At 33.9% G+C, this 72,089-nt stretch overlaps 1 long non-coding RNA gene and 2 pseudogenes across 1 annotated transcript; all 3 read left to right on the top strand.

The window, feature by feature from the left end:
• Positions 1 to 1,370: 1,370 nt before the first annotated feature.
• On the top strand, positions 1,371 to 2,108 carry LOC141502866 (casein kinase II subunit beta pseudogene; annotated as a pseudogene).
• A 15,314-nt stretch (positions 2,109 to 17,422) lies between these two features.
• Positions 17,423 to 70,230, top strand: LOC141518467 (uncharacterized). Its single transcript, XR_012477200.1, has 3 exons — positions 17,423 to 17,571; positions 34,851 to 34,924; positions 68,254 to 70,230. It is a non-coding gene; the product is annotated as an uncharacterized LOC141518467 (long non-coding RNA).
• LOC141518462 (cdc42-interacting protein 4 pseudogene) lies at positions 64,954 to 66,868 on the top strand (annotated as a pseudogene).
• Positions 70,231 to 72,089: the final 1,859 nt, after the last annotated feature.

Genomic DNA, 72,089 nt, shown 5'->3' with positions numbered 1-72,089 from the left:
ATATTGATATCTTTTAATAATTAAGAACTTTGAGAGTAGATAGGTGGTGCAGTGAATAGAGCATTGGCCTTGGAGTCAGGAAAACCTGAGTTCAAATCTGACCTCAAGCACAAGCACAGGCACACAAGCTGTGTGACCTTGGGAAATCCCATTTCTTGCAAAATCCTTCCTACAAAATTAAGAACTTTGATCAATGAAATGATAAACCATGGTTTCAGAGGGTCAGAGATGAAGCATGCTTCCTGCTTTCTATCAGAAAAGTAATGGGCTCATTTTGCAAAATGAAACATAGTTTTGAATAGCTATTGCAAGGAATTTGTTTTGTTTTGTATTTTATTACACAAAGATCAGGTTTTCCTTGTCTACCTAACAGTATAAGGTTATTGTTGTTGTGTTTTGTTCTGGAAGAAAACCTTGACATCAAGGAGGAGATTCAATAGTATGCAAGTAAAATGGATTTAGGTATGGGGGCAGGGGGGGGGGTGCTGTGCTAGGTCCAGTGGCCACATATGGAGCAGGATGACTGGAGATGGCCCTGGATTTAGGGGGAGACTGGTCTTTTAAAGATAAGGTCCTTTCCAGGTCTCAATGCCCATTCACATAAGAGAAAAAAGAGGCAAAGAGGCCTAGTTTTTTACTTAGTTTAAAAAAAAACTTAGTTTTTACTGAGTTAAAAAAATTAAACTGGTATGTCAAGACTTTAGAATTTTTCAGTGACTAAGATCACAAAGAAATGAAGAAAAGAATAGTCTCTCTTGCATAGTCAAGAAAAAAATATCAACCCCATAAGGGAAGAGCCACAAGGTTTCTGACATCAACATAAGCAAACAGGACTAATTGCCATTTACTTTCACTCTGAGCCAATCAGAATCTTCAAACAGTGACCAAACGGGCTTAGTGTGAGACCATATAGGAAAATCAAGGGAAGCCAGAGTGATTTTTGACAAAGTTCTTTATTTCTTTTTATACCTAAGCCAGGAGGATGAGGATGAGGGGAAATTATGACAGAAAGTGAGGAGATTTTTTTAAATTAAAAATAAAATGTAAGTTTTACAGGATGGTAGGAGTTAGGGGACTCACATGATTAATGTTTTCAAGTATTTGAAGGACTGGTCTTAACTGGGGATCCTGACTAACTGTGCCTGTGCCTGTGCCTGTGCCTGTGCCTGTGCCTGTGCCTGTGCCTGTGCCTGTGCCTGTGCCTGTGCCTGTGCCTGTGCCTGTGCCAGTGCATGCACTTTCTTACTTTCCCATTTCCTTGATTCCTCTTTATCCTCTACTGATCATGGTCTAAGTGTAACCTTCCCAGCTGCCCTTGAGAACAACTTCTCCCTCTCACTTTTCAGTTGGGACCAGTTTCTCACATAAAGATGAGTAGCTCAGAGGAAGTATCATGTATCTTCTGATTCTGTGGACTTTGTAGCAATTTTATTTTGTGAAGCAGATGAAGACCATATCCAAGTCAAGTTCAACCTGACAGGGCTCAATCAACAGGTGCCCCAATGTGTTCAAGTACTAGACAGGATACTCTACTTCAAACTTAATGAGGAGTTGGAGCACAACCTCAAATAGAGTGACCTGATGGAGCAGGCAACCAAGATGTTGTATGTAATGATTTACTCCCATTGTATTCTTACAAATAAATCATGGTATTTCCCAGAAGCTGGAAAAACATACCAGCAGGGAGATTTTGTATATTGTGCCTGTGAATTTGTAAAAACCTGAAAATGTTGCATATTAGACTATCAGAAATCATGGTTAAGCTGCACTGCCCTAAGTGCATGAATGGTTATACCCCCAAGTAGTCCAGGCACCACCACACAGATGGTACTTTCTTTGGCACTGGTTTTCCCCACACACTATTCATTATGTATCCTGAGTACAGGCCCAAATGACTTGCCAACCAATTTGTGCCCAGACTGAATAGCTTCAAGATCCACTCTATGACATATAAATTGCAGCTTTAGGCAGTAATCAACTTCAAAAGTCCTGTCAAACCATTCATTTACCACCACACCCAATACCCCAGGTTGTTACAATTACCCCAACTCTTTTCTTTTCCAACTGTGATTTTGTTGAGATTGTTTCTGAGTTTTCCTATATTCTAATCCATTCCAGTCAGCAAGAGGCTATGAGTAAATGATAGCTAAAGTATATGATCTGCCTAGGCAAGTATGAACTTAAATTGTGTACCCATTCTGTGTCTGTACTTTGTCAATCTTAGGAGAATGGAAATTAATTCTGAAGTGAATAAATGTAGACTTGAATCTTAGACATTAATAAAATTTAGAGGATCTAGGTTCTTTTGGTTGGAAAACAATTGGCTGAAAAAAAGGGTAGGGAGAGTGGGTCAGAGTTTCCAGTTACTATTTGAACCTTCTTAAGGATGAAATCTAACAGGACACTTTTTACCAGACAATGCAGAACTAAGTTAAAAATGTAAAAAAAATATATTCAGCAATCCCCGAAACTCTATTTATGTCCATAGGATGGTGAAGTATCAATTTTCTTTTTTTTTTTAATTTTTTGTTATTTATTTATTTTCATCCACATGCACATGTATTTTTTAAGTTACAAAATTTCCTTCCACCTTCCCTTCCCACCCCCCTCCCCTCAGTAGCAAACAATCAGGTTAGCATTGTACATACATATTTTGATAAACAACTTCACAGAATAGTTATTTTCAGTATGAGGAATTAGGATTAAAGGAAAGAGATACATAAGAGATAGTTTTTTTAAGTTTTCATCAGAAGGGTTGTTTTGTGTCTCTGTGTGTGTGTCTGTCTGTGTTTTGTTTTGTTTTGTTTTTCTTCCTCCAGATGGGGATAACATAGTCCATAGCAAGTCTATTAAAGTTGTCTTTCCTCTCTGAACTGCTGAGAGGAGCTGCTTCCACCAAGGTTGTTCATCTCACAATGTTGTTATTGATGTATACATTGTTCTCTTGGTTCTACTCCCTTTGATCAGCATCTGATTCCGAAAGTCACTCCATGCTTCTCTAGAATCCAACCATTTATGGTTTCTTATTGAAAATAGTATTCCATATTTTTCATGTATCATAACTTGTTTAGTAATTTTCCAGTTGATGGGCATAAGTACCAACTTTCTGAGTGAATATAACTGTATAGCAGTATTGTTTCTAAATCCTGTTTTAAGTTGGGGTTTTTTTTGTTAAAATTTTTCTCAGGGGGCGGCTAGGTGGTGCAATAGAGAAAGCACCAGCCCTGGACTCAGGAATACCTGAATTCAAATCTGGCTTCAGACATTTATTAATTACCTAGCTGTGTGACCTTGGGCAAGCCACTTAACCCCATTGCCTTGCAAACACTAAAAAAAAATTCTCTTTTGTGTCTTTAATATTTCATTTGGATATAGGAAATAAATACTTTTCAATGCTTGTTATACACTGGATATTGAATATCTTTCTTTTGTTCTCCTACTACTAGTCTCACCTATCTTGGCAAGATCTAGGGTTTCAGTCAAAATTTAATCCTTAAACAAATTTTCCCAAAGCTTCTTGAATAGGAGATATAATGACTCAAAGAATGTAAGAAAAAGGAGTCATGCCCCCTTTCTCACAAGAAACCAGGTTCCCCTAGAATTGATCCAGTTATGATTACTTGCATATGTCAGTTGAGAACAGAAAGCACTTTTGTGGGCAGGAAATGACAACAGCCATTCAGACATTTGGATTCATCAGTAGTTTTATATTTTATTTGTAGAAACCGGTCAAACCCAAAGAAAGCAAAATTAGAATACTTGGTATGAATTATAAGGGCCACAATAATGTAGACAACTGATTATTAAAGTTGGAAAGATAGCAGAACACTGAACAAAAATGTAATTAAACTTGACTTTCAAGAATTAATATTAATGCTTATTTTACTCTTCTCAAGATGATGGTAAATTTGAAATGAGACATAACATTTTCATGCATGGCTAATGTATCAGTTTATTGGGCTGAGTTGTAAGTACTCCTGGGATGGGAGAGATTGGCCAGTCATTAATAGTGGAATAAGATAAAAGCATCACAATTTTTTAAATGGTGTCTGTTATAAGACCCTTTAAGTATCCCTTACAGACTATTGTTATTTTTTTCTGGACATATGATTAGAATGGCATAGTGAATTCTCTGTGAGGTAAAACTTTCTCCCAATTCAGATGGCCACTTTCTTTTCAAAATCTAATCTGAGACTAAATTTGCCTTTAGCACAGAGAGATTAATTGATTTATTTCCAGAGTCACTCAGGAATTATGTGTCAGAATTGGAGAACTTGTACTTAGGTCATCATGATTCCAAGTCTGACTCTTTATCTAATATCCCAAGCTTTTCTTACAGATGTCATTATTTTAAAATTGCAGGAATCACTTACTATCACTTAAGTAGTAAATATCTGAGACAGGATTCAAACCTAGGTTTTGACTTCCCACTTGAAACTCAATCCACTCCATTCCCCTAAATGGGAGCTAGGGATATTTGTTCCCATGAACTTTGAATTATGGGCACAATTTTTGAGTAAAATGATTATTCCGCTGATTTGGTTAAAGGAAAAATGTGGTGGCTGTCTATCATTCAAGATGAGAGCTGCTTTTAATGAAGTACAAATTGATATCATGTGATCTTAGCCTATCACCTGGTATCCTCACTTAGGAAGAGATTAAATGAGTTGCTTGGGGACAAAGATGAATTCCTCTGAATATTGAGTCAGCAAGTAAGTGGAGAAGAGACTCAGGCTATGGGGGCACCACATGGCAGGCTAGTCTCTAAGCAACTCCTGGGAGTTCAGGTTAATGAAGACTAGTTGATTTGACTGCTGACCCAGATGCTTTAGCAACCCCACTGTATTCACTCAGGCACATCAGGAAATAATGGAGCATGAGGTTAAAATAGTACAAAATGCATGAGAATCTGACTCTGCATTTAACTATGGAGATGATTTATGGTGTCACATTTGGGGATGTTTTTATCCTGACAGCACAGTTTATATTCATCTTCTTAGCACATGGAGATCACAGAACAGGGGTATAACTGAAGCCTCAAGTATTTCTAGGCTCGGCATTTCAACTTTATTGGATTTTTTAAAGTGGCTCTCCATAGAAAAGCATAAGAATAAGTAAACATACTTTTTATTGATTTTTTGGCAAATAATTGCATTATTGGAACTCATCTTCTTATGGTCAGCACTCCATATCCACTTATCAGTAGACCTAATAAATCTGAGCCTGCTTGTCATTTCTGCTCTGTAGGCATTTAGGATAATCTTCTCTAATTTTTCTGGATAAAGTGAATATAGCAAGTTTTATTTGAAGTATGATGAAATTCCACTGAATAAAAGAAACATTTCAATTTTAAGGAAAGCTTATTTATTTTATATCTACTATTAGGAATGAATTAGGATATAAAGATTATTCAGAGAAAATTATTTATATAAATAGCTCACAATCTACTATAGGGAGTAACTAGAGGGCAATAGATTTATACACCAATGAAGATAATTATAAAACAGAGATGAAAGTGAATGTTTAATGGAAATGCATAAAAAAGAGGGGAGGCAGTACTAGTATAGAAGGCTACATGAAAGAAATGGCATCTGAACAGAACTTAGAATGGTAAGTTTAACAATAGGATGGGACAATAATTTCAGGCTTAGGTAATAGTAGAATAATGATTTGGGGCAGACAAGTGAGGAATTTATTTAGAGAGGAGAGAGAGTATTTTTGCACATCTGAGAGATAAACACAAATAATAGTGATTTATTTTACCCATACTGTCTCATTACCTGAATAAATAGCACAGTCACCACCACTACCATTACCTATCACCTTGATAAAGAGGTTTATGATGTTCAAAAATGGAGATGTTTAAACAGCATAGTCTCTTTCTCAGGAAATGAGATTACAGGACTGACTCAGATAACTTCTATTCTGTCTCTGTCACTGATTCTATTATTCTTTCTCTCCACATCATCAAGTCTACTAATGACTCAGTTTCCCCGTCTAAAAACCAAAAATCACTTCCTCAACCAATCTCATCTGGATAAATGAGAAAAAAGGGAAAGTTTTTCAAAGTAAATTTATAATTTATTGCTCAATATTTAGCACTCAGCATAGTGTGGTGATTAGGGTATTGGTTTTGAGTTCTAAATCCAGTGTTATCACTCAGCTATATGAACCTGGACAATTCTCTTAACCTCTAAGTACTTCAAATAATTCACTTGGACTTATTAACTAGGGCATATGTGGTCACCTAGGTCATTAAATGGATAGAATATCAGGCTTGTTGTCCAGAGAACCTGTAATAGTTTTGTGCGATGAGTAAGTCATTTAGCCCTGTTTGGTCAGGGTTATCATCTGTAAAATAAACCAGAGAAGAAAATAGCAACCCCCTTCATTATCTTTGCTAAAAACAAACAAAGAAACAAATAAGTGAGGTCACAAAGAGGCAGAAAGTACTGAAATGACTAAATAGTAACACCAAACAACAGAAGGGCTATAATCTACACTAATAGAGGGAATTCCCTTGCTGGGATTTTTTTCAAGCCTTTTAAGTCATAGAAATTTTTAATATTCAAGTATGTGAAGTAGATGAGTTCTTCAAAAGATCAGACTTCTCTAAATCAAATTTTTTTCCACCCATCTTCCTTTTACAACATAGTGAGACAGAAGGAATGTTTCCAAGAAAAAATAATTCAAACACTCCATAGACACATGGTAGCTAGAAAGTACAATGGCTAGAGCACTAGACTTGGAATCAAGTATTGCCCATGACAACTCAAGTGTGCATCTGAACATTGACTTGAGAGATAGGTTGAGGAAATATCCCTAGAACACTTAGATATCATGAAAGCACCAACACTTAATGTCATGAAAACCATCTATTGACTTTATTGCTGAATATCTAGACTTTTATTAAAAAAAAACTTATCTTGGACATGACTAGTCAGATGAAATCAGCTGTATAACTTCAATTTATAATATTTATCCTTGAAGTTTGTAGACTTCTTTATCAGAAAGTTTTCCCACACACCTCTAGCTCCACATATGTTTAGATCAGGGTTCATTGGTGAGCCAACCAAAATGTTAATGAGCATACATGCTTATCCTTGGTTGCTTTAGTTCCAAGGACAACTGTCTTCACTCCTATGGAAGCTGGCCCTCAATAATCAAGAAACTAGATTTGTTTTCATTCTGACTTCAGATACTTATTGGTGAAATATTCCAGAGGAAATTGTTTAGTCTGCCTATCTTGAGTTCTATAAAATCTAACAAATGGAGGGATAATAATAACAGCCATTACATAGGGATGTTTTGAGGTAAAAAAAAAGTTATAATATTTTTGGTTTTGCAAACCTTAAAGTATTATGTAAAATCTTTTTGTTTCTACTATTATTATGTAGCAGTACTGCTCAAATGTCATTCTTTTGAAAGAGTACAATGAAATCAAAATTTCTAGTTCTGACAAAATAGTTTCTAGTCTTCCTCTTGCCACAAATTAGTTACAGTATTTTAAGTAAGTCACTGTTTTAGTGTCACATTTTGATAAAATATATAGACAAGAAGGCAGAGAGTAGTCAGAAACTCAATTGAGCTCTACCCCAACCATTCCAAAGACTTCTAAATAATTCTATAAAACAAATCCTGGACATGCAAAACCCAAAAGGACCTGGTAAAACAATTTTCCAGCCCATGAATCAGCAGGACAACTGGCACTTCCAGAACTCTCAGCCCACTGATGTTAAAGGGGTTAAATCTCATTGCTGTCACTAGGATAAGAACTCTGTTTTTTTTTTCCATAGTCATTTAAAGGTTGCAATGCTATATGGCAGTCCTAGGGTGAGGAGGAGTACTTACATACTAGATCTTGTAGCCACAGTGGAGCAGGGAGTAGCAAAGACATTTCCTTACATCATACCACATTGCAAAACTGAAAGCGAGTAGGTTTCTAGAGGAATCTTTGAAAATAGTGGTACAAAATGCATGAAACTTTGAACAGTTTCTTCACCCTGATAGCAGAGTCCCTTTCCAGTAAAGAGTTAAAAATCAAGAAATAGTTTGGGAAAATGGACATCAGAGAAAAAAAATATTAAGACCATATGAAATTACTATGGTGACATGGAAGATCAAAATACACTATCAGAAGATAGGAAAGTCAAAATTCTTACATCTACATCCTCCAAGAAAAACATGAATTTATCTTAGGTCATGAAAGAACTCAGAAAAGATTTCAAAAATCAAGTAAAAGAGAAATGAGACCGATGTAAGAAAATAATTAAAAATAGGAGTCAACAGGGTGGTAAAGGAGATTCACAAAAGCAACACCTTAAAAACAGAATAGGCTAAAAAAATTACAAAAAGTCAATGAGAAGATCTCCTTAACAAGCAGAATTGATCAAATAAATAAAAGAGTCAAAAATAAACAAGTAAAGAACTCATTAAATTATAGAATTGATCAAATCAAAAAGACATACAAAACCTCAATGAAGAAAATAATACCTTAAATATTAGGATTGAGTAAATGAAAATTAATGACTCATGAGACAGCAAGAAATAATAAAATGAAACCAAAATAATAAAAAATTGTAGAAAATATGAACTATTTTATTGGAAAAACAAATCAAAACAGATGCAGGAGAGATACTTTTAATATCATTGGGTTTCCAAAAAAAGTAATAATCTAGATAGGAGCCTAGAAATCCTTTGAGAAATTGTCAATGAGAATGCCCTGATATTCTAGAACCAGAGGGTAAAATGGAAATTGAAAAAAATTCACCCGATTATCTACTGAAAGTGATACCAAGATGAAAATTTTGAGAAATATTATCATTAAATTCTAGAGGTCCTGGCTTAAGGAAAAAAAAAAAACATATTGCAAACAGCTAAAAAGAAATTAATCAAATATCATGGAATCACAGTCATAATAAGAAAAGTTTTGACACTTTCTACCTTAAAAGTTTGGAGGGTTTTGGAATATGATATTCTGAAGGAAAATGGAAGTAGAAATAAAACCAAAAATCCTACCCAGATGAACTTAGTTTAATACTTCAGGGGAAACATGGATATCCTTTTAAATAGAGAACTATCAATCATTCCTGATGAAAAACACAAAACTGAGCAGAAAATTTGACTTCCAATTCAAAAATTCTCTCAAGAGAAGCATACGAGGGTATATAAGAAAAGGAAATCATAAGAACTTAAAGTTAAATTGTTTGTAATCCTACATGAGAAAATGGCACTTGAAACTCAAAAAGAACTTTTTCATTATTAGGGCAATTAGATGGATTACATATCTATATGTATGTATGTGTGTTTGTATGTAAATATATATATATATATATATATATATATATATATATATATATATATATAGAGAGAGAGAGAGAGAGAGAGAGAGAGAGAGAAAGACAGAAGGTAAGTTGTGAATTGAAAATGAAGAAGTAATGATAAATTTAAAAATAAAATTAAGGGGTGATAAAGAAATTCACAAGAAAGGAAAGGAAGAGGTAGAATGGGGTAAACTATCTCTCATAAAAAAGGTATGAAAGACCTATCACAGTGGAGGGGAAGATGGAGGAAGTGACAGGAAATGTTTAAAACTTACTCTCATCACAATTGACTCAGAGAAATTGCAAACACATCAATTAGGTATAGAAATCCATCTCAAGATATTAGAAAGTGAGAGGAGAAAAGGTTAAGAGAAGGAGATATGCATAGAAAGAAGGTAGATTGGGGAGAGGCAAGTAAAATCCTTTTGAGAAGGGACAGGGTGAAACGCAAAGGAGAATTGAATAAGCAAGGGAAATTGGATGGAGAAAATATAGTTAGCATCATGCTTTGAAAAAATTGGAAACAGATTTTGTTTAAAAAGATTCATTTCTCAAATATAAAGAGAACAAAAAGAATAATTTCCAACTAACAGATAAGCCAAAAATATGAACGATCTGTTTCCAGATTCAGGAATCAAGGCTATCTAGAAAGTGCCATATTAAAATCCAAACTGGGAGAAGTGGGAAAAGAGATCTAAAAAGTCCAATGAGGAGAAAAATGCCATTAAAAAGCAGAACAGGCCAAATTGGAAAAGGAGATATAAAAGCTCTTTGAAGAAAATAGTTCCTTATAATGTGTAATGAAAATACTGGAAGATTTTGACTTTGATAGAAATCAACAAACAATAAAACAAAATCAAAAGAATCAAAAACTAGAAGAAACTGTGAAATATTTCACTGAAAAAAATATCTTACATTGAAAACAGATCTAGGATTTACAATTAAAAATTTTGGGACTACCTTAAAGTCATGACCAAAAAAAAAAGATCCTAAATGTTGTTTTTCAAGAAATTATCCAGGAAAACTTTCATAATATCCTGGAAGCAGTGGGTAAAATGGAAATTGAAAGAATACATTGATCATCTCCTGAAAGAGATCCCAAAATGAAATTTTCCATGAATATTATAGCCACATTTCAGAACTCTCAAGTCAAGGAGAAAATATTATAAGCAGTCCAAAAGAACCCAACTTAAATAACCTGAAGTTACAGTCAGGATAACACAAGATTTAGCAGTTTCTACATTAAGGGATTGTAGGGCTTGGAATAATGGTATTATGGAAGTCAAAATAGTCAGATTATAACTAAGAATTAACTTCCCAACAAAATTGAACATATTCTTTCAGAGTAAAAGATGAACATTCAGTGATCTGTTGTGAATGACTTGCCTTTTCTCAGCAATGCTGTGGCCCAAGAAAACATTGAAGGATTTATAATAGAGAACATTATCCATCCAAGACAGAGCTGTTGATGTCTGAATACAGACTGAGGAATTCTTTTTGTTCACTTGAATTTTTTCCTTGATGTTTATCTTTTTTTTTTCAGGAGGGGTGATATGACTATTGAGTAATGTCTTTCATGACTACAAAGTTTTAACATATACCAAGATACTTGCTTTCTCATTAAGGCAGAGTAGACTGGGAAAAAAGGAAAGAATTTGGAACTCAAGATTTTGAAAGTAAATGTTGAAACATTTTTTCATGTAGCTTGGGGGGAAATAATAAAAATAATGTTTGCTTTTAAAACATATTAAAAAATACTATTGCATGTATATGAAAAAATAAATAAAATATGTAAATTAAAAAATAAAGATGAATGTTGAAGATTGCTTTACATGTAATTGGAGAAAATGCATATTAAACTAATCCTGCTTCACAGAATTACATATATGCCACATGAAGAATGAGAAAATAATTAGGTAGCAGGCAAATTCAAGCTGTATTTGGTTAGCCTGTTACTTATTCACTTTTTTAAAGTAAATATTAATTCTCAGGAAAAATATAGACCTTGGTCTCTGAACCTTTCCCTCTTTTCTTGTTGAAATATAGAATGCCTAGTACAAACTACCTTGAGGAACATTTGCTAAATTTTATTTAAATGTTGAAAGTGATTTTTCTGATGTCCTCCATCCTTCTTGGAAAGTCAGTGTCTAAGATCTAAAGAGATATGGGCATCCAGTTAATAATTAGAAGTTTAAAAGGACAGGGCAGCTAGGAGGCATAGTGGATAAAGCACTGGCCCTGGAATCAGGAGTACCTGGGTTCACATCCAGTCTCAGACACTTAATAATTGGGGTGACTAGGTGGCATAGGGGATAAAGCACCAGCCTTGCAGTCAGGAATACCTGGGTTCAAATCCAGTCTCAGACACTTAATAATTACCTAGCTGTGTGGCCTTGGGCAAGTCACTTAACCCCATTTGCCTTGCAAAAATAAAACCTAAAAAAAAAGGACAAATAACTTTTTATCAGTCTTTTATTTTTTGTTATTTGTGTAGCTTGTTATTGATAAAGTTTGAGAAAGAAGAAAATGAAATGATGCTAAGGAGACTATTAGAAGGAAGATAGGGAAATGATTCAAAATATGATCAAGGCATTTGTAACCTAATTCCATTGAATTCCTCTCCTTTTAAAAATCCATAACAACAATATGTAAATTATTGGAGCAACAAATATTAAGAGTTAATATTTTTTTAAAAAATTTAAATATTTTTATTTATTTCCTTTTCCAAAATTATTTATTTCTTTTTCCAAGTTTTCTCTCTTTCTTCTTCCCCTTCTCCCTCCACCAGCAGAAAGCATTCTAATATTGGGTCTACATTTCTATCCATGCTAGACATAGATGCCTATTGATAATGTTGTGAGAGAAGAATAAAATCCAAACAGAATTTAGAAAAAACTACACAATGAATAAGAAAAAATTTAAAACTAGAAGATAATAAACTCTGGCCCTCATTTAAACTCCACTGTTCCTTCTCTGGATATGGATGATATTTTCCTTCCCAACTATTTTAAACTTGTCTTTGACTATTGTAATGCTGAAATGAGCAAGTTCCTCAAAGTTAATGATTATCCATGTAGTTGTTAGTATGTCTAAAGTTCTTATGGTTCTGTTCATTTAACTCAGCAGCAATTCATGAAAATCTTTCCAGGCTTTTCTGAAGTCCCATTCCTCATGATTTCTTATAGAAAAATTGTGTTCCATCATATACATATACCCCACTTTGTTCAGCCATTCCTTCAACTTTCAATTCTTCACAACTACAAAAAAGTTACTACAAGTATTTTTCTACATGTGTCTTTTCCCCTTTTTTCGTGATCTCTTTCGAATACAGACATAGTAGAAGTATTACTGGATCAAAGTGTATGCACAATTTTATTGCCCTTTGTACATAACTCCAAATTGCTCTCCAAAAAGTTTGGACAACTCCACCAGCAATATATTAGTGTCCCAGTTTTTCCACATCCCCTCCAATATGTATCATTTTCATAATCCCCAAACAATAGTGATTTAGAACAACTTTTTATATGACTATAGACATATTTGATTACTTTGTCTGAGAATTGCCTTTCCATATTCTTTGAAAATTTATCAATTAGGGAATGACCTGGGTTTTTTTGGTAAATTGGACTCAGTTCTCGTTATATTTTAGAAATGAGTCCTTTGTCAGAAACATTAGTTGTAAAAATTATTCCCCAATTTACTGCATTCCTTTTAAACTTGACTGCATTGGTTTTGTTTGTGCAAAAAATATTTCAACTTAACGTCATCTAAATTATCCATTTTGTCTTTGTAATATTCCTTATCTCTTCTTTGGTCCTAAACTACTCTGCTTTCCATAAATCTGAAAAATAAACTATTCCTTGTTCTCCTAGTTGACTTATGAAATTACCTTTAATGTCCAAATGTTTTATCCCTTTTGATCTTGTCTTGGAAGAGGACGTGAAATGTTGATCTATGCCTAGTTTTTGCCATTCTTTCTTCCAGTTTTCCGAGCAGGTTTTTTTTTTTTTTTTTTTTTTTTTTTTTTTATTAAAGCATGAGTTCTTATCCCAGAAACCAAAACCTTTGGGTTTATCAAACAGCAGATTACTATGGTCTTTTATTAATGTTTCTATTGCAACAGTCTATTCCACTGATCTCTCACTCTAGTTCTTAGACAGAACCAGTTTTGATGACTGGTGCTTTATATTGTAATTTTAGATCTGGTATGACTTGGACTCCTTCTTTTGTAATTTTTTTCATTAATTACCTTGATATTTCCCACCTTTTAGTTCCTCCATAGAAATTTAGTTACTATTATTTTTCTAGCTCAATTAAGTCATTCATTGGAAATTTGATTGATATGCCACTGAATAAGTAATTTAATTTAGGTAGAATTTTTTTTTCTTTTATTAGCTTGGCCCATGAGCAATAGACATTATCCCAATGCTTTATATCTGATTTTCTTTGTATGAATAGTGTTTTACACTTGTTTTCATAAAGTTTCTAAGACAGCCTTGGCAGGTAGACTCTCAATTATTTTTTCTTGATTATCAAAATATCTGAGTGGAATTTCTCTTTCATTTTTTGCTGCTGTGTCTTGCTAATAATATACAGAAATGCTGATGATTCTTGTGGGTTTATTTAATATCCTGCAACTCTGACAAAGTTACTAATTATTTTAAATAGATTTTAGACCATCATACCAAATGCAAAAATTGAGAGTTTTGTTTCATTATTACCTATTCTAATTGCTTCAATTTCATTTTTTTCTCTTATTTTTATGGCTAATATTTCTAATACAATATTGATTATTAGTGGTAATAATGGACATCCTTGTTTCACCCCGATGTTCTAAGGAACGCTTCTAGCTGCTCCCCATTACATAAAATGTTTTTTTGATGTTTTAGAGAGATATTGCTTTTTTTTTTTTGAAGAAACACTCCAATTATTCTTATGCTTCCTAGTGTTTTTAATAGGAATGGCTGCTGTATTTTTCAAAACCTTTTTCAGCATATATTGCAAAATCATAGGAGCTCTGTTAGGTTTTTATATGGTCAGTTATGCTTATAGTTTTCATACTATTGAACCTTCCCTACACTCTTGGGATGAATGTCTTAATTTTCAAAATTTCTAATTTAGTATTTCATTGGGGGTGCTTAATGATTTCTCTCTCTAGTTTTTTTAAGTTACATCCTCAGTTCATTGATCTCTTCTTTCTTTGTTTTATTCACATATGCATTTAAAGATATATTTCCCCTAATAAGTGTTTTGACTCTATTGCACAAGTTTAGTATATTGTTTCTTTATTGTCATTGTCTTGGAGGAAATTATAAATTATTTATATGATTGGTTGTTTTATCCACTCATTCTTTAAAATTAGAGTAAGTTTCTCTCTTTGTAGCATGTGATTTTATTGCATAATGATCCAAAAAGAATTCATATAATATTTCTGCCTTTCTGCTTTTGATCATGAGACTTTTATTCCCTAACACATGATTAAGTTTTGTGTAGGTGCCAAGAACTACAGAAAACAAGTTCTATTCTTTTTTTTATTCCCATTAACTTTTCTCCAGAGTTCTATCGTATCTAATCTTTCTAGTACTCTATTCAACTCCTTAATTTCCCTCTTGTTTAGTTTATGGTTAGATTTTCTAATTCTCAAAGAGTGAGGCTGAAGTCTCACACTGGTTTAATTTTCCTGTCCATGTATTCCTGTAACTCATTTAGTTTCTTTAAAAATTTGGATGCTTTATCACTTGGTGCATACAAGTTTAGTATCAATTTAATTCAAATATTTTACCTTGAAAGAGATCATAGTTTTCTTCCTTATCCCTTAAAATGAGATCTATTTTTGCAATTGCTTTGTCTGAGATTAAGAATAGCTACCCTTGCATTTTTCAACTCTGTTGAATCATAATATGCTATGCTTCATCTTTTTACCTGGGTATATCTCTCTGCTTCTAATGTGATTCTCCTAACCAACATATTGTAGAATCTGTTTCTTAATTCACTCAATTATCTGTTTCCATTTTATGGGAGAATTCATTTCATTCACATTCACAATTACTTTTTTTTAAAAAATAATTCAATCAAAATAAACTTAGGTCCATACCTTAAGATTCTCAAGAGTTTTGAGAATTTTTCCTTCAAGGTAGGGATTAGCTAATTTAATCTTATCTCTTGAGGTTCCTTTTTGAAGATCAAATTTTCTGTTCAGTACTAATCTTTTCATCAGGAAACTTTGAGAGTTAAATTTCCTTGAAAGAATGTGTTCTATTTTGCTAGGTAAATGATTCTTGGTTGCAATCCAACCTTTCTTGACCTCCAGAATATCATATCTTGGTCCCTTCGATATTTTAACATTGATGAAGGTGGGTGCTGTGAACTCCTGACTGTGGCTCCTCAGTTTTTGAGTTACTTCTTTTTGTCTACTTGTAGTATTTTTGCCTTGATTTGATAATTCTGGAATTTGGTTACAATATTCCTTGATTTTTCATTTTGGGGTCCCTTTTAGGAAGTGATCTGTGGATATTTTCAATGACAATTTTAGCCTCTGGTTCCATGATGTCAGAATAGTTCTGCATGATGACTTCCTGAAGAATGAAATACAGGTTCTTTTTTGATCATGATTTTCAAGTAGTTCAATTATTCTTTGTTGTCCCCTTTCTGTTTCTCTCATTCTCTCTCTCTCTCTCTCTCTCTCTCTCTCTCTCTCTCTCTCTCTCTGTCTGTCTCTCTCTCTCTCTTAATTTTGTTTTTTTGTAAGGCAGTGGGTTAAGTGACTTGCCCAAGGTCACACAGTAAGGTAATTAGTAAGTGTCTGAGGTGACATTTGAACTTGATCCTCCTGACTCCAGGGCTACTGCTCTATCCACTACGCCACCTAGTTGCCCCCAATTCATTTATTCTTAAATCATATCTCTTGGATCTATTTTCCATTTTGTTCTAGTTGTTTTACCAATAAAATATTTTACATTTCTTCCTATTTTTTTAAATTTTGACAGATTTTTGATGTCTTATGAAATCATTAACTTCCATTAGTCCTATTCTACTTGGGGAAGTATTTTCTTAATTTAGCTTTTGGATCTCCTTTTCCAATTTTTTCAATTCTATTTTTTTTAAAAGAGCTATGATCTTTTTTTTTCAATTACCTAACTTTATTTTTTATTTTTTGGTTTTGCAAGACAATGGGGTTACAGGACTTGACCAAGGTCAATTATATTTTTTAAAGTATTTCTTATTTTCTGTCATTTTTTTGTTCTGTCAGTTTTTGTCATTTTCTCTTGAACTTATTTTTCCCAATTTTTCCATTTAATTTTTAAAATCTTTTCTGAGCTCTTCTAAGAATTCTTTCTGGGCTGGAGATCAGTTCATATTCCATCCATAGCTTTACATACAGTACCCCTTCTGTTCTCCTTTGTTGCACTTGTGTATTGCCCATTCTTAAATCCAAGGTAACTTTCAATGTATCCTGCTTTTCTCTGGCCTTAATTCATTTTGAATTTTGCTACCAATCCCAAAGTTCTTGTTTGGGGGATGGATTTGCTTGCATATCTTCAGTGTTAAGAGTCCTAGAGGCTTGTTAAGTGCCCTGGATTGTTGATGTTAGGAACTCCTAGGAGGGACTCAGTAGACTAATTAATAAGGGTCAACTGAGACTCTCTGTCTTTCTGTCTCTCTGTCTCTCTTTCTCTCTCTCTTTCTCTCTCTCTCTCTCTCTCTCTCTCTCTCTCTCTCTCTCTCTCTCTCTATCAGTGGTTTGTGCTAGAAAAATCACATTTGTAGCAGAGATACACCCAATGGAAATATCTGGGTTAACTCTGGTTTGTCTATAGGCAGCGAAGTCACTGGATTTGGCTAGCAAAGAAGAACCAGATGTTCTCTCTGGACTCTCACCAAAGGATAAATCAGTCACCCATTCCCTATTTGAAGTCTGAGTCATTTGTCAAGGAATGCCAGGAGTTTGCTCTTTGGACCACTGGATTAGCATCCATCTCTTTGGATCAACTATTAGTGCTGAGGAACTCAGTCTCCTGGGTCATTGGGGTGGGGCCATATCTGGCCTTTTAAAACCAGGATGCCAGGACTTTCTCCCAGCCAAGAATGCCAGAGGATCACTGTCAGGGTCAGATCATCTGGACCAGCAACTCAAGCAGAATGTGGGTCCTGGGCAACCCGGCTGGAGCTTTCCAAACATGCTGAATCTGCCTACTATGTAGCCAAGAACTAACTCCAAAGCCTCTGCTCCCATAGCTGAGCATCTCAGGTTAGTTTCACAGCCTCACCCCATCTCCCTTGCACTGAATTTCTATTCTCTTCCCTGGGATCCCCCAAAGTCTCCTTTGTATGACCTTCTGGAAGGTATTTAACTCTGATCTTTGATGTTTTATGTTGCTCCAAAAGCTGTTACGAGTTTTGATTAATGTCAGTTCTGAGGGAAACTCAAGAGCACTAAACAGAAATCCTGATTTTTCTCCATCTTCTTGATAAGAAGTTTCCAAAAAGTTATTTAAAAAGCATGAAAATTCTATAAACTTTACTTTATTATTTTGGCTCCAAGGTATTATAGGAATTATCAATGAACAAACTACTTTTACTAAAGCATAAGGGTATCTGGTTTTCAAATTACAGTTCTAGAGAATTATTTGGGTCACTCAGGGTATAGGTGACTTGCCCATAATCACTCAATCGGTTTGAATCAGAGGCAATATGTGAATCTAGATCTTACTGATTTTGAAACCAGTGTGCTCCTTACCACAGCACGTGACTATTTTCCACACAGAGCTTTGAAATCTTGGGGCAATTTTACCTTTTCTACTGAATTCTTACTTCATTTCACTTTAAGTTGGTTTTTCAGGTGGACCAACACAAATCCTGAAATTGGCAGAGATATGAGGAAGGGAGATCATTTAGAAAGGGGAGGATTATTTTTTTCTATTTCCAAAGTAGGCAAAAATCACTTATCTTGGAGGAGATAGAGGACAGCCAGTATCCCTCATTCTGGACACTTGGGAAGAAATTTACTTTCATGACTGAAGTAACTTTCAGTGTTAGGTTGATTAGCATCATTAGCTATTAGAAAAGCTTCTAAATACTGAACAAGGAAAACAGCTCTATCAACCTTCAGGGTGAAATGGAACTCCTCTAGCTTGATTTTGTCAGGGATTTTGTGGGACTTAAAGGAACCAAATTAACTTAGGCTATTTTCTTGAAATCCATAGCTCAGGGATCCAGAAACAGAATATTTTTGCACATGAATGAAATAGGTTATTTTTTTTTAGTTTGTTCATATTGTTTTTCTCCCAAAAGATAATTAGAAATGCAATTGCAATATTTACCAGCCTTGCAATTTCCAATGAGGGGGAATTTCAGGGGAATTTCCACTGAGGTAAAAAATAAATTAATGGAGCCTATATGAAATCTTTATGCTAAATGAAGTTAATATAAATTAGGGGGTGAAGCAGAAAAAGTAGCTAAAGAAACATAGGTGCTTTTGAGTCTTGGACACAAAAACCCACCACAGATGGAACACAAGAGCAAAATCTTTTTGAAACATGTAGAACAGAGAATGCTGAGATAATGCCAAGTATTCAGGATCTCCCTAAATAAAGCCAGGAGAAATTTTGGCATGGAATAAAATTATCATGGAGCAAGTTTTTGGAAAAGAAAATGGCCCAATTGAAATCACTGAATTCTAGAACAGTAAGGTCATTTACCATATACCATTATCTAAGAGTGTTGCAGTCAAAGGGAGATTTATTTACTTTAGTGCTCCAGAATCTGTACTTTAGTAATGTCTCCACCAACAGAGATCACAGAGGCACTATCGAAACTATGCAAACTGCTGTGACCAAATATTCTTCTACTACAAGTTCAACCTTGCAGTTCAGTGGATACAGTGCTCATCTTCTTAATGTCAAATCTGGCCTCAGACTCTTTTTTTAAATATCCCTGATCTGAATTATTTTATTTTCCCCAATTATACGTAAAATCAAATTTCAAAATTTACTTTTAAAACCTTGAGTTCCAAATTATTTCCTTTTCTCCCACCCCAATCTCCCATTGAGAAAGCAAGTTATTTGACATAAATTAGAAATGTATAGTTGGGAAAAACCTGACTAAGGTAATTATGTTTTAAGAGTAAACATAACACCCCTCTACACACACACACATACACACAGACACACACACACACACACACACACACACACACACACACACACACACACACATACCCAGGAAAACAGAAACCTCAAGAAAAGTACAGTAAAAACGAACAAAAGCAAACAAAAAACTATTCATCAAACTATGCTCAAGCATCATCAGTTCTGACTTTGGGAATGGATAGTATTTTTTACCATAAGTCCTAGAGAGTTGTCTTGGATCATAATATTGTTGAGAAAAAGTAAGTAAGTCATTCACAGTTGGTCATCCTACAATTTTACTTTAAATATTTATATAGTTGATTTCCCATTGCTCCTACTCATGTGAGTTCTGTACTGAGAGCATTCTGTTCATAATTTCTTATACCCGAATAATGTTTCATCATAATCACATACCACAGTTAATTGAGTCAACTGATTGGCATCCCTTCAATCTCCAGGACCTTTTAACCAGAAAAGAGTTGCTATAAATAAGTTTAAACATATAGGTACTTTTCTTTCCAGTTTTTCATCTCTATGTGCATATAGTAGTGGCACTGCTAAGTCAATGGGTAGGCAAGGCCTTTTGGTCATAGTTGCAAATTGTGCTATAGAATTGTTGTGTTACTTAATAAATCATCCAACAGTGCATTATTCATATTTTCCCTCATCCCCTCCAACATTTATTATCATCTTCTCCTTTTGTCTTTTATGCAAATAAAATGAGTATAAGTTAGTACCTCAGAACCTACAGCTCTCATGTCAATGGAGAACTAGAGCATTTTAAAAATGATTGACATATATAGAATTGATAACATCATCTGAAAACTATTCATACCTACTGATTATTCAACAAATGGGGAATGGTTCTTATTTCTTTTTATATATTTGATTCAGTTCTCTATGTTGAGAAATGGAGTTTTTGTAAGAGAAACTTGTTTCTATGTTTTTCCCACAGCTATTTTTGCTCACTGTATTTCACTATATGCTATTCCTCCCCTCATTTATCCTCTCATACATTTTTACCTTTCTCTCTTCAAACCTATTTTTGCATTTCCCAACCCCTCCCATCCTCTTCAGTTAGTTCTATCATCTCCACCCCTTTTCTTCCATCTCTTTTCTCTCCTTCTTTCCTCTAAGATCAATTTCTAAACCCAACTGAAATGGTTGCTATAACCTCTCTGTGGCAGCTTCTATGAGAGTACATCTCACTCACCCCTTCTCACATGCCCACTCTTCCTCTCCACTGCAACTGATTTTTCTTGCTTCTTTTATGTGAAATAACTTACCCATTCTGTATCCACCTTTCCCTTTTTCCAAGTGCATTCCATTAACTCCACCTTTTAAATATATATTTAAATATATATGCCTTCAAATTCAACTCCCACTTGTACCTTGCCTATATATGTGCCTTCTAACTGCCTTAATAAATGAGAACGTTACTATAAGTTTATCAGCATCATCATCCCATGCAAGAACATAAGTAGTTCTATATCATTAAGTCCCTTATGATTTGACTTTCCATTTTAACTTTTTATACTTCACTTACTCTTGTATTTGAATATAAAATTTTCAGTTCTGTTTTGTCATTTTAGCAGGGAAATTTGAAATTCCTATATTTAATTTTATCTTTCTTTTCTCCACAAAGAGTAGTTCAGTTTTGCTGGGTGGTTGATTCTCATTTGTAATTCAACTTCTTTTATCTTCCATAATATTATATTGCAAGTCCCACAATCTCTTAATGTAGAAGTTGCTAAATCTTGTATTATCCTTGCTGTGACTCAACGATACTTGAATTGTTTCTTTCTGATAGCTTGCAATTATTTCTCCTTGAACTGGAAGCTCTGAAATTTGACTATAATATTCCTGTCAGTTTTCATTTTGGAATCTCAGGAGGTGATCTGTGGATTCCTTCAAATTCTATTTTACCCCCTGCTTCTAGGATATCGGGTCAGATTTTACTAATAATTTCTTGAAAGATTACATCTAGGCTTTTCTTTGGATCTTGGCTTTCAGGTAGTCCAATAATTTTTAAATGAGCTCTCCTGGATATGTTTTCCTGGTCAGTTGCTTTTCAAATGAAAATTTTCTCATTTTTTTCAAGTTTTTCATTCTTTTTGGTTTTGTTTTATTATTTCTTGATTACTCACAGTCATCATCTTCCTTATGCTCCATTCTGTTGTTTAAGAAAATATTTTCTGGGGCAGCTAGGTGACACAGTGGATAGAGCACTAGCCCTGGAGTCAGGAGTACTGAAGTTCAAATCTGGCCTCAGACACTTAATAATTTAACTACCTAGCTGTTTGCCCTTGGTTAAACCACATAACCCCATTACCTTGAAAAAACCTAAAGTAAATATTTTCTTCAGTGAATTTTTGTTATCTCTTTTCCCATTTGGCCAATTCTGCTATTTAATGCTTTTTAGTATTATTCTCATTGGCTTTTTGCATCTCTGTTTTCCCATTTGGCTCACTTTGGTTTTTAAGATGTTACGTGCGTCAATTTTTTTTCTCTTTCACCAAGCTGCTGACTGTTATGATGTTCCTTCCTCATGCTCATTTCCCTCTCTAAATTTTCCTCTGCCTTCCTTATTTGATTTTCAAAATTATTTTGAGCTCTTCTATTGTCTGAGACCAATTAATATTTTTCTAGGAGATTTTGAATGTAGATTTTGTTATATTCTTCCATGTGTGTATATTGATTATATCTTCTTTGTTATCTTCTTTGATGTATGTATTTTGATCCTCCTCATGACCAAAGTAACTATTTATGGTCAGAATTTTTTCCCCTTCTATTATTTACTCATTTTCCCAGTCTGTGACTTGTTATTAACTTTTTGGTAAGGTATGTCTCTGCTTCCAATATGGAGGATGCATTATCTCAAGCTTTTGGGGATTTTTGCATCTGGTTTAAGAATTATTTCTACAGACCTGCAAGTTTTCATTTTTTCCAAAGTCTTATGACCTAAAGAGAGGTTTGTACTACTCTCCTGACTTGTGCTCTGGTCTGTGAGTGAGCATAAGAACTCTCTTCCCAAGAAAGGTAAGAATTCTCCTGCTCTGCTGTACTTGTAAGCTCTGTTGTGCTTCTGCTCCTTTTCATGTAACTGAGACCCCAGACTACCACAGACTCACATTTCCCTACTGTAGCTTCCTGGATTTCTGGGACTGATTTGTACTGGCAAGGCCAGGTCTGCCCTGAACTTTTCTCTCACCATGGTTTTGCAGACCCTTCCTGACTGATCTTCCAAGTTGTTTTGGATTGGAAAATTGTTTCCTTCAGTCTTTTGGGGGGTTCTATCTCTCTAGGAAGTTTTTTTGCACCATTATTTAAAAGTATTTGGTTTGTTTTAGAGGAGAACTCAGAAAAATCCTGCCTTTATTTCACCATCTTGTTTCTGTCCCCCTATACTCAGACTCTTAAAAGCTGTATGATCATCAGCAAATAATTTAAGTATTTTTGCCTCAGTTTTTATCTGTAAAATCATTTGAACAAGGAAAAAGTGAACCCCTTTAGTATCTTTGCCATGATAACCACATATGGAGTCATGAAGAACTGGACCCAAATGAAAATGAATATACAACCATAAAAAACGTTGGCTACTGGTCCAGTACCTGAATCTGATTTCTATCTGAGGAAAAACCTAGCTAACTAAAGAGTCATTACCAGCCAATCTAGCATTTGGGGAAAATTTCTTTGTAAAGCAACTGATGAAATAGATTTTAAAAAAAGAAAGCGATCATAGCCTCATGTAACTTTCTTCCATTAGTGTAGTGTTGTTGTTAGGGTATTAGGAAAGGATTCCAAATCAAAAGAAACATTATTTTACAAATTCTCATTACAATATTTTTATTCAATATATAGCAAGAGAAAACTAAATATTATATAAATATTACTTAATATATGAAATTTAATTAATTGATCACATTAATGATATAAAAATATAAAAAGACTTGAAAAAAAGGTCAAAGTGTAATCTTTCCTAAAATGAATTGTTAGAGGAAGTTTCTTTATGTACAGAAGGTATCAAAAACACTCCCTGATGAGAAATAGCAAGTTTCCCCTCCTCCTTTTTCTTTCTTTCCATATTAATGTAGTTTTTACTTTCATAAAACCCCAAAAATGGAAACATGCTTCCTCCCAGAACAATTTATTATTTGATTCTAAATACTCTTTTTTAAAAATTTTAATAAATTTATTTTTATATTGGTAGCTAAATGTCTAGATAGATTTTAACACTTATTACTGGCAAGGTTTTTCTCCTTTCCTCCTTTCCCTCCCTCAAACCCTTGAAAAAGAGCAATCCCCCACTGTCTCTGCCTGGATTTCTGGAACTGGGAATATACAAGCATCTTGTGGAATAATCTTATGATTTCTGTTAGGACTGTTATTGAAATGGTCAATGATGCTGAATGTTTTCCTAACATTGAACTATCCCTACATAACTGGAATAAATCCTACCTGATCTTGGTGCATGATCCTAGCTAAAATTTGCTGTAATCACTTTATTAATATTTTATTTCACATTTTTGCATAAATATTATTAGAGAAATTGGTCTTTAAATTTCTTTCTCTGTTTTGATTCTTATTTAAATATCAGCATTATATTCATGTCATAGAAGTCATTTGGGAGAACTCTTTCTCCACCTATTATTTCAAATATTTTAAATAGATGTAGAATTAATTGCTATTTTAACCTGAGAAAGTATGGTCAGTTTTGCTGGACCACTGATTCTTAGTTGTAATTGAAGCTCCTTTGCCTTTGGGAATATCAAATTCCAGACCCTGCAAAACTTTTTTATTTGATGCTGCTAAGTCTTGTTTAATACTGACTGTGTTAAAGTAATAATTTGAAATTATTTTGCCCAACTCTATGCCAATAAATTTGATAATCTAAGTGAAATGGATGAATATTTACAAAAATATAAGTTGCCCAGGTTAAATGAAAAAATTAAATACCTAAACAACACTATCTCAGAAAAAGAAATTCAACAAGCCATTATGGAACTCCCTAAAAAAAATCTCCAGGGCCTGATGGATTCACAAGTGAATTCTACCAAACATTTAAGGAACAATTGGTTCCAATCCTATATAAACTCTTTGGAAAAACAGGGAAAGATGGAACTCTGCCTAACTCTGTCTATGAAACCAATATGGTACTGTTACCTAAACCAGGAAGAGTTAAAACAGAGAAAGAAAATTATAGACCTATTTCCCTGATGAATATAGATGCAAAAATCCAAAATAAAATCTTAGCAAAAAATTACAACAAGTCATCACTAGGATAATACATTATGATCAAGTAGGATTTATTCCAGGAATGCAGGGTTGGTTCAATATTAGGAAAACTGTTAGTATACTCAAATATATCAACAACAAACCTATCAGAAATCATATGATCATATCAATAGATGCTGAAAAAGCTTTTGACAAAATACAGCATCCATTCCTATTAAAAACACTAGAGAGTGTAGGAATAAATGGACTGTTCCTTAAAATAATTAGCAGTATCTATCTGAAACCATCAACAAGCATTATATTCAATGGGGAGAGACTAGAGGCATTCCCAATAAGATCAGGGGTGAAACAAGTGTGCCCATTATCACCACTACTATTCAATATAGTATTAGAAATTGTAGCATCAGCAATTAGAGCATAAAAAGAAATAGAAGGAATTAGAATTGGGAAGGAAGAGACAAAACTCTCACTGTTTGCAGATGACATGATGGTCTACCTAGAGAATCCCAAGAAATCATCTAAAAACCTACTAGAAACAATTAGCAATTTTAGCAAAGTTGCAGGTTATAAAATAAAGTCTCATAAATCCTCAACTGTTCTATATATGTCTAGCAAGAATCAGCAGGAAGAGCTAGAAAGAGAAATCCCATTCAAAGTAACCTCAGACAATGTAAAATATTTGGGAGTCTATTTGCCAAGACAGACTCAGAATCTTTTTGAAAACATTTATAAAACACTTCTCACACAAATAAAATTAGATTTAAATAACTGGGCAAATATCAACCGCTCATGGATAGGTAGAGCTAATATAATAAAAATGATAATTCTACCAAAACTAAACTATACCAATCAAAATTCCAAAAAATTACTTTAATGAGTTAGAAAACATTGTAAGTAAGTTCATATGGAGAAATAAAAAGTCAAGAATTGCCAGAAGCTTAATGAAAAAAAGTGTAAAAGAAGGTGGCTTAACCCTACCTGATCTAAAATTATATTAAAAAGCATCAGTCATCAAAACTGTTTGGTATTGGCTAAGACATAGAGTGATGGACCAGTGGAATAGACTAGGTGTAAAAGCAGGAGATGATTATAGTAACCTAGTGTTTGATAAACCCAAAGACTCCGGCCATTGGGATAAAAACTCCCTCTGTGATAAAAATTGCTGGGATAATTGGAAGTTAGTATGGAAGAAACATAGATTAGCCCAACACCTCACACCTTTTACCAAGATAAGATCCAAATGGTTACAGGACATAGTCATAAAAACAATACTATAAGCAAATTAGAAGATCAAGGACTAGTCTACCTGTCAGATCTATGGAAAGGGGAACAATTTATGACTAAGGAAGAGTTGGAGAACATCACCAAAAACCAAATTGATGATTTCTATTACATTACACAGATAAAACCAATGTAACCAAGATCAAAAGAAATGTAGTAAATTGGGAAACAATCTTTACAACTAATGATTCTGACAAAGAACTCATTTCTAAAATATACAGAGAACTGAGTCACACTTTTAAAACAAAAAGCCATTCCCCAATTGACAAATGGTCAAAGGATATGCAAAGGCAATTTACCAATAAGGAGATCAAAGTAATCCATAAGCATATGAAAAAATGCTCTAAATGATTAATTATTAGAGAAATGCAAATTAAAGCTTCTCTGAGGTACCACCTCACACCTCTCAGATTGGCCAATATGACCAGGAAGGATAATGATCATTGTTGGAAGGATTGTGGGAAATCTGGGACACTATTACACTGTTGGTCAAGCTGTGAACTCATCCAACCCTTCTGGAGAGCTATTTGGAACTATGCCCAAAGGGCAACACAAATGTGCATACCCTTTGACCCAGGAATACCACTACTGAGTCTATACCCTGAAGAGATGAGGAAAAAGGGTAAAAACTTTACTTGTACAAAAATATTTATAGCAGCCCTGATTGTGGTGGCAAAGAATTGGAAATCCAGTAAATGTCCTTCAATTGGGGAATGGCTTAGTAAACTGTGGTATATGTATGCCATGGAACACTATTGTTCTATTAGAAACCAAGAGGGATGGGATTTCAGGGAAACCTGGAGGGATTTGCATGAACTGATGCTGAGTGAGATGAGCAGAACCAATTTTCTCTTGTGTTTCTTTTCCCACTTTTTTCTGTTTAATTTTTCCTTTTAGGTTTTTGCCAGGCAAATGGGGTTAAGTGGCTTGCCCAAGGCCACACAGCTAGGTTATTATTAAGTGTCTGAGACTGGATTTGAACCCAGGTACTCCTGACTCCAGGGCCGGTGCTTTACCCATTGTGCCATCTAACTGCCCCACCATTTGATTTTTAAACTCCTTTCTGATCTCTTCTGACAAATCTTTCTGAATTGGAGACCCATTCATTTCTCCTGTGAAGTTTCACACTTTCTGTCTTCCTTTCCTGAGTAAGTATCCCTGTCTCCAAAGTAACATTCAGTACACTGCTCTGTGCTGGCCTTTCTTCAATTGGGATATTAGCTTTCCTTAGGGTCTTGTGTTGGGGAGGAGCTGGTTTTCAAATCTTCAATATATAGTTCCCTAGAAGTCTTACTCACTAGAGTTGGGAACTCCTTTCAGTTACTCTATGAACTCTCCAGTAAGGAACCAGAAATTTTCTCTGAATTTTCTGTGTTGGAACTGTCAGTGGCCCACTCCCTAGGCCTGGGGCTGGATCTATACTGTCCTTACATAGTCTCAGCTAGAAAGTCCAGAGATCCTCTTCAGGTAATCAGTACTGGGGAAGATCTGACACCAAAACTCAGGTCTTGGGGAAGGTATAATAATCTGGGGCTGATTCTTTGTTTATTTGGAGAATGTCAGATCCTCCTGTTTGAGTAATGGGGACTCCCACTGGAAAATGGAGCTTCATTGGTAACATGGGGTTTCGGCAGATGGAGTCTTCCAGATGAGCCCAACTGTTTGGATGGTTCTCTGGGCAGCCATGCTGCAACTCTCCCCTTCCACAAAGGCTTCCACTATGGTTCTCAATTCAGTTTCTGGCTTTACCCTGCTATCTTTGCTCCAAGTATCTGCTTTCTGCCTTGGGCATGCCTACGATCCCCAGTTACAGACCTTGGTGGAAGATGTTCACCTTTGTTCTTCTGTGGGTTCTGTCAATGCAAAAATCTATTAAGAGGTTTGATTGATATCAGTTCTGAGCAAAAACTGGGAGAGTTTAAAAGTCTCTGAATTCTGTATGCCATCTTGATCAGCAGTCCTGAAGTCACTTTAGGTTTTTCAAGGCAAATGGGGTCAAGTAGCTTGCCCAAGCCCACACAGCTAGGCAATTATTAAGTTTCTGAGACGGGATTTGAACCCAGGTACTCCTGACTCCAGGGTCAGTGCTTTATCCACTGTGCCACCTAGCCACCCCCTGAAGTTACTTTAAATGGGATTGATGTTTTGCTGAATTTCTTTTTCTGAGAGGATTATTTAAGTATTTAATTTCCTCTTCCTTTAACCTGGGCAATTTATATTTTTATAAATATTCATGCTCCTCACTTAGATTATGAAATTTATTGGCATAGAGTTGAACAAAATTGTTCTGAATGATTATTTAAATTTCCTCCTCATTGGCAGTGAATTCGCCTTTTTCATTTTTGGTATTAGTAACTTGATTTTCTTCTTTCTTTGTTTTAATCAAGTTAACCAAAGGTTTATCTATTTTGTTGTTTTCTTTTAATAAAGCTCTTTTGGTTCTATTAATTAATTCAATAGTTTTATTTTTGATTTTATTAATTTTGAAATATTTAATTTGGTATTTCATTGGGGATTTTTAATTTGTCATTTATCTAACTTTTTTAGTTGTATGCTAAATTCATTAATCTACTCTTCATTTTATTCATGTGAACATTTAGAGATATAATATTTCCACTAATAACAGCTATGACTTTATCCCATAAGTTTTGGTATGTTGTTGCATTATTATCATTGTCTTTCTTATGAATTGTTGCTTTATCCACTCATTATTTAAAATTAAGTTATTTAGTTTCCAATTAGTTTTAGATCTATCTCTCCATGGCCTTTAATTGTACATGAATTTTTATTGCATCATAGTCTAAAAAGGATACAATTAATAATTCTGTCTTTTTGTATTTGACTGTGACAGTTTTATGCCCTAATAAACATGCTCTATTTTTGTGGATCGCAGGAAAAAGTGATATATTCCTTTCTAACCCCATTCAATTTTCTCTACATTTTTGTCCTGTTTTCTAACATTCTATTCACCATCTTAACTTCCTTCTTGTGTATCTTACATTTACATATATCAAATTCTGAGAGAGGGTGGCTGATGTCCACCACCAGTAGAATCTATGTCTTCTTTAATTTATTTAACTTCTCTAATAATCTGTATCCTATACCAATTGGTGCACACACATTTAGTATTGAAATTATTATATTATCTGTGGTACCTTTTAGGAAGGTATAGCTTCCTTTCCTATCTCTTTTAATGAGACCTATTTTTGCCAGTGCTTTGTCTGAGGATAAGGACTGCAAGTCCTGCTTTATTCACTTCAGTTGAAGCAGGATATATTTTGTTCCATTCTTTTACCTTTCCTTTCTGTGTATCAATCTGCTTCAAATGTGTTTCATGTAAACAACATAAAGCAGAATTATGTTTTTTTAATGATATCAGTTTCCATTTTATGGGAGATTTCAACCCATTCACATTCACAGTTATAATTGCTAAGTCTTTATTGCCCTCCCATCTTCCCTTCATTTGTATTTTCCCCCTTCTTTCACCTTATCCCTCCTCCTTAGTATTTTGCTTCTGAATACCATCTCCCTCAATCTATCCCTCCTTCTATCAGACACTTTCTCTTTTCATCTCTTTTCTCCTTTTCCCCTTCTTCCTTCCCTCTCTTCTATCAGTTCTCCTTAGCTATATCCTTAAATATGGAATCTAGGCTCTTTTTTAAACAAGGTTTTCAAGTAACCCTAAAATGTTTAAATTGACTCCCTTGGATCTATTTTCCAGGGCACTTGTTTCATCAATGAGGTATTTTACAATTTTTTCTATTTTTTTCATTTTTTTAAAAATCTTAACAGATTCTTGTTGTCTCATGAAGTCTTTAGCTTTCCAAAATAACAATTTATTTTTGAGAGAAGTATGTTCTCTGTTTAGCTTGTCATTGCCTTTTATATTAGTCAATTATATTTTTAAAGGAGTTGTTATCCTTTTTGATTTGCCCAGTTGTTTTTGAGGGAATCTCTTTTTTTTTGCATTAGTCCAATTGTGTTTTTAAATGATTTGTTTTCTTCTGACTTCTTTATGGTACAAATTTTTATGATGAAATTTTAATTTTTCTCTTGTATTATGTTAAATGTCACTTTCATTTCTTTCCCAATTTTTCCATTTGATTTTTATACTCCTTTCTGCTCTCTTCTAAGAAGTTTTTTCTGGGCTGGAGAACAATTCATATTCTCTAATGAAATTTCACATTCCATATTACTTCTGTCCTTTCTTGAGCTAGTTTCCTTATTTCCAAGGTAACAACAGACCCTGATTTGCACTGGCTGAGAACCCTAGTAGCCTTGCTTAGTGGAGTTAGGAACTCTAGGGAGGTTCTCAGTGGACCAACTAATAAGGGATTCCAAAAACTTACCGTGGATTATCTGTGTTGGAGCTGTCAGCGGCCTCCTTCCTTGAACTTGGGCTAGATCTGGGCTCTCCTGAAAGAAACAAGTCACTGGGCTAAGGCCTTCTGGGCTGTAAGTGTCAGAGGTTCTCTCTACATGGTTAGGGCTGGAAAAGTCTTGTGGCCCACACCTGAATCTTGGGGAAAGGTGAGAACACCTGGAGCTGTTTCTGTGTTTGTACTAGAGAAAGTAAGATCCTCTTACAGGAACAAAATGGGATCTGATGGAAACCACAAGAGCTCAGGTTTGGACTTTCTAGACCAGTTGAACTGGCTGAATGTGTGTCCTAGGCAGTTCCACTAGATCTCCTGTAATTTCCCCACTGGAATTCTCCCAGTCCACCCATGGTACATGCTGCAAGGACTTCTGCTCCAACCAGTGTGGTTTTCAGATTAGTCTCTCATCTCACCCTGCCCAAATTCCCTCTCTTCCCCCTACTCCCCTGCTTCTCCCCTCCCCTAAACCCCCCAGGACAGATCTTGCTGGAAGATCTTCCCCTCTGTCCTCCTGAGGATTCTGTCAATGCAAAATTTGTTAAGAGGCTTGATTTATATTGGTTCTGAAGGAAGACCAGGAAAACTTAAAACAGTGCCTGACTTCTCTCTGCCATTTTGACCAAACTTTTTTAAATTATCTCCAATAATTAAAGTATCTCCAATCATTTTTAAATTATCTCTCCTCAATCCATTTGACAGAATAGTTTCTTTTCTAATGACTTATTTAATATTTTTTCTATTTTTTCAGTTAAAAGTATTGTTTGACAGATTCTTTTCTTTCATTTTAATTTTAGGTTTTTTTTTTTTTTTTTTTTTTTTTTTTTTTTTTGTGGGGCAGTGGATTTAAGGAACGTGTCCAAGGTCCCACATCTAGTAAGTATCAGATCTCTGAGTCTGGATTTAACTCAGGTCTTCCTGGGCTGGTGTTCTAAACACTGTACTACTTAGATGCTCCTCCACTATGCTACCTAACTGCCCTGTCTTAAAAATTCTTCTTGTCTCTTAGAGTCAAGAAGACTCTACCCTCCTGTTGTCCAAGTATATTCTTCAAGGAATTATTTTCTTCAATTAAATTTTGCATCTTCCTTTCCATTTAGTCAATTCTATTTTTAATGCATCTATTACCTTTTTCTTTTCATCCAATTGTTTTTTTAAAGACTATTTTTCAGTCCTTTTTGCTTCTTTTTGAAAGATATTGAATTTTTTCTTTTTTCCCCAGTTTTTCTCCTTGATTTTATAAATCCTTTTTGAACTCTTCCAAGAAGTCCTTTTGGTCTAGAGACCAATTCCGATTCCCTTCTGGGACTTCACTTGTATTACTTATTTTGCTGCCATTTTCTGAGATGGTATTTAGCTTCTCCTTACCTTCAAAGTAGCTTGTATTGGCATGCCATTTCTCTGACACTTTTTATTCATTTTGGGATGTGCTGTCCCAAGGTTCTCTTTTTTACAATTGAAATTTAATTTATATTTTTTCGATTACCTGCTATGAATGTCTTTCAACATTCACCAACATACATATTTAGCTTACATAATTTCCTTCTGACCTCCCTTTCCACCCCTCTCCCCTTTAGTGGTAAGCAATCTAGTGAACATTGAATATGTACTTTTTTGTTTAATATATTTGCATTTTATTCATAATCTGTAAGAGGAATTAAGAGTAAGAGGAAAAAAAAGAAAACTTTAGGATAGTAAATAAAAATAGAAGAGAAATTTTATGAAGTGAATATAGTGTCCATTCAGATTTTCCTTTTTTTTCTTTGCCTACATGTGGATATCGTTGTCCATAAAAAAGTTTCCCATTGGGTCCCAGTGCCCCAAACTGCTGAGAGGAGCCACATGCATTAAACTTGATCATTTCACAAAGTTGTTAAGTTGTGCAATGTTCTTTTCATTCAGTAAAATTTGCTCAGCATCAGTTCCTGTATTTCTTTCTATGCTTCTCTAGAATGTGATCATTCATGATTTAATTTAGAAAAATAGTACTCCATGATATTCATATCCCATAACATATTCAGTCATTCCACAACTGATGAGCAATCTCCTCAGTTTCCAATTCTTTGCCACTACAAAAAGATCTATGAAAATTTTGGAACATATGAGACTTTTCTGAATTTTTCTTAATATAGTCCTAGTATTGTTATTGCTAGTAAAAAAGGCATTAATAATTTTATTGTTCTCTGATTGTAGTTCCACATTGCTCTCCAGGATGGTTGTATTATTTCAAAATTCAACCAAAATGCATTAATGTCCCGAACCTCCTACAACCTTTCCAGCATTGATCATTTTGTCAACTTTTTTTCATCTTAACCAATCTAATAGGTGTAAGGTGAAAGCCCATAGTTGTTTTAATTACATCTCTTTAATCAGTAATGATTTATAGAAAATTTTCATATGAATATATCTATATCTAAATCTATATCTATATCTATATCTATATCTATATCTATATCTATATATATTTATATCTATATCTATATCTATATCTATATCTATATCTATATCTATATCTATATCTATATCTGTCTCTGTCTCTGTCTATGTCTATGTCTATATTTATATCTATATCTATCTATATCTATATCTATATCTATCTATATCTATCTTTAATTTCTTCCTTTGAAAACTGCCTGTTCATATCCTTTGACCATTTATAAATCAATTATCAATTTAGGAATGACTTGTAACCATATCAGTTTGATGTATTTGTCCATATATTTTAGAAATTAAACCTTTATCATAACCCATAAGAGTCAAAATATTTTCCCTTCTGTTTTCCTTCTAATCTTGGCAGTATTGGTTTAATTCGTGAGAAATCTTTTTAACTTAATGAAGTCAAAATCTTCAGTTTTGCAATTTGTAAAGTACTCTATTAATTGTTTTGTCATAAATTAATCCCTTTTTTCATAAATTTGACAGAGTATTTTTGTTCTGTTAATTGGTCTATGGTACCACCCTGTGTATCTATATAATGTATTCATTTTTACCTCAATTTGGTATAGGATGTGAGATGTGGTTTTATGTCTAGCTTTTGCAATACTATTTTCCAGCTTTCCCAATAATTTTTGTCTATAAGTGGCTCCATATCCAGAAACTAATGTCTTTGAGTGTGCCAAATGATACATTACTAAAATTATTTGTTACTATTCCTTTTCAGCCTATTCTAACCCACTGGTACATTATCCTATTTCTTAACCGCTGCCAGGGAGTTTTGATAATTGTCGCATGATAGTATAATTTTTGATCTGGTAGAGCTTAACCTTTCTTTACATTTCTATATCATTTTGCTTGATATTCTTGATATATTGTTGCTCCAGCTAAATTTTGGCACATTTTCTAACTTAGTAAAATTGTTATTTGGTAATTTGATTGATATGGCACTGAAAACTCACTGATTTGGGTAGAATTGTCATTTTTGTAATATAGCTCAACTTAAACATGAGCAATTGACATTTTTCCAGTTATTTAGATCTGACTTTATTTGTCTTAATTGCTTTGTAATTGTGGTCATACAATTTTTAGATGTGTCTGGGGAGGTAGATTACCAAGTATTTTATGTTGTATGCAGGTACTTTAAATGAAATTTATCTTTTATCTCATGCTTTTCATTTTGTTGTTCATATACAAAAATGCTTATGATTTATATGGATTTATTTTATATCCTGCTACTTTGCTGAATTTGTTTTATTCCAGAAGTTTTTTTGATGACTTTTCGCAAGTTTTTTAAGTATTCTATCATATAATCTGGAGAGAAAGGAAGTTTTGCTTCCACATATCCAATTCTAATACTTCAATTTCTTTTTCTATTTTGCTAAAACTAATATTTCTAAAACTACATTTAATAGTAATGGTGATAATTGTCATCCTTGTTTCACCCCTGATCTTATTTGCAATACTCCTGGTTTATCCCCAACATAAATATTCATTGATAGCTTTTGATACATATTGCTCATTACTTTGAGAAAAGCTTCTTTTATTCCTGTAGTCTCTAAATTTTAATTAGGAATGGATAGTGTATTTTCAGCATCCATTGACATAATCATTTGATTTCTATTGGTTTTGTTATTGACATCTTCAGTTCTGTAGAGTATCTTCCTAATATTTAGACATCCCTGCCTACCTGTTATAAATCCTAGTTGATTATGATGTGTTTTCCTACTAATAACTTGCTGCAATCTCTTTATTAAAATTTTATTTAAGATTTTTGCATCAGATGTTCATTAGGGTGATTGAGCTATAACATTATTTGTCTCTTTGAACTCTTCCTGGTTTAGGTTATCAGCAAGATACTGCTATCATAAAAGGAATTTGGAAGAACTATTTTTTTAAAATAGTTCATGTAGAATTGTAATTAATTTTTCCTTAAATGTTTGGTAAAATTAATTTGTAAATTAATCTGTATTTAGAGATTTTTTTTTCCTTAGGGAGGTTATTGATGGTTTATTCAAATACTTTTTCTGAAATGTGGTGATTTAAGTATTTTATTTCATCTTCTGTTAATCTAGGTATATTGTGTTTATTGACCTACAGCTGAGAAAATTAATCCTAAATTGTCTCTTCAATTTCTTCTATATTGTCGGTGAGTTCACCCTTTATGTTTTTGATATTGGTAATTTGATATTTTTAATTTCTTTTTTTGAATCAGTTTACCCAAAGGTTTATCTATTTTTGTTGTTTTTTTATAAAACCAATTCTTAGTTATATTTATTAGATCACTGGTTTTCTTGCTTTCATTTAGTTAATCTCTTCTTTGATTTTGAGAATTTCTAATTTGGTATTTAATTGGGAATATTTAATTTATTGTTTTCTAGCTTTTTCTAGTTCATACCCAATTCATCGATCTCCTCCTTTTCTATTTTCTTCATATAAGCATTTAGAGATATAAATTTTCCCCTAAAAACTGCTTTGGCTGCTTCCCATAAATTTTGGTATGATGTCTTATTGTTATCATTGTTTTGGATGATTATGATTCTTATTTTGATTTTTCATTTGATCTACTTTCTCTTCAAATTAATTGTTCTACTTTCCAATTAATTTTTTGTTTATTTTTCCATGGCTCTTGATTGCCTGCAATTTTTTTTATCACATCATGACCTGAAAATTATGTACTTATTATTTTTGCCTTCCTGCATTTCTGTGTGAGGGTTTTATGCCCTAGTACATGGTCAATTTTGTTTAGTTAACAGGTCCTGCAGAGAAAAAGGTATATTGTTTTCAATTCCCATTCCATTTTCTTCAGAGGTCTATCATATCTAAGTTTTATGAAATTTTATTTATCTTCTTAATTTCATTCTTGAAAGTGGTTATTTTGGGTGGTTAGATTTATCTAGTTCTAAGAGAGGGAAGTTGAGACCCCCCATTATTATAATTTTGCTCTATATTTCTCCTTATAATTCAATCAGGTTATGCTCTAAGTATTTGTATGCTATATCACTAGGTGCATATATGCTTAATAATGATTTAACTTCATTGGCTGTGGGGCCTTTTAAGAAGATGTAATTTCCTTTCTCATCCCTCTTAATAAGACCTGTTTTTGCTTTCACTTTGTCTGAGATCAGGATCACTAGCCCTGATGTTTTTTTTTTCTTTGACTGCAACATGATATATTTGCTCCAGCCTTTTACTTTTGCCCTGTGTATATCTCTCCTTCAAATGTGTTTCTTCTAAACAATAAAATATAGGATTTTGGCTTTTAATCCAATCTGTTCTTTCAATTTTATGGGAGAATTCATCCCATTTAAATTTACAATTAAGATTAATATTTTTTGTTTATGGCATACTTGTACTTTTCTCTTTTCTTGCCTCTTATTCCTCCTCATCAATGTTTTGCTCCCTTTCCCCCTTTAACGTTTGTTTTAAATTTTATCTTTAAGTTTACTTTCACTTATATCTTTGCCTCCATTTTTATCAGTCCCTTCTTCATTTGTCTTTCTCTTTCCTCCCTTACTACCCTGTAAGGTACAATGTGATTCCTTCTCTGGGCCAAATCTATTGAGTAGAATTTAACTCAGTTTTCACACCCTCCTTTCTTTCCCTCTACTATAATATTTCTTTGTGCCTCTTCACCTGGTATTATTTTTCCTCTAATGTATAAACTTCTTCCACTGTAGTCCTTCTTTATAGGATTTTATTTTTTTTATTCCTGTCTTGTACTTACATCCTTTGTCAAAATATACAACTTTTATTTGATCTGAAAGAAGTACCATCAATCAAAGTACCATTAATCAAAATAGAGTCAATCAAAAGTTGATTGATTGATAAGGAGCATTGCCTCGTAGTCACTAAGTACTCTCCCATCTTCTGATCATTTAGAAATATATTTCTCAAGAGTCATGAATCACATCAAATTACAATCACTTTTTACAGTACCTTCCATGGACATACAATTGTCATGAGCCAAAGCATCATGTAAAGTCAAATTATTTCATGAACAAAAGCTTGAAACAAAGCATAGGTTGTTATGATACTTTCATGTCAATTTCTTCTAAATATACTCTCTCCCTTCACTTCTTCAATACTTCAACTGTAGCCCTACAGCCCTCCCTAACCAAAGTATCAGATACACTCTTCCCCCATGGTCTCTTTAGCAACCCATCCATGATACTAAAACCTTAATTAATTAATGTATAGATTTAAGATACAATTTAATGTTCTTGACTAACATTTGTTTTGTTTTGTTTTTTACCCTTTCCATTTACTTTTTTTTTTTTTTGCAAAGCTTGAGTCTTGTTAATTAGGAGATCAGACTCTAGTCAATTTTAATCTTTCTTTCAGGAAATTTTAGAAGTTTCTATTTCATTGAACATCCATCTTTTCCCCTGGTGGAATATGCTGAAATCTGCAGAGTTGTAAATTCTGGATTACAATCCTAGGTCTTTTGCCCTCTGTCTAGGCTCTTTATCCTTCAAAGGTGTCTAATTTAGATTGTCGATCCTTTGTATTTACATTGCTTCATCTTGACTACTTGCAGTATTTTCTCATTTATTCGATATTTTTGGAATTTGGCTATGATAGCCTTTAGAGATTTATCTCAGAGTCCCTTTTTAGAGGTGTACTGTGTATTCTCACAAGGATTATATGTCTCCTTGATCTAGTATATTGGGACAATTTTTCCTGAAAATTTCCTAAAAGATATTTTCCAGGTTCTTTCTTTGATCTAGGCTTTCTGATAGTCTCATAATTTGTCAATTATCTCTCTTGGATCTGTTTTCCAGGTTGTTTGTTTTTCCGAGAAGATAATTTATATTTTCTTAAATTGTTTTAGCATTTTGACTTTGATGTAATCTCAATACCTCTTAATTTCATTAATTTCTATTTGTCCAATTCTAATTTTTTAAAGTAATAGTTTTTATTTATTTTTTCATCCTTATGCACATGGATATTTTATATTGTAAAATTTCCTTCCACCCTCCCTTCCCACCCCACTCCTGTCAGTGACCAAAAGTCAGGTTAGAAATGAACATCCATATTTTTGATAAGCACATTTACAGATTAGTCATTTTTGGTATGAGGATTAAGAATTAAGGGAAGGAGATACATAAGAAATAATTTTTTAAAGTATCCATCAGATTCTGAAGGACTGCTTTTTTTTTGTTTGTTTTGTTTTGTTTCTCTTCCTTTGGATGGGGATAACATTGTCCATAACCCATCTAATACTGTTGTCCTAGATATCTGAACTGCTAAGAGGGGCTGCTTCCATCAATGTCAATCATCTTGCAATGGTGTTAATGTGGATTGTTCTCTTTGTTCTACTCCCTTTGCTTAGCATCAGATCCTATAAGTTATTCCATGCTTCTCTAGAGTTTGACCATTTATGGTTTCTTATAAAACAATAATATTCCATAGTATTCAGGTACAATAACTTGTTTAGCCATTCATCCAATTGAAAGACATTCCTTCAATTTCCAATTCTTTGCCACTACAAAAGGAACTGCTATGAGTGTTTTGGAACATGTGGGACTTTTCCCATTTTTTGATGATTTCTTCTGGATATAGGTCTAGAATTGGAATTGCTGAGTCAAATGGAATGGACATTTTTACTGCTCTTTGGGCATATTTCCATATTGCTCTCCAGAATGGATGGGTCTGTTCACAACGCTAACAGCAATGCATCAATGTCCCAATGCTCCCACCAATGCTCCAACATTATTTTCCCTTATTTTCATCTTGGCCAATCGAATGGAAGTGAGGTGATACCTCATTGTTGATTTAATGTGCATTTCTCTAATCAATAAGGATTTGGAGCAATTTTTCATATGATTATTTAAAGCCTTAATTTCTTCATTTAAAGACTGTCTATTCAAATCCTTTGACCATTTATCCATAGAAGAATGACTTGTAACCTTTTAAATTTGATGGTATTCTATATACATTTAGAAATGAGGCATTCATCAGAACCCCAGTTGTGAAGATTGTTTCTCCCCTTTCTACTTTCCTTCTACATTGATTTTATTAGTGCAAAAACTTTTAAATTTAATATAGTCAGAATCATTAATTTTGCAGTTTTAATATACTTTAATTCTTGTTTGATAAAAATTTCTCCCCTTCTGATAGATCTTATAGGATATTTATTGTTCTATTACTTTAACTATCTATGATGTCATCCTTTATGTCTAAAACCTATATCCATTTTGGCCTTATTTTGATATAACGTGTGACAGGTGAGTCTATACTTAGTTTTTGCCATACTATTTTCCAGTTTTCTCAACAAGTTTTATCAAATGCTGACTTAATATCCCAGAAGTTTTATCAAATGCTGACTTGATATCCCAGAAGCTAATGTCTTCAGGTTTCTCAAGCAATAGATTGCTAATAGATTTACAATAGATTTACTGTGGTTTCTTTCAAACCTATCCTATTTTAATCTATTACTCTATTTCTTCTTTTTTTTTAGATTTTTGCAAGGCAATGAGGTTAAGTGGCTTGCCCAAAGCCACACAGCTAGGTAATTATTACATGTCTGAGGCCAGATTTGAAGTCAGGTATTTCTGACTCCAGGGCCAGCACTGATGTCTCAGTATCATTTTCTTGGATATGGGGGAGAAGTGCTTTATAATTGTGTTCATACAGTTTCTTGGTTTTTCTTGGGAGGTAGATTCCCATGTATTTAATGTTATCTATAGCTAATTTAAATGGAATTTCTCTTTCTTTCTCTTGATCTTGAGCTTTGTTATTCATAAATAGAAATGCTGATGATTTATGTGCTACTTTGCTGAATTTGTTAATTGTTTCAAGGAGTGGTTATTTTAGTTTTTTTCAAGGCAATGGGGTTAAGTGACTTGCCCAAGGCCACACAGCTAGGTAATTAAGTGCCTGAGCCCAGATTTGAACTCAGGTACTCCAGACTCCAGGGCTGGTGCTCTATCTACTGTGCCACCTAGCTGCCCCTCAAGGAGCTTTTTAGATGATTTTCTTAGATTCTCTAACTATACCTCATTCATCTGCAAAGAGTGAAAGTTTTGCTTTCTTACTGCCAATTCTGATCCCTTCAATTTCATTTTCTTCTCTTATTTCTACTGCTAGCATTTCTAATACCATATTGAATAGTATTGATGATAACAGGCATCCCTGTTTGACCCCGGAACTTATTGGAAATGCTCCAAGTTTATTAACAGTACAAATAATATTTGTTGTTGGATTTAGATAGATACTATTTATTATTTTAAGGAAAACTCCATTTATTCTTAAACTTTTGAATGTTTTAATAGGAATTTACATTGTATTTTATTTTTGTTGTATTATATATGTGTTTTATATTTCTTGTATTTTTTATCATCTACTGAGATAATCACATGATTTATGTTGTTTTTGCCATTGATATGTTCAATTATATTGAGCGTTTTCCTAATACTGAACCATCCCTGACTACTTGGTATAAATCCTACCTGATCATGGTGTATTATCCTAGTAATAACTTACTGTTGTCTCATTGCTAAAATTTTAAGATTTATGCATCAATATTTATTAGGGAGATTTGTCTATAATTTTCTTGTGTGTTTTAGTTCTTCCTGGTTTAGGTATCAGCATCTTATTGTGTCATAGAAGGAATTAAGCAAAACTCCTCCATTTTGAAAAAAATAGTTTATGTAGAATATGAAATAATTGTTTCTTAAAAGTTTGATAGAATTCATTTATGAATCCATCTAGACCTGTAGACTTTTTCTTAGGGTGTTTATTGATGGTTTCTTCAATTTCTTTTTCTGAAATGGGATTATTTAAGTAATTTATTTCCTCTTCTGTTATTCTGGGTAGGTTTTATTTTTGTAAATATTACTCCATTTCATTCAAATTATACAATTCATTTACATATAGTTCACAAAATAGCTCTGAATTATCTCTTTAATTTCCTCCTCAGATGGTTAGTTACCATTTTCAATTTTGGTTATCTTCTTTCTTTTTTAATCAGATTAATCAAAAGTTTGTCTTTTTTATAAAGCCTAGTATTAGTTTTATTAATGAGATAAATGGTTTTCTTTGTTTTAATTTTATTCATCTCCCCCGTGATTTTGAATTTCTAATTTGGTATTTAACTGAGGGTCTTCAATTTGATTTTTTCCTGACTTTTTTTCAGTTTCAATACTCAATTTAAATGTCAATTTTTTTCAATTTCAATTCTCAATACTCAATTTTTTCAATTTCAACACTTAATTTCAATACTCAACTTTTTTCAATTTCAATACTCAATTCATTGATTTCCTCTTTCTCTATTTCCTTTCTATAGGGATTTAGTGATATATAGTTTTCCCGTAAAATTGCCTTGTCTGCATCCCATAAATTTTGGTATGATGTCTCAGTATCATTTTCCTGGATATGATTATTATTTATATTATTTTCTATTTGATACTCCCATTATTTAATTTCCAATTAGTTTTTGGTTTATCTTTCCATGACCCTTTATGACATGCAATTTTTATTGCATCATGATGTGAGAAGTGTGAGTTTAATATTTCTACCATTCTGCCTTTGATTAAAAGGTCTCTGTGCCCTAGTACCTGGTCAATTTTGGTACAGGTGGCATGTACTGTCAATAAAAAGGTATATTCTTTTCTTTCCCTATCACGTTTTCTCTAGAGCTCTATCATATCTAAGTTTTGTAAGATTTAATTCACCATATTACCTTCCAACTTGGTTATTTTGTGGAAATACCTAGTTCTGAGAGAGGGAGACTGAGATCCTCCATTATTAAAGTTTTGCTGTCTATATCTCCTTGTAATTCACTCAACTTTTCTTCTAGTAATTTTTTTTTTAATCTTGGCTTTCTGGTAGCACAAGGATTCATAGATTGTCTTTTCTGGATCTATTTTCCAGGTCATTTGTTTTCCCTAAAAAGTATTTTACATTTTCTTCAATTTTTTCTGAATTTTTATTTTGTTTAGAATTTTGTAATCTTGTAGATTCATTGGTTTCTGTTTGTTCAATTCTAATTTTTAGGGTTTTGTTTTGTTCAATTACCTTTTTGTGCTGCCTTTTTAAAGTGTCAAATTCTCTAGTCAATTTTTCATAATTTTCCTGTATGAATCTAATTTCTTTTTTTTCCATTTTTCTTCTTTCTCACATTGTTTTTTAAATTCTTTTTTAAGTTCTTTGATGAGATTATGTATTTGAGTAAAATTCACGGACTGTTTTGATACTTCCCTTCTCATGTTTCTTTTTCAGACATGGTATTGCTGTCATCTCTGTCTGTAAAGTAATTTTCTATAGTGATTGCTCTTTTAGCTTTTCCATTGATCTTTGTTGTTTTAGCTCTGCTTTTGGAGTACAGGAAGCACAGATTCAAGCTTTTTTTTTTCCTGGGGCTGTTGTCTGATCCCTGACATGTCTTTAACCAAGATGCTGCCTATGTAATCCAGGCCTTGCCTTTGCAGATGTTTGTTTCCTTCTTTAAGTCTAGGTTTTGACTTAGCAGTGGTTTGTTGCCAATGAAGTCTTGCCTTTCAAACTTTGTTGAGGTTGGGATCCTCCTTGCTCACTTGCTATCTAGTTTCTGGAACTCTACTGATGTCAAGATTCTGGGAACTGATTTGCTCTGTGGCTAAGAGGCTCATGCTTATTTTCCCCAATCTCCAGTCTCCTGGACTATACTTTCTCTTTTCCCCACAATGAGACAGACCTTTTCTGAAGGTCCTCCAGGATGTCTACTACTGAAAATTTCTTCATACTGACTATGGAGCCTCTGTAGATGAATTGTTTGTTCCTGGCAGCTTTTAGAATTTTCTCTTTGATTTGGGAGTTTTGGAATTTGGCTATAACATTCCTGGAAGTTTTTCTTTTGGGATCTCTTTCAGGTGAATTCCCTCAATTTTAATTTTATCCTCTGCTTCTAGGATGTCAGGGCAATTTGGCTGTATTTTTTTCTTGAAAAATGAAGTCTAGGCTCTTTTCCTGGTCATGACTTTCAGGTAGCCCAATAATTTTTAAAATATTTCCTCTGGATTTGCTTTTGAGGTTAGACATTTTTTCAATGAGATATTTCACATTTTCTTTTAATTTTTGGCTTTTTTTGGAGGAGTTTTATTTCTTCCTTATTTCTTGCAAATTCATCAGCTTCCTTTAGTTACATTCTGCATTTGAAGGAATTTTCTTTACAAAGCTTTATTATCTCCTTTTCCACCTGACCAATTCTGCTTTTTAAGGCATTCTTCTCCTCTTTTGTCTTCTATTTTGCTTTTTCCATTAGGCCTAAACTGGTTTTTAACATATAATTTTCTTCAATTTTTTTTTGTATTTCTTTCACCAAATCAATTTTCATGATTTATCTGCATCACTCTCATTTCTCCTCCCAATTTTTCCTCCACCTTCCTTAATTGATTTTAGCTCATCCATAGTCTGAGCCCTTTTTCTATTTCTCTTGGAGGTTTTCAATATGGAAGCTTCAATTTTTGTTGTCATCTGAATATGTATTTTGATCTTCCATGGGACTAAAGTAATTTTCTAAGGTCAGATTCTTCTTTTTCTGTTGTTTACTCAGTTCCTCAATGCAAGACTAATTTATAGCACTTCCACGGCCTTCTGGTTTTTGGGGGGGTGGGAACCCCACTGAGACCTTTATTCCTCCAAGGTCTTATGCTGTCTTGCCTGTGCTTTGATATGTAGATGACCACAGGCACTCCCCTCTGCTTTGGAGCTGTGAGGAGAGGCCCTGCTATCTTAGTATAGAAGATCAAACTGCAACCTGGATCTGAGTGTGGGTAAACAGTAGAGTCTTGCCCTACAGAGAGATTTCTGCAGTCTCTCCAGACCACTTTACCATCTGTGTGTTGTGCTCTAGAGTTTCAGGTTGGTTTCTTTCAATTCTCACTGCAGGTTTTGAGGCCAGTGCTCCTCACTCCACACTCATTCTTGTGCAGCACAGTTCTCTCACCACCCCTTCAAGCTCTTCTGGGTGATCCTTTGACTGGGCTGGACTGGGCTGTGCTGTGCTGAGGTGTAGACTTTTTTCCAACTCCCGGTCCTGGTGAAAAACACCTTTTCTGCAGAGCTTCTAAGTTACCTTGGACTGGGAAAATGTATCAGTCTTTCTGTGGGTTCTGACCGTCTAAATTTTGGCTAGAGTCATAATTTGATGGCTTTGGGAGATTTGGGGGGAAGGAATTCCCAGGAAATGCTGCCTTCATGCCACCATCTTGTCTCTGTTGCCCCCCCCAAGCTAAGCCCATTTATGGTTTCATTTCTTTTTAGGTATTTGCAAGGCAATGGGGTTAAGTGGCTTGCCCAAGGCCACCCAGCTAGGTAATTATTAAATGTGTGAGAAAGATTCGAACTCAGGTACTCCTGACTCCAGGGCCAGTACTCTATTCATTGATCCACCTAACTTCCCCAAACCCTTATGGTTTCTTATAGAACAATAGAATTCCATAATATTTATATGCTATAACTTGTTCAACCATTCTCCAATTGATGGATATTCTCTCAATTTTCAATATTTGTCACTACAAAAAATGCTGTTATGAATATTACAGAATATGTGGGACTTTTCAATATTTTATGATTTCTTCTGAATATATACCTGGTTTGGAATGGATAGGTCAATGGTTTTATCAGTTCACAACTCCACCAGCAGTGCATTAATATTCCAATCCTCCCACAACCTCTCTAACATGGATCTTTTTCCATTTTTGTCATCTTAGTCTATCTGATAGGTGTGAGGTGATACCTCAGTTGTTTTCATTTGCATTTCTCTTATCAATAATGATTTGTAGAATTTTCTCATATGATTACATATAGCTTTAATTTCTTCATTTGAAACTGTCTATTCATATCCTTTGAACATTTATCAACTGATGAATGATTAGTAATCTTATAAATTTGATATAATTCTCTATATATTTTAGAAATGAGACCTTTGCCCAAACCCATAGCTATGAAGATCATTTGCTACTTTCTGCTTTCCTTCTAATTTTGTCAGTATTGATTTTATTCGTGAAAACCCTTTTTAATTTAATATAATCAAAATCATTCATTTTCCAATTTATTACTCAATTTCTTGCTTGATCATAAATTCTTCCCTTTCCTTAGATCTAATAGATTATTTCTTGTTCTATTAATTTATCTATCATGTCAAACTTTGTCTAAATCTAGTACTCATTTTAACCTTATTTTGTTTGTTTGTTTTTGCAAGGTAGGGGCTAAGTGACCTGCCCAAGATCACACAACAAGGTAATTATAATTTCTTTGAGGCTGGATTTGAACTCAGGTTCTCCCCATTCCAGGGCCACTGCTTTATCGATCTTATTTTGGTATAGGGTGTGTGTTGTGTGCTATACCTAGTTTTTGCCATACTATTTTCCAATTTTCCCAACACATTTTGGCAAACAGTGAGTTCTCATTCCAGAAGCTAATGTCTTTGGGTTTGTCAAACAGAAGATTACTACTATTCCATTTGAACCTATCCTAATTCACTGATTTGTTACTTGTTTCTTAACAGATATGACTGCAGCTTTAGGGTATAGTTTTAGATCTGGAAAAACAAGGCCACCTTCCTTTACATTTTTTTTCCATCAGTTCCTTTGATTTTCTTGGCATTTGTTGCTTAAGATAAATTTTGTTGCTACCTTCTTTGCTCAGTAAAATAATTATTTGGTAGTTTGAATGGTGTGGCACTGAATAAATAATATAATTTGAATAGAATTTTTTTTATATTAACTAGACCTAACCATGAGCAAATGACATTTTTCCTATTGTTTAGATCTGACTTTATTTGGGTGAGAATGGGTTTGTAATTGTGTTTATACAGTCTCTGGATTAGCTTTGGGAGGTAGATTTCTAAGTATTCAATGTTATCTATAATTACTTTAAATGGAATTTCCCTTTCTATCTCTTGCTCTTGGGCTTTGTTGTTCATATTAGTAATGCTGAAGTTTTATGTTGGTTTATTTTGTATCCTGATACTCTGTTGAATTAGTTACTTGTTTCCAAGTAGCTTTTTAGATTATTTTCTCAGGTTCTCTAAGAATAACATCATATCATCTTTAAAGAAAAAAAGCTTTGCTTCTTCATTGCCAATTTTGGTTTCTTCAAATTTCTTTTTCTTCTCTTATTAGTAGAGCTAACATTTTTCAATCTGTATTGAATAGTAATGGTGATAATAGGCATCTTTAATCCATCCATGATCTTATTAGAAATGATCTGAGTTCATCATTTTTACATAGAATATTTGTTGATGGTTTTAGGTAGATACTATTTATTAATTTAAGGAAAAGTTCATTTTTCCTAAACTTCCTAATGTTTTTAATAGACATGTATGTAGTATGTTTATCAAAGATTTTTTCAGCATTTCTTGAGATAACCATATGTTTTCTGTTGGTGTTGCTATTGATATGTTCAATTATATTGAGTGTTTTCCAAATATTGAACCACCCCGGAGAAAATTGTGTATTCTTTTTTATACCCATTAGGTTTTCTCCAGAGGTCTATCATATCAAACATTTCTAAGATTTTATTCAACTTTTTAACTTCCTTCTTGTTTATTTTGAGGTTAAAGTTATCTAGTTCTAAGAAAGGGAAATTTACATACACCATTATTAATGTTTTGCTCTCTGTATCTCCTTATAATTCTCTCCTCTATTCCTCTAGTAATTTAAGTGCTGTACTACTGCATACAGGTGTAGCAATGATATAGCTACATTACCTATAGTGCCTTTTAAGAATATATAATTTCCTTTCTCATTCAATTTGATGATGATCATTTTTTGCTTTTGCTTTATTTGAGATCAGGATATCTACCCCTGCTATTTTTTTTATTTCAGCTGAAGCATTATATATTTTGCTCCATTCTTTTACCTTTACTCTATGTGTATCTTTCTACTTCAAATGTATTTCCATTAAACGGCATATTGTAGAATTCTGGTTTTTAATCAATTCTTCCATCTGCTTTTCCTTTATGGGAGAGTTCTTCCCATTCACATTTACAGTTTAGTTTACTTGTTCTATATTTCCTCCATGCTCTTTCCCCATTTATTTTTTTTCTCTTTTCCTCTTATTCCTCCTCACCAAAATTTTACTCCCTTTCCCCTCTAACTTTTCCTTAAAAATTTAAATTTCAGTTTATTTTTCACTTATACCTTCACCTCCCCTTTCGTCAGGCTTTTCTTCCCTTTTCTTTCCCTTCCACTCTTCCTTTAAGGATACAACTTTAAACCCAATTCCAAGTGTAGCTTATTACCTCTTTGTACCAAATTTATTGAATAGAATGTTCCCACCCTCCCATCTTTCCATCTAAAATTATAGATCTTTCTGCCTCTTCACCTTGTATTAATTATTAATCAAGTATTATTAATCATCAACCAGCAATCAACTTTGATTAACTGATGGCTTTATTGCTTGGTAAGCTCAAAGTACTATCAAAGTAAAATCACAGATTGATTGATTGATTTCTTGATTGATAAGAAAAATTTTCTCAAAGTCATTGAGTACCCTCCCCTCTTCTGCCTCAAGAAATACACATTTCAAAACTCTTGAATTACATTAAATTATAATCATTTTATTTTGCCCCCTTTTCAAATGCCCTGCCCATGGACACACAACCTTGTGAGTCAAAGTATAATCAACATTCAAATCATTTCATGAAGAAGTTGTACCTCTCCCCTCAAGCATACCTTCTCCCATACTCCCCCCTTTAGCTTCCCACCCAGGTTACGTAATTCCTTTTTAACTAAAGTTTGACTTAAATCTAACCCTTCCATGTAGTTTCTTATCCCCTGCTCCTAAGTCACTCCTGATTTAATTAACTATTAAATTTCAAATTACTCTAAGTACTGGGACACTCTGAAGGTCTCTCTCTCTTTTTTTAGGTTTTTGCAAGGCAATGGGCTTAAATGGCTTGCCCAAGCTCACACAGCTAGGTAATTATTAAGTGTCTGACGCTGAATTTGAACTCAGGTGCTCCTGACTCCAGGGCAGGTGCTCTATCCACTGCGCATCCTAGCTGCCCATCTCTACATTTTTTTTCATTTCTTTTTAAAAATTTTTTTCTTTAATTTATTTACACATTTCTAAAATATTCTTGCTTGAGTAAACATAATACCCCCTCCCTCACAAAAATACAAAACCTCATGAGAAATAAAGTGAAAGAAAGAGAAAAAAATTGTTTCAGTCTGTGTTCTGATACCATTAGCTCTACCTCAGGTGGATCACTTTCTTTATCATAAGTCCATCAGAGAAGTTACTACCATATTCTTCTGCAGTTGCTGTTGCTGATTGTAATTCCCTCCATCCATTGCTCCCCATTACCATCTATTATACTTTCTCTCACCTTTCACTCTGTCCCTCTTCAAAAATGTGTTATGGGGCAGTCAAGTAGCACAGCAGACAGAGCACCAGCCCTGGGGTCAAGAGGCCCCAGTCCCACCTCCCACCCCAGTGACCCAGCAACCATCCGGTCCCATGGTCCCAAACAGGCCACCCAATCCCAGCACCTTGCAAAAAGTAAAAAAGAAAATGTGCTATATATGACTATTCTCTCCTATGATCTACCCTCTTCTTTATCACCCACATCCCCCTTCCTCTCCCCATTCCCTTTTCTCTCCTTTCTTCTAGATGTCTATTCCCTATTCAGTGTGTATGCTGTTTCTTCTCTGAGACATCCATTAAGAACTTTACAATAGATTCTAATATATGGGAGACACTGACTCAGGACTGTCCAACACATGATGCCCTTAGCAGAAAAAATGCTAAGATTTGTGAGCAAAGCAGAATTAGAGGAACCTGAGACCCTTAAGTTTCAAGTAAATGCCCCAGCTTTTCATCAGGGCTTTTTGTATCAAATATGGTGATGTCATCTTGCTCCCTTTCAATGAAAAGACAAGAATCAACCATAATCATATACACTAAATCCAATCTCTTCAGTTGTATTCATCCCTATCCTAAGGAAAATACAATTCTCAAGAGGGAAGTGTTATGTCTTCCCCTATAGAGTTATACAATTTAATGACTAACAATTGTTTTCTTTTGTTTTTTCCTTCCACTTTTCATTTACCTTTTCATAAGTCTCTTGAGTCATATTATTTGGCAATTGAATTCTCTGTTCAGTTCTGGTATTTTTATCAGGAAATTTTGGAAGTCTTCTATTTCCCTGACAATGTATGCTGAATTTTGTGAAGTGCTAAATTCTTGGTTGTAAGATCAGGTCCTTTATCCTCTGATATATGGTACTCCAGGTACTCTGGTCCATCAATGTTGAGACTGATGAGTCCTGTATAAGTCTGATTTATTTCCTTCATATTTAAACTATTTCCTTTTAGCTGATTGTATTTCCTTCTTTATTTGAGAATTCTGGAATTTGGAAGGTGTTTTTTTATCCTGGGTTTTCTTTCTGGATGAATTCTGTGTATTCTTTCAGTGTCTATTTTGTCTTCTTTTTCTAACATATTTGTACAGTTTTCCCTGATAATTTTCTGCAGGTTCCTTTTTTTTATCTAGAATTTCTAGCAGTCCAATGATTCATAATTTATGTCTCCTGATCTATTTTCCAGGTAATTTATTTTTCCTAACAATTACTTTACATTTTCTTCAAGTTTTTCAGCCTTTTAATTTTGTTAGATGGAATTTTATTGTCTCTTAGATTCATTGATTTCTACTTGTTCAATCCTAATTTTTAGGGTTTTATTTTCACACTGCTTTTATTTTTCCTTTTCCGGTTGCTCAATTTTATTTTTGAAAGAGTTACATTCTTTTTACAGTTGTTATATTTACTTTTAAAGGAATTGATTTCTTGGTCATTTTTTCATAATTTTCCTGCATGATTCTCATTTCTTTTTTTTCCATTTTCTTCTTCCTCTCTTCTTTGGTTTTTAAATTATTTCTTAAACTCTTCTATGAGCCTTTGGATTTGACTCCAATCCATTGTTATCATCTTTATCTGCATAATAACTTTCTATGATGAGCACTCTTTTAACTTGTATTTCTCATCTTGAAATATCTCAGCTCTAATCCTGAGATATAGGGAGTTTAGACCCAAACTTTTTGTACTGGGCCTGGGATCTGAATCCTCTCTTGTCCTTGGCCAAGATTTTGCCTTTGGAGTCCAGGTCCTGCCTTTGCAGAGGCTTATTTTCTCCTTTACATGTAAATTCTGCCTTTGCAATGGCTGTTTCCAACAAATACTACCTGTCTTTTGCCTCGATGTTCCTAGTGTTCAGACATTGTGGTTTGGACCCTTCCTGCTGGCTTGTTATCTAACTCCAAGGATCTCTACTGTCTCCAAGCTGTTGGGACCTGGACTGCACTGTGGCTAAAAGCCTCCCACTGGCTTTCTTGTTCTTCCCCTTCAATGGGTTTTACTTTCCCCTTTCCCCACAAAAGACACACTTTCACTGAAGGTCCTCCATGATGTCTGCTACTGAAAACTTCTTTGGATCTTCTCTTTTCTTGCTGAAATTTGTAGCTTTAATGTCTATGCAGAGGCGTCATTTATCTTTGGGAAGGGAAAGCTTGGGAAGTATGATAGCTTTATGCCATTATCTTGGCTCCATCCTGGAAGTCTCAACCCTGTTTTTTTTTAACTTCAGCTGAAATGTAATACATTCTGCCCCATCATTTCCCCCTTACTCTCTGTTTATCTATCTGCTTTAAATGTTTTTCTTTTATTGATTTTGTTTTTCATGAAACCAATTCTTTATTAGGTTAATTATTTTCTTGCTTTTAATTTTATTAATCTCTGCTTTGATTCTCAGAATTTCTAATTTGGTATTTAATTAGGGATTTTTAATTTGTTCTTCATTCAACTTCTTTAGTTACATGCCCAATCCATTTACATCCTTTTTCTCTATTTTATTCATGTAACTACTTAGAGATATGAAATTTCCCCTAATAACTCCTTTGGCTGTAGCTCACTAGTTTCGATATGTTGACTCCATAATCTCATTGTCTTGGAAAACATTATTAATTATTTCTATGATTTCTTGTTTGATCCTCTCCTTAGGTTATTTAATTTCCAATAAATTTCAGTCTGATTTTATGATACTCTAAAACACAGCATTTTTATTTCATCATGATCTGAAATCATGCATTTAATATTTTTACCATTCTACATTCAATTTTGAGACTTTTATGCCCTAGTACATGGTCAATTTTTGTTTAGGTTCCATATAGTACTGAGAAAAATGTTTATTTCTTTCTATTTCCATTTAGTTTTTTCCAGAGATCTATCATGCCTAACTTTTCAAAAATTCTATTCATTTCCTTATCTTCCTTTCTGTTCATTTTATACTTAGTTATCTAATACTGAGACAGGGACATTGAGGTCTCCAGCTAATATAGTTTTGCTATGTATACCTTCCCCTATCTCTTTTAGCTTTTTTTCTAAGATTTGGATTCCAGGGGCAGCTAAATAGTGCAGTGGATAGAGCACCAGTACTGGAGTCAAGAGTACATGAATTCAAATCCGTATTCAGACACTTAATAATTACCTAGTTGTGTGGGCTTGGGCAAGCCACTTAACCCTATTACCTTGCAAAAACCTAAAAAAAAAAGGTTTGAATTCCATCACACTTGGTGCATATGTATTTAGGACTGATATTACTTCATTACCATGGTACTTTTTAGGAAGATGAAAATTCCTTGTTCATCTCTTTATATTTAATCTAGTTTTTCTTTTGCTTTGCTTGATATAAGGATTGCTGTCCATATTTTGTTTTAACTTCAACTGAAGAATGGAGTATTCTGTGGAGTAGGTAGGTGGCACAGTGGATAGAGCACTGGCCTTGGAGTCAGGATTGGAGCTAAGACATTTCAAGATGAGAAATAAAAAAAGAAATGAGCTAATAAAAGTGAGAGTTGGTTTTGTGAAAAGCATAATCAATAAAAGAAAAACATTTAAGGCAGAGAGATAAACAGAGACAACATACTTACTATTTGTATGACCTTGGACAAGTCAGTTATGCCTGATTGCCTTTCATTTAGGGACATCTCCATTAATTCTGATTCATGTATGAATACTCTAGAGAAAGTGAGAATGGTGATGTAGCACAGTATTCTCCCACTAAATCCAAGTAATGTGCTGGTCATGGTATTATCTCCCTGATTTCATGGTCTTCTTCAAATAAAAAAGACAAAACAACAACAGCAATATATTCTGCTCCAGCCATTTATCTTTATTCCTGCTTCACATTTATTTCTTGTAAACAGCATATTGTAGCATTCTGGTTTTTAATCTACTTTGCTATCTGATTCTGTGGAGGTTATCCCATTTATGGGAGCGTTTATCCCATTCCCATTCAGTTTTTATTAAGAATTCTGTATTTCCCTCCCCCATTTGTACTTTGCTCTTTCCTTTCCCTTTATTCCTCCTCACCAGTGTTTTACTTTTGAGTACTGTCTTATTCAATATGCCCATTCTTCTATCAGTGCCCCTCCTTTTTCTTCTACCTTTCCCCTTTGATTAATATTTTTAACTTTAATTTTTGCTTTTCCATTGCTTATATCACTTCCTTTTTTCAAGTTCCTCCTTTCCCTTTCTTTTCTTTTTCTAAAACAAGTTGAGAATATTCTTTGAGCCAAATCTCCTGAGAAAAAGATTTATTCAATAATTTACATCCTCCCTTCATTCCCTCTTTTATTGTGCCTCTCCATGTGGTGTTATTTATCATCTAATGTGTCTGCCTTCTTTTCCTAGCATTGTCCCTTTCTTCCATGTCCTAATTGTTTTATAGTTGTCTTCTACCTACTCCCTCATAAGCTTTTAACTGTCCTGATAGAAGTACAATTCATAAGTCATAAGTATACTTACTTCATAATCCATTTATACTCATATCCTGTCTTCCCACTTGAAGAGAGGGTATGAGTATAAATATATTGCCCTAGCCCTAGTATGAATACAGCTCTTATTATGTGAAAGTCTTATCACATCATATTCAATTTCTACACATGTCCTCTATGTAGGTATACTCCTTTCAACAGACATAACAGAGATATAATTCTCAAGATGTCTTCCCATGTAGCAATGTAAAAAATTGAATACTATCTTTTATTTAATATTTATTCCCATTTTGTACAAATAATGTGTTTTACATTAATAAAATATTCTTGTTTAAGAAGAAATGAAATACCCCCTCCCCCATAAATATAGACTTGCTTGAGCAATAAAATAAAAGGGAGATAAAAAAATTAAAATTAAAAAAATAATAGTAATAATTGTAGGTATGGCCAGGTGGTGCAATGGACAGAGAACCAACCCTGGAGCCACGAGCACCCGAGCCCACATCCAGCCCTGTACACCCAACAATCACCCAGCCATGTGACATGCAAGCCATCTGAACCCCACTGCCCTGCAAAAACCAAAAAAAAAGAAGAAGAAGAAAAGACCCAAAATAAAATAAAATAGTAACAATAGTAGGGGAGGCTGGGTGGCAGACCGAGCATTGGCCCTTGATCCAGGAGTACCTGGGTCCAAATCCAGCCTTAGACACCCAAAGATCACCTTCATATGTGGCCCCAGGCAGGCCACCCAGCCCCATTTGCCCTTCATCCCCCCAAAATAATAATAATAAAAATGTGCTTCAGTCTTTGTTCCAACACCAACAACTCTGTTGTGGGTAGACCACATTCTTTATGATAAGTCCATGGCAAAATTTACTTCCATTATTTTCCACTGTTGCCTTTGCTGATCGCAACTCCCTCCTTTCATATTTCTCCACTACCATGTACTATATTTTATGTCCCCTTTAACTCAAACTCTGCTGTAGGGTAGCTGAGTGGTGCAACAGACAGATTCCCTGGCTCTGGGGCCAAGAGGCCCTGAGCCCCCATATCACCCTTAGGCCCAGCATCCACCTGGCCCTATGGTCCTGGACAGGCCATCCAATCCCAGCCCCTTGCAAGAAGTAAAAAAGAAAATGTGCTATATCTGACCACTCTCTCCTCATGGCCCGTCCTCTCCTCCATCACTCACATCCTCCCTCTTCCCCCTGTCCCTGCCACTCCTTACTCCAGATGTCTATACCCACTTGAGTATATATGCTGTTTCCTGTTCTAACTACCTCAGATGAGAGCAAAGCTTCCCTCATTCACTCCATTCCATATCATTGCAATAGCACATTGTAATAAAGAAAAATCTTATTATAAGAAATATCTTGGCCTATTCCCCCTCTTCTTTTTCTTTCTCCCATTAAATTTCCTCTTTTTCTATTGACTCCATTTTTACACCATATTTTATCTTCAAATTCAGCTTTCTCCTGTGCTTCAACTATAAAAGCTCCTTCTACGTGCTCTGTTAACTGAGAAGGTTCATATGAGTATTATCAGTGTCATTTTTCTATATAGGAATACATGCAGTTCATCATCATTAAGTCCTTCATATTTTTTCCTTTTCCAATCTCTGTGCATCACACGAGTCCTGTATCTGAAGATCAAACCTTCTCTTCAGCTCCGGCCATTCCAACAGGAATATTTGAAATTCCCCTGGTTCATTGAAAGTCCATCTTTTTCCCTGGAAGAGGAAATTCAGCCTTGCTGGGTAGTTGATTCTTGGATGCATTCTAAGCTCTTTTGCCTTCCAGTATATTATATTCCAAGCCCTATGAGCTTCCAATGTAGTTGCTGCTAAATCCTGTGTGATTCTGACTTCAGCTCCATGATATTTGAACTGTGTCTTTCTGGCTGCTTGTAATATTTTCTCTTTGAATTAGGAATTCTGGAATTTGGCTTTAATATTCCTAGGGGTTGGGTTTTTGGGATCTCTTTCTCAGGGGAATCGGTGGATTGTCTCCATTTCTATTTTGCCCTCTGCTTCTAGAATATCAGGGAAATTTTCCTGTAGTAATTATTTGAAAATGATGTCACGGCTTTTTTCCCGATCATGACTTTCAGGTATTCCAATAATTTTTAAATTATCTTTCCTATGTCTGTTTTCCATATCAGTTGTTTTTTCAACGAGATATTTCACATTTTCTTCTAATTTTTAATTGTTTTGGTTTTGAAGTATTGATTCCTGATTTCTGGCAAATTCATCAATCTCCCTGAATCTATTCTTTGTCTGAAGGATTTGTTCTCCTCAGAGAGTATTCTTATCTCTTTTTCCATCTGGCCAATTTTGCTTTTTAAAACATTCTTCTCTTCAATAGATTTTTGAACAGTTTTATCCATTTGACCTAAGCTGCTTTTTAGCATGCTATTTTCTTCACCATTTTTTTGGATTTCCTTGACTAGGCTGCTGACTTCATTTTCATGATTTTCCTGCATCTCTCTCATTTCTTTTCCCAGTTTTTCTTCTAACTCACTCATTTGATTTTCAAAGTCTTTTTTGAGCTCTGTCATAACCTGAGCCCAATTTCTAAAACAGAAACTAAATTATTTATAAATTATCTACTTGAACTAATAGGTGAATTAGGAGTTATGCTACATTCTTTCTATGACACCAATATGGAGTAGATATCTAAACCAGGAAGAGTCAAAACAAACAGACCAATTTTCCTAAGAAATATGTATACAAAAATTTAAATAAAATATTGCCAAATCAATCACAGTAAGTTATCACTAGGATGATACACTATGATCAGGTTGGATTTATAGGGAGAATGCAGCATTGGTTCTGCATTAGGGAATCCATCAACATAATTGACCAGATTGAAAATAAAACCAATAGAAATCTTATGATTATTGCAATTGTTGTTGAAAATGCAAAACATAATATTCATTACTATTAAAAGCATTAGAGCATAGGGATAAATAAGTAGTTTCTATCTAAAATCATTAGTGAGCATATTTGGATGGGGATAAGCTATACACTTTTTCAGTATGATCAAGGATCACAAAAGGATGGCCAAAACATCACTATTATTCAACATTGTATTAGAGAATCTTGCTTTAGTAATAAATGAAGAAAAATAAACTGTAGGCATTAGATTTGGTGAAGAAGCATTCACTCTTTGCAGATGATATGATGGTATACTTAAAGTATCCCAGGAAATCAACCGAAAAACTTTCTTGAAACAATTAGTAACTTGGAGGATATAAAATAAATGGACTCAAATCATCAACATTTCTATTTATTTCCAACAAAGTCCAACAGTAAGAACTAGAAAGAGAAATTCCATTTCTGTAGATAACATACAATATTTGGAATTCTACCCAGCAAGACAAACTAAGAAACTACATGAAAAAAATTAATAACACTTCACACCAATAAATTAAGAGCTCAATAACTGGTCAAATATCATTTACTCGTGTGTAGGCAAAGATAACATAATAAAATGACAATTCTACCTAAATTAAATTACTTGTCCAGTGTCATTACAATCAAACTAACAAAAATTACTTTGTAGAATTAGAAAAAATAGTAACAATATTCTGGAGGAACATAAGGATAAAAATGTTAAGGAATTAATTAAAAAGGTAAAGGAAGATGACTGAGCTATTGTAAACTTAGAATTATATTATAAAACAGCAGTCATCAAAAGATACTGTGGTTAAATGACTTTAGTAATCTACTATTCGATAAGAACTCATTCTTTAACAAAAAAATGCTAGGAAAACTGGAAAAGACTATATTACAAACTAGGCTTAGACCAACATCTTACACCCCACCCCTACATAGAAATAGTATATGTCAGTTCTATGGAAAGGGGAGGAGTTTATGATCATATAAGAAATACAGAACATTATAAACTGCAAAATGGAGAGTTTTGATTATATTTAATAATAAAGTTTTTACACAAATAAAACCAATGCAACCAAGATTAAAAGAAATGTTAATACATTGGGAAACAATTTTTTCACCTAAAATATAGAGAAAATTGAGTCAAATTTATCAAAATACTAGTCATTCTCTAGTTGATAATCAATGGATATGAATAGGCAGTTCTCTGATGAATAAATTAAATCTATCTAAAGTCATGTGGAAAACATTGTTCTAAATAGTTATTGAATAGAGAAATGCAAAGAACTTTGAATTATCATCTCACTCCTATCCAAGTGACCAATATGGCAAAAAAACTGAGACACTTCTTTATTGCCTACCAATTGTGAACTGATCCAACCATTCTGGAGAACAATCTGCAATTAAGTTCAAAGGGCAATTAAACTATATATTTGATACAGAAATATGAATACTAGGTCTGTATGTCAAAGAAATCAAAAGAAAGAGGAAATAATCCACATATACAACAATATTTATAGCAGCTCTTATTGTACTGGCAAAAAATTGGAAATTGAGGTGATGCCTATCAATTGGGAAATACTGAAGAAATTGTGGTATATGAATGTGATGCAATTCTTGTTCATTAAAGAAATCATGAATGGGTAGACTTCAGAAAGCCCTAGAGAGACTTCCATTAACTGATAATGAATGAAATGTGCAAAACCAGAAGATCATTTTACACATTAGCAATAGCATTATATGATGATCACATATGATGAACTTAGCTCACCTCATCAGTACAACAATCAAAAACAATTCTAAAAGACTTGTAATGAAAAATATCAGCTACATCCAGAAGAAGAAATATGGAATCTGAATGGAGACAAAAAATATACTATTTTCCATATCAAAAATGTTTTTCTTTACTATCTCTCATTATTTTTGTTCACTTTTGTTCTGATTTGTCTTTCACAATATGATTACTATGGAAAATTTTAACACAGTTATACTTGTATATCGTAGATTAGATTATTCTGTGTCAAGAGGAGTGGGGAGGAAGAAGAAGTGAGGTAGAAAACTATGCAAACCAAAACCCTACAAAAATTCAAACATCTTTGCATATATTCGATATAATAAATTTATTTGAATTTAAGAAAATGGAATATGCTGAAGTTTGGAGAATAGTTGATTCTTGTATGAAATTGAAGTTCTTTGATCCTTTGAAATATCATATTTCAGACCTCTTCATTTAATTTTGAATTTAAGAAGTTCTGCATAATCTTGATTATGAATTCCTTGTATTTAAATTGTCTTTTTTTTATGTTTGTAATCTTTTGTCCTGTAGCTGAGAATTCTTTAATTTGACTAGAATATTCCTTGGTGTTTTTATTTTTGGATCTCCTTATGAGGGTGATTATTGGATACTTACATGAACCATTTTATCTTCTTGTTCTTGGATATTAAGGTAGTTTTCTGCGATAATTTCCTACATTATATTGCCCAGGCTCTTTTTCTGATTGTGGTTTTCATGTGGAACTATAATTCATATATTATCTCTCCCAAATCTGTTTTCCATATAATCATTTTTCGAAAAGTTATTTTGTGTTTTCTTCTACTTTTTTATTCTTTCGGATTTGGTTGATGAGAGCATATTTTTTCATAGAATATTAATTTCCATTTGTCCAATTCTAGTTTTTAGAGTTTAATTTCCTTCAGTTAATTTATTTTTCTTCTTTCCAATTGGCTAATTGTACTTTTACATGTGTTGTTTTCATTTACCATTGGTTACTGCAATTTTCTAGTTGGTCAGTTTTACTTTCCTTTAAAATGTTTATTTTAGGGGCAGCTAGGTGGTGTAGTGGTTAAAGCACCGGCCTTAGAGTCAGGAATAACTGGGTTCAAATCTGGTCTCAGACACTTAATAATTACCTAGCTGTGTGGCCTTGGGCAAGTCACTTAACCCCATTTGCCTTGCAAAAACCTAAAATAAATAAATAAACAAACAAACAAATAAATAAATAGATAAATAAATAAAATGTTTATTTTATTTTTATTTATTTGAATGCAGAGTTAGTTTTTAACCTTTATTTATTTGCATATTTATGAGTTTCACATTTTTTTACCACCCTCCTTTTCCTCCTCCCTCCCCATGGCAGAGATATGAAAAAAAGTTTTGCATGCATAATCAGATTTAAAATATTTGCATATTAGTCATGTTGTAAACAAAGGGAAGGAAAAGAATACATGAGAAAAAAAGAAAAGCATAAAATAAATTTTTAAAATGAACATAGTATGTTTTGTCTGATTTCAAACTCCGTAGATTTGTTTTGTGTTTTTGTCCTTGGTGTTTTTTTTTGTTCTGGATGTGCATGCAATTTTCCATAAAGAGTAAATTTTACTTTTAAAATTATTGATTTTACAGTCAATTTTTCTAATTCTACCACATAACTCTCATTTCTTTCCTCCATTTTTCCTTCCTCTTTTTTTATTTTCAAAATAATTTTTGAGATCTTCCAAGAAGTCTTTTTGTATTCAGACCAATTTATTTATAAGTTTCTTTAAGGCTTTATATGAAGGCATTTTGCCACAGCTTTCCCCTTCTGAGATGGCATTGTTATCATTCCTATCAGAATAATAGTTGTCAGTGCTTAGTGTTTTCTTTCTTTAATTTTGTTTTTTTGCTAATTTTGACAGTTGAACATTTTTTTCCTAAGTTTTTGCTTTTGGTGCTGAGAGCCAGGGGTCTATGTTTTGTTCCCTGTGCTAGAGTGGCCCAACACTGAGCCAGTGATTTGGATCTTGAATCTTACTCTCTGAGCTGTGATGTGGACCCTCACTATTGATTTGCTGAGCTGAGACCTGAGCTACACTAGAAGTTGAGCTAGTCAGGAACTAAACAACCCTTAGCTGTTATGTGGCTTAAAGTCTCTTGCTGGCTTTCCAACTTTCCTGCCTGCATTGGGCTGCCTCTCCCTTTTAACCAACTAAGACAGACCTTTGTCTGAAGTTCTTTTGATTTCTCTCATCACATTCAACTTAGATCAATGCCTACCATAGAAACAATGTAAAGACTAGCAGACTGCCTTCTATGGAGGATAGGGGGAGGGAAGCAAGTTAGGGCAAAAATTGTAAAATTCAAAGTAAATAAAATTTTTCTAAAAAAGAAAGAAAAGATACTTCACTGAAAATTTGTTTCAATGTGATTTTGGTGGGGGGAGTTATATGGCTTTAGAATTTGTTTAGAGACTTCATTCAAAGTTGTTTTCAGGGGCAGCTAGGTGGCATAGTGGATAAAGCACTGGCCTTGGAGTCAGGAGTACCTGGGTGCAAATTCAGTCTCAGACACTTAATAATGACCTAACTGTGTGGCCTTGGGCAAGCCACTTAACCCCATTTGCCTTGCAAAAACAAAAAAAAAGGAAAGTTGTTTTCAGAAAAGCTCAATTATTTTCTGAGTTCCACACCATCACTTTTCCTCTACCAGAAAGTTCCAAAAATGTGTTTATTGTAAACAACATAGTGTAGGATTCAGGTTTTTAATCCACTTTTCTATCTACTTCTGTTTTATGGGAGACTTCATCTCTTTCATATTTACAGTTTAATTACTAACTCTATATTTCCCCTCTTCCTGTTTTCCCTTCATTTATACTTCTCTCATCTATACTTCTCTCATCGTTCATCCCATTTCTTCTCACCAGTTATGTTGCTTCTGATCATTACCTCCCTCAATCTCCATTCCCTTCTATTAGAAGCCTGGCTTTTTGTTTCCCCTTTCCCTTCCTAATTCTCCTTCAATTACTGTTCCTTCCTTTTCCCTTTTGCCTCCTACTTTCCTCTAGGATAAGATAATTTCCAGTAGCCAAATGTCTTTGTGTTTGTGTGTGTGTGTGTGTGTGTGTGTGTGTGTGTGTTTGTGTGTGTGTGTGTGTTTGCTATTCCCTCTTTGAGACAATTCTAATTAAAGCAATATTAAAGTAGTGTTCATTCCTTCCTTCCTTTGTACCTCTTCATGTGATGTAATTTACTCTAGTTTGCCTCCTTCATTTTGTCTTCTCCCATTGCAATCCTTTTTTATGCCTTATTTGTCTAAGAATATTCCCTCTGTCTTAATAGAGACAAAATTCTCAAGAGTTAAAGGTATCATCATCCCATGTAAGAATGCAAACAGTTTAATCTTATTGTATAACATGGTTTTATTTTTTTCTCTTTATCTTTTTATGCATCTCTTGAACCTTGTATATAAAGATCAAATTTTCTGTTCAACTCTGTTCATTTTATTAGGAAAGTCTGAACATTTACTACTTCATTGAATGTCCATCTTTTCCCTCTGAAAAATTATGCTCAATTATGTGGGTAGGTTAATTTTTGTTTATATTTCAAGCTTCTTCTTGAATGATCTCTCCAGTTTCTATTTTCCAGGTAATTAAAAAACATTTCCAAACTTTTATTACCTTTGATGCAAAAATGTATCATACTGACATTAATAAGCATTCCACATATGCAAGTATAAAAGAAAAAACAAAATTATTTATTCACTGGTTTAATTTTTAAAAAACCTAATTTTGAAGAGTTTCAAGTTACATTTTATTCATAATTGACCTATTGTGGGAATATTATTTACCCAATATAGAATCAGTCTAAAAATTTGCATTATTCAAATGCAAACATTTTGCTTAGAATCTCTAAGACATTCTTTGGGGGGGTAGGTCAATGTGATTAAGTGATTTGCCCAAGGTCACACAAATAAGTAATCATTAAGTGTCTGAGGGCAGATTTGAAGTCAAGTCTTCCTGACTCCCCTGCCAGTGCTCTATCTACTGTGCCACCTAAACATTCCTAAGAAATATTATTAATATATCTTTGCTGTTCACAGAATAAGTCTTAAATCTGTTTTTGCAAGAGCAATTGTATATAAAAGATACTATATGTGCTCAAAGTCTAGAACCCTATCAAAGCAATTTTTTAAAGAATTTGAAATGATTTCACGTTTCTTCCCCATAATCCAAATTTATAACACAAATGTCAGATTTTTCTGTTTTCTTTTTCTTCTATTTTTTAATTTTTAAAAATTTTGTTTGATTCCTGATATCTTTACAGTCATTAGCTTGCCCAAATTTAAGGGATTTTTTTCACTTATATCATATATCATATATATATATATATATATATATATATATATATATATATATACTCACACATATACATCATGCACACATAGACACACACATATATATGTATGCATATATATATATATATGTATACATATATATACATACATATATATATATACATACATATATATATATATATATATATATATATATATATATATATATATATATATAAAATTTTCCATTTGACCAATTCTACTTTTATGGGAATCATTTTCTTCAGTGGAGATTTATTTTCATTTGTCCTATAATAATTAAAGTTTTCTTCAGTCAGTTTTTGTGCTTTTTTCCAACACAGTCCAGAAAGTCAAGAAAGAACTACTATAAATATTTTTATACATGTGGATCTTTTCCCCCTTGTTTTGATTTCTTTGATTTACAGACCTAGTATTAGTATTGCTGAATCAAAGGATATGCATCAGATCGTGATTCCACCAATAGTGCATTAGTTTTTGAGTTTTCCCACATCCCTTCCAACATTTCTCATTCTACCTTTTTCTCACATTAGCCAATCTGAAAGATATGAAATGAGACTTCAGAATTATTATAATCAACATTTCTTTAATCAGTAAGGGTTTAGGGTTTTTCCTTATTACTATAGAAAAATTTAATTTCTTCATCCGAGAACTTCCTGTTCTTATCCTTTGGTCAATTTTCAATCAGGTAATGACATGTATTATTATACATTTAACTTAATTTTCAATGTATTTTATAAATGAGGCCTTTATCAGAAATATTAGCTGTAAAAATTATTTCCCAACTTTCTATACTCCATCTAATCTTGATTGCATTGTTTTTGTTTGTGCAAAAACTTTTTCAGTTTAATATAATCAAAATTATACATTTTTCATTTTGTGATGTTTTCTATCCAATTTTTTGTAATAAGCTCCTTTTGTTTCCATAGATGTGGCAAATACACTATTACTTGTTCTACTATTGGGCTATATATCTTTATATCTAAATTCTAAATTCTGTTTCAAGTATCTAGGTATAATGTGTGAGATATTCATTATACCAATTTCTTCTATCATATTTTTGAGTTTTTCCCAATAGTTTTTATCAGTAATGAATTCTTATTCCAGGAATTAGAATTTGGCTTTATCAAACAGTAGATTACTGTAGTGATTTACCATAGTTTCTTTAGTATCTAATCTTTTCTACTAGTCCACTTCTCTATTACTTAGTCGATATTAGGTACTTTTAATGACTGCCAATTGATAATATTGTTTTAGATGTTTTCACATCCCCATTTAACCTCCTTCTGTTGCAGTTTTTCCATTAATTCCCTTGATATTCTTGACCTTTTGCTCCTTTAGATGAATTGCGTTATCATTTGTTCTAGCTCTTTAATTTTTGGTAGTCTGATTGGCAGGGAACTGCAAAATAAATGAATTTAGGTACAATTATCATTTTAATTATGTACACACACACACACACACACACATATATGTATATATACACATATAGTATATCTTATCAATATTTAAAATATACTATATAATATATATGTTAGATTGACCTATCCATGAACAGCTGATACTTTCCCAGTTGTTTAGATCTGACTAAATTTGTTTGAAAAGAGATTTGTAATTGTTCCTATATTTTCTGGTTTTAAATCAGGAGATAGATTCTCAATTATGTTATATTGTCTACAGCTGCTTAAAATGGACTTTCTAGTGCTTCGTTGGCTATATATATATATATATGTATATATATATATATATATATATATATATATATATATATATATATATACATATATATATATGTATGTATATATGTACATATATATATATTTCTAATGATTTTTGTGGGGTATTTTATATCCTGTAACTTTACTAAAGTTGTTAATTGTTTCAAGTTGTATCTTTAGTTAAGAGCCTTCCTTTAACTTTCCCAAACTTATTTACACTGAACCATACTGCCTTTATACCCAAGTGAGATAGACCTCTCCTGAAGTCCCTCCAAGATATTTCAAGGTGGAAAATTGGTATACTCTTTTTGTGGATGCTATTGCTCCAGAATCTATTAAGAGACTTGATTAACATTGTTTTCTTAAAAGAACTGGGAATAGCTCAGGCAAGTTCCCCACTTTTCTCTCCCATTTTGGCCCCACCCTCCCTCATTTGCATTTTGATCTTCCCTATTGCCACAGTGGATTTTTATGGTTAGAGCTCTTTTTTTGGCTTATTTTGCTCACTTTTTAAAGTGCTTCTGGTGCACAATAGGCATTTTGCCAAACTATTTGTATTGGAGTTCAGGGAACTGATCCCTGAGTTTTCATACTGGGGAATCAAGTGCTGGTGACTTCTTCAATTATCTGGGTTGTCCTGACCTAATTGTGTTTATTGTGCCAGATTCTAGGACTGGTAATTTTCCTTTTGTGCTGGAGTTGGAGGCCTCTCAGTGGCCTCTTGTACCACTGACCTGCTGAATCAAAACCAAGTAATCTTTTTTACTGATCTATACTTTATCTAAGAGCCTTCCTAAGGCTCACCTTACCTCACACCCCACTTACTCTGGACTATACTCCCCTTTTACCCAAATGAGACAGACTTTTACTCAAATCCTTCTAAGATTATTTAAGCTGAAAAATTATTTCACTCCCATCTTTTTGTGAATTCTGCCACTACAGAGACTTAATTTAAAGTTGTTTCTAAGGGAAACTGGAAAACTCAGACATCTTTCTGGCTTCTCTCCACCACTTTGACCCTGCTTAATAGATTATTGATAAAATAGACATCAGAAGCAGAAAGACAAGCACAGAGTTAAAAGAAAGGACTGGAGCAGGAGCTATTGAACATGAAGCTAAATAAAAGAAAATGCTGAGGTAGTTGTCCTCATCTCAGACAAAACAAAAGCAAAAATAGACCTTTATTAAGTGAGATAACCAGGAAAAACAAGGAAAAATATGTCATGGGCTATGAAGGAATATCAAAAAAATTCCAGCTAGTTTCTCTGATAGAGTCCTCATTTCTCAGATATAGAGAGATGTGAGTAAATTTATACCAATAAAAACATTCTTCAAATATTAATTGTTCAGATTTTAGAAAATAGAAATTAAATTAAAATGTCTTATTTCCCACCTAACACAAATGCAGGAGAGAAAAAAGTAAAAAAGGGTACATTAATAATCTGTTGGTGGAGTTGTTACCTCCTCCAAGCATTCTGGAGAGTAATTTGGAACTATGTCCAATGGTCTATTACATTGGACAAACCTTTTAACTAACAATTTTACTATCAGTTCTGTATCCTAAAAAGAACAAGGAAAAATGAAAAAGATTTATATGTACAAATATGTTTATAACAATTTTTTTGTGGAGGCCCTGAATTGAAATCAAGGAGATTCTTATCAATTGGAGAATTGCTGATCACATTGCAGTATTTGATTTTTATAAAGTGATATGCTATAAAATGATAAGAAAGATGATTTTAGAAAACACAAGGAAAGTGGCAGTGTCTCGGAGCTTGTTGGATGGGGGAGCAGCATGGATTGGGGCATGGAACTGTTGGACCAATGGGGCCTGCACCTCCTAGACAAATACATGAAATTTGTGAAGGAGCAAACAGAAGTAGAACAAGTCAAGAAGCCAAGGAGCCTAGAGAAAAAATACCTGCCCAAGAGATTGACAAAGGATGACCCAGAGTCCAAGTTCAGTCAAAGCTGTCCTTCATGCAAGTTTTACAAAATCTCAATGACTTTTCTGGCTAGTGAGAGCTGCTGGCTAAGAACCTGACTATGCAGGTGTGGTTGGCCAAGTATTCACAGGACATCAAGCAAGAGCAGAAGATACATTTTCAGGAGGGCAGTCAGGCCCAGCAGCAGCTGGAAAATGTACTCACGCAGCTGGAGAATAGCAAAAGGAAGTTTGAATGAGACTGTCAGGAGGCAGAGAAGGCAGCTCAGATGCCCAAGTGGCTGGATCAGGATATCATTGCCACCAAGGCTGATGTGGAGAAGGCAAAGCAGCAAGCCCATGTGTGAGGCCGTATGGCCCAGGAGAGCAAGGACAAAGGTCCTGCCTAGCTGCAGCTTTTCAACCATGACCAAGCCCACTTCTACTTTACTGAGATGACTCAGATCTTTGATAAGCTACAGGACTCTGTCAGAGACCAAGCTCTAGGTTATGGCTATCATTGGGAAATGCCTGGAAGGTATGAAAGTGGCTGCTGCTGCTGCTGCTGCTGCTGCTGCTGCTGCTGCTGCTGCTGCTTTGGACGCTAAGAATAATTCCCAGGTGCTCATCAGCCTGCATAAATCTGACTTCACTGGGTCTGGGGATGTAGAGTTTGAGGACTTCAGCCAAACCATGACGTGTGCCCCATCAGACACCAGCCTGGGAATACTCCTAATGAGTGCCCTGGCCCATGAGGCCCAGTCAGGAATTGCCCCAATTGCTGGCCCTTTGAAAAGAAGAATAAGACAGTGGTCATTGAGGATTTCAGTCACCTACCCCTGAACATGGAAGAAAACAGTTGAAACAACAGCTGGAAGAATGAGATGTTTATGAGAAAATGCAACAGATGAGTGATCCTGCCAGGCTGGAGCCCCACATCTCAGAAGTTCCAGGCAGTATAGAGAGGCTGAAGCTGGAGATCCAGAAATATGAGACATGTCTCATTGAGACTAAGAAAAGAGTTCTGGGTAACTTCAGTGACAGCCTGGGAAGGCATGGTTGTCCCTGAGAACCACCCACTTGGGCTCTCCCAGATACAAACAACTGTGCTTCTGACCAGGAGAGCCCAGAGCCCCCCCCCCCCCCCCCACATCAGATGAGGGAATGGATAGCTCCATCTACACAAGAGTTTGAAGAAGACATTGAAGAGGAGCCAGCCTTCCCCATTAGTCACTGCTTTGCTTTCTATCAGTTTGAAGGGTCCACTGAGCCTACCATCTCCATGGATGAAGGCGAGGATCTGTGCCTAATGGAGGAGAATAAAGGCAGACAAGGGTCTGATGGAAACAGAAGGGTGAAGGTTATTTGACTATCTCCTACCTTCAAATCACACCTAGTTGAATCCCTTTGCCATCCCCCAAGGTGGGTAGATCCCTGACAAGGTGTCTGTCCTACCCCCTGATCTTTGCCTAGGGCCTACTGTTGCTGCTTTAGGACCCCGCCCAGGGGCTGGGCCTGGCTGCCCCTCACTCCACACCATATAATGCACTTTATTCCCCACATGCTCCTCAATGGAGAGTTCCAGCTGGGGCTTGTGTAACCCCTGCTCCAGACCCAGACCACTGTGCCTCTACACTGGATGTAAATAGTTGTACAAGTGCAGTTTTTTTTTATTTATCAACCAAACAGAAACTTGTATAAATGGACTGTGAAAAAAGAAAAAAAATAAAGAAAACAGAAGGAAAATCAAAATCAAATGCTATAAAGGGAAGACATTGATCACTAAAAGAAATGTTGTGATGATGATTAACTTTGAGAAATTTTGCTGCTTGGACCAATATCATGAGCCAAGGTGATTTCAGAGAACTTGATGAAAAAATGCTATTTACCACCAGAGAGAATTAATGAACTGTGAGTGTAAATTATAGTCCAAATTTTCACTTTACTTTTATTGATTTTATTAATTATATGGCTAATATGGAAATATGTTTTCCATGATTTAAAAAAGTTTATCTACTATGCAAATGGAAATATATGTAAGAGAGGTTGAGAGTTAAGATTGAAAATCATCAGGTGGCACAGTGGATACAGCACCGGCCCTGGAGTCAGGAGTACCTGGGTTCAAATCCAGTCTCAGCCACTTAATAATTACCTAGTTCTGTGGCCTTGGGCAAGCCACTTAACCCCATTTGCTTTGAACAAAAAGTATAAAATATTTTTAGAAAATCATCAGAGAGTTTGCAGCAGTATAAGTAGGTCTGAGAATATTCAGTATTGGGATGTCAATTAAATTCATGTTAGTTGAAGAGATCAAGTGAAGTATTCTAGAGGACAAAGAAAGTTTGGTCTCAGGACAGAACTTTAAGGGCCACTTATGAATAGATAGCATGATCTAGAAGCAGATTCAAAAAAGGACAAAAGGAAAAAGTCTGATAAGTAGGAGAAGCAAGAGAAAATGGTATCCCAATAAACTAGAAGAGAAAAGAGGATCAAGCATGATCATTACTGAACTCCTTAGGATTTCAGAGCTCTCCATTTTTGCTGAAATGGAACTACTAGTTAGAGTGTGATCTTGAGAACTGAGGCTTTCTGAATTTTTCTGTCTCTAGCATTTTGCTCAGTGTTTGGTACATAGTAAATACTAGATTCTTTTTCATCCATTCATATAGAACTTAGAGGTTTTCAAAGCATCATGTATAAAAAAACTCATTAGTTTTAATCTTAAAAGCAGGTTTTTAAGTCAGATAGTATTATTATCCCAAGTTTTGCAGGTGAGGAATTGGAGAAAAGTTAAATGACTTGTCCAGCAAAACATAGCATTTGAAATTTCATTCAGACCAGGCCTTCCTGTTTCAAGTTTCTCTCCTTCTCTATTCTTCTTTTCTGGTTATCTATTCAGTTCTACCCCTTCCTCCAATTCCCCTAATTTCTTATTAATATAATTTCTTTTGATATATTGGCCAATAAGCAAAATTACAAAATTTTAAAATTGTAACTGATAGTACACAAGACTTGTTATTCATAGTTTTTTTTTTGTTTGTTTTTTTTTTAGTATGGGGAAGTGTTCGAGACCAGGAAAGACTGGCTCTCTACTGATATACTTGTCTGCATGTGGAGAAGCAATTATTTGATATCCAACTTAAATCACATTTCAAGTCAATAGAAAGATAAAGAAGAGCAAAGGAAGACATTGCGTACAAGCACTCAGCAACATCTTTGAGAGAACATTGTGCATATGTGGATGGATGTTCCTTCCCTTGATCCATACACAACTTCCTTAGGGTACTGTGAAGTTATGCTCAAAATGATGTTTCTGTGGATGATGAGTAAGAAACAGTACCATGCAGGAACAGCAAATAAGGACTCTAAGCTTTTAGAGTCATCAAAAGTTCCATATACTTTAGGACTGTCAGACATTCTTTGGGTGAGTCTGATGGGAAATTGGAGTATAGTGAAGGAATGTGACAGCATTTACATATGAGATACTGCTGCAGAAAGGGAACATATAACACTGAAAGATGTTTTGTATATCAGCCGTGCTGCTTAAGAGTAGAAGAATGCATTTCATTTTATTGAAATGGGTTTCATTTTTTTCTTAATGATTGCATAGATTCTAACTTTAACATCAATTGTGTATCTAAAAAACCATAAAAATTGCTATGGAGAAAAGCAATTTTCTCTATTACCTCTGGTAAGGTTATTATAAACCAAAGAAGTGTAACCAGTTGTAGCTACTTAGAACTATTCACAGCTTGAGCCTGGAATTCCCTGAGGCTGTTCCTGTTAACTCTGTTAGTAAGGGAAACAGTCTTTTGAAATCTACCCCATCATGTGTCCTTTAGCTTTTCTTGAATCCCATAGTCCATAGTTTATATAGTACAACTCTGACCAAGTATTTAGGAAATCTATTTGTGCTTCATTAATGAGGGAAAGAAAACAAGTGATTACTTTGAATGATAGTAGAGAAACTTGCCTAGTACTCCTATGACTGATGGTAAGTCAATGGTGTCATATTTGTGGGGGAAGAAAAAATGATTAGCCAGGGAGTTAAAAGTCCCAAATTGAATGTTTTCTTACCTTTTGGAGATTTGAATCTCTAGAAGAAAAGAATGACACTCAGCATAAGGATATTCCCAATTTAATAATGAACAATGAAAAAATGCAAATAGAAGTGATTTATTATTTATTTATTTTAGATATGCATAAAGGATATGTGTTTTGAGGAGCGATGGTAAAGCAAAGTAACATTATAAAAGAACTGAGGACAGCCTCCACACAATTCCTGTAAGATAAGCGACACTTTCCTCTAGAGTTTAACACTTAATTTAATGGGACTCTCTATTCCTTTGCCGTGATCTGAGTTTTATTCTTCCCAGATCTTCTTTAGGAGGGAAGATTCTACTTCTCCCCTATTGTGATGTTTGTGAAATCTATGAATTTGTTTTGAGTTTTGTAATCATTGGTTAAAATTTTTAATGTTACAGATTTTTAAAAAATCATTAATTAGTTAATTGATCTTTCTAGTTATATACAAACAATTTTAAGCAATCATTTTTGGTAAGGTATTGGGGTTCATATTTTTCTCCTCTATCTCTCCCTTCCCACTCCTTTGCCCCATCAAAGAGATATACATGAACTACTTTATTAAATATATTTCGATATTAATCATGTTGTGAAAGAAGAATCATGTCAAAAAGGGAACAAAAAAAGAAGAGAGGGGAAAAAATCCATAAAACATAAACCAAGTTTAAAAATTGAAAGTAGTAAACTTTTTCTGCATTCAGACTCTATAGTTCCTTCTCTGGATGTGGATTATATTATCCATCATTAGTCCTTTAGAATTGGCTTTGATTAGTTTTCTACTGAAATGAGTAAATTCATCATGGTTGAGCATCAGAAAATGACACTATTATGGATACAATGGTCTTCTGGTTCTTTTTACTTGACTCAAGATCAGTTCATGCATGTCTTTCCAGACTTTTCTGAAGGCTTGCCATTTCTTATAGAACATACCCTTTGAGTATTTATCCTTTGGAGAATGATATGTATTCTTATACATTTAACTCAGTTCTCTGTATATTTTTGAAATGTATCTTTTAATAGAAACACTCTTTGTAAAAATTATTTCCCAACTTACTTCATTCCTTTTAATCTTGATTACATTGGTTTTATTTTTGCAAAATGTTTTTAATTTAGTATAAGCAATATTTTCCAATTTGTATTACATATTATTCTCTATCTTTCCTTTGGTCATAAACTCCTCCCCCTTCCATAGATCTTACAGGCAAACTATTCCTTGTTCTCCAAACTGACTTGTGGTATAAGATTTTATGTCTGTATTCTATATCAATTTCAATCTTATCATCATTTAGGGAGCAGGATGTTCTATACCTAGTTTCTGTCATTCTCTTCAGCTTTCCTAACAGTTTTATTTTTTTTTTTGTGAAAGAATGAGTGCTTATCCCAGAAGTTGGAGTATTTGGGCTTATCAGTAATAGATTATTATAATAATTTACTACTGATTTTTTGTATCTAATCTATTGTACTGCTCTACCATTCTACTTTTAGCAAGTACCAAAATGTTTTGATAAGAGCTTCTTTAGAATATAATTTTAGATCTAGTATGGCTATGCTACCATCCTATGCATTTCCCCCATAATTTTCCTAGATATTACTGATCTTTTCTCCTTCATTTTCAATTTTTCTAGCTTAATAAAGTATTTTTCTCTTAGTTTGATTGGAATGGCACTGAATAATTAATTTAATTTAGGTAGAATTATCATAATTTTATATTAATGTGACCTACCCATGAGCAAATGGCATTTGTCCAATTATTTAGAGCAAATTTATTGGTAAGAAAAGTGTTTTGTGATAGTTTTCACATAGTTTCTGAGTCTGAAATATTTTATATTTTCTACAGTTCCTTTAAATGAAACTTCTTTTTTTCCCCCTCTTGCTGCTATGCATTGGTAGTAATATAGTGAAATGTTGATGATTGGAATGGTTCTATTTTATATCCTGCAACATTTTGAAAATTGTTAATTATTTCAAGAAGTTTTAACTTGATTTTCTAGGATTCTCTCAGTATACCATCATAACACCTGCAAAGAGTGATAGTTTTTTCCCTCATTGCTTATTCTCATTTCTTCAAATTTTCTTTTTCTCTCATTGCTCTGTATCTCTCATACAATATTGAATAATAGTGGTGATAATGGTCATCCTTGTTTCATTCCTAATCTTGATTTCCTTGATTTGATGATGGATAAGAGAGATGCTCCTTTTTTTCTTGTTGGGTTTTTAATTTTTTATAATTTATTTATTTGATCTACCATATGCAAAGATATTCAACAATTAATTTTTGTACTGTTTTGAGTTTCACATGTTTTCCCTTCCTTCCTTTTCCCTACCCTGTCTACTGACAGAGAGCAATCTAATATAGTTTATAGATTTATAATTGTGTTAAACATAATTCCATGTTGATCATGTGAAAGAAGAATCAAATGAAAAATAGGGAAATTCCAATATCAGAGGAGAAAACATAAAACAAAACAAATTTTAAAAACAGCAAATAGTAAGCTTTGTTCTGACTTCAGACTCCAAAGCTTGTTCTCCAGATGTGGATATTTTCCATCACAACTCCATTAGTATCCCAAGTATTTTATAAGATTTACATTTATTGTAAATGGAGTTTCTCTTTCACTTTCTTACCCTTGGACTTTATTGTCCATATATAGGCCTGCTGATGATTTATGTGGATTTATTTTATATCCTCCCACTCTGCTGAAGGTGGCAATCTATTTTAGTTGATTTTCTAGTATTCTTTAAATATACTATCATATCATCTGCCAAGTTTGGGAGTTTTGTTTCCTCATTTCCTATTTTAATTCC

Source organism: Macrotis lagotis, chromosome 1 (genome assembly GCF_037893015.1).
Source record: "Macrotis lagotis isolate mMagLag1 chromosome 1, bilby.v1.9.chrom.fasta, whole genome shotgun sequence".
NCBI classification, from domain to species: domain Eukaryota; kingdom Metazoa; phylum Chordata; class Mammalia; order Peramelemorphia; family Peramelidae; genus Macrotis; species Macrotis lagotis.
The sequence above is the reverse complement of the archived record's forward strand: the minus strand, read 5'-3'. Positions and strand labels throughout refer to the sequence as shown.